This window comes from Podarcis tiliguerta (assembly GCF_965153285.1).
Source record: "Podarcis tiliguerta genome assembly, chromosome: 2".
In the NCBI taxonomy this organism is placed as follows: domain Eukaryota; kingdom Metazoa; phylum Chordata; class Lepidosauria; order Squamata; family Lacertidae; genus Podarcis; species Podarcis tiliguerta.
Genome location: NC_139535.1, coordinates 103,195,836 through 103,256,783, shown reverse-complemented (window position 1 = coordinate 103,256,783; position 60,948 = coordinate 103,195,836). Strand labels below are relative to the sequence as shown.

Here is a 60,948-nt window from a genome sequence, read left to right as displayed (position 1 = left end):
TGTAACCTGAAGCGTATGTAACCCGAGGTACCACTGTATTGTGTTTTTAAAAAAACAATTTTTGTATTTGATTTTTTAAAAAGCATAAACGTAACAAAAAACAACTCCAAATACAAATATTGATATTACTCTGAATTTCCTGACTCCACCCCCCCATCCTTTCCATGGATGATAATGATAATATTTACAACTGCATATCCAAATTCCTGTCCTTCTAACTTATCCATAGTCTCCATGACTTTGCAAGTGTGGTTTTCTTAAAGTTCTTGTCTTCTTGATTTCTGAGCTTCCCAGTTAATTTTGCCATTTCGGCATCATCTCTTATGCGGTCTGTATTGACCCGTTGTTGGTCCTAGCGTTAGTGATGAAGGCTGCAGGAGAGAGATGTAATAATGAGATGGAAATAATAATAAAATAAAATAATAATAACGATAAGAAGTTGCTGCTTTTCTTTCCTATACCACCTTTCCGACCCACAGGCCATACATGAACAACTAAATGCACGCATGCACATTAACTAGGCATTCAATAATGGCGAGGACGCTCCTTGCTTTCTTATGTATGTATAATTTGGTTTGGTTGTGGGGGGGCGCCTCTTTGCAACAAAGCGCAGCCCCTGTGTTTGGCGATGCTGGGGGGAGAAGTGGGAGTTCTGGAAAACCAGGGACATCTGTCAACTCAACCGCAGATTAGACCTCGTTGAAATACAGGCATGGGACGCGGGTAGCGAGGGTCGCAGGCTCTCGCGTTTCATTCGCTTCGTCCTGTTGCGCACAGCGCGCGCCTCTGTCTCTCCAGTCTCCATCCAGCGCTCTCCAACGAGGCCGCTTTCCTTCTCCCTACCGCGGAGAGAGAGAGGAAAAAGAGGCACCCTTTTGGCTCCCCTCTCCTTCCCTTCTCGACGGAGGGATTGGCTTCGCGCTGGCTCGGCCCCCAGCTGCCCCCAAGCCGCCGCTTGATGTCCCCGGAGCGGGAGGCGCGGAGCAAGCGCGCAGGGACGCCGGCTCCGCGGATGCGGATGCTGCTCCCGCTGCTGCTCCGCCTATGGCTGCAGCCGTGCGCCGCCGACTACTGCAGCTGGAAGGGCAGGTAAGCCGCGGGCGGAGAGGGCGAGGCAAAGCGACGCGCAACTTACGCGCCAGAGGAAAATGAATATTATTCTTATTAATTCAATTTCTATGTCCGAAGATCCCAGGGCAGTGCACAACATCCGCCCGAGGAAATGGATATTATTATTACCGTAATTTAGTTTCTATATCCGCCGAGGAAATGGATATTATTATTATTATTATTATTAATTCAGTTTCTATATCCAAAGATTCCAGGGCAGTGCACAACATTAACAGCATAATTCTCATAGCATAATAGCGTAATTTTAAATACCTGGCAGATTTAAGCACATTGTCCTGGCAAACAGTCTGATAGGTTTAAGTCCCATTGAGTTCAATGGAAGCGATTTCAACTTTGCTCTCCCACTGAACTCAAAGGGATTTTAAGGCTGGGGCAATGTACACTCCTCCAAATGCATAAAATATTGTTCTCCTGAATGCAATGGGGCTTATTTCTGAGTCTGTATGTACAGAATCACGCTACACAAGGCTCCCCAACACCACCCCATCAAGCTCTAACTTTCTGCAGTTGTTAAATATGGACTGCTTGTTCCGAAATGATCCCTGTATAATTACATTTTTACTTATTTTAAAAAAGCAAAAACTTTTTTGTCTCGACAATGTACAGAATGCATCAATTGGCTACCTAAAAGCAGCCATGTTCTGCTCTGTAATCTGAAGCATGTAGGTGCTGAAAGCTGAACTGACATCCATAAATCACATTGTTAGATTTGATATTTGACTGAGTAGAAAATTTCCCCTTTAGCCTCAGGCCTACTCTGGCTCAAAGACTGACTTCCTAAATATCTGTCCCAAAATTGCTATTGGTGAATGTGACTCCAGTCCAGAGATAAATTCATATGTGAGTAAACATACACACCAGTCAGAAGACCAAAATTGTTAGTTTTATATGTATGAATTTGTGTGTGTAGGTTTTTTAAAATTAAGAATAACATGAAACAACACACAAAAACAACAAAATAATGTGTATTGGTAACTAGGTGCAAAGCAAAATGCAGGTTTTGTGTATAAGGCAGAAAATAGCAGCAGCATACAATCAGAACCTTAGAATTGGGTTGTAAAGGATCCTGATAATCATCTCTTCCAACCCACTGAAATGCAGGAATATGCAGCTATCCCACATGGGAATTGAACCTGCGACCTTGGTGTTATCAGCACCATGCTCTAACCAACAGAGCTACCCAGAGTTAAGTTAATAACCAAGCCAAAAATATGTATGAGTTACAGGGAGGGGGGATGAGGTTCCTTTAGGTAACAGTTGGATGCGGGTGGTGCTGTGGTCTAAACCATTGAGCCTCTTGGGCTTGCCGATCAGAAGGTCAGTGGTTTGAATCCCTGTGATGGAGTGAGCTCCCATTGCTCTGTCCCAGCTCCTGCCAACCTAGCAGTTCGAAAGCACACTAGTGCAAGTAGATAAATAGGTACCGCTGTGGTGGGAAGGTAAACGGCATTTCCATGAGCTCTGGTTTCTGTCACAGTGTTCTGTTGTGCCAGAATCGATTTAGTCATGCTGGCCACATGACCCTGAAAGCTGTCTGTGGACAAACGCCGGCTCCCTTGGCCTGAAAGCAAGATGAGCGCTGCAACCCCATAGTCGCCTTTGACTAGACTTAACCGTCCAGGGGTCCTTTACCTTTACCTTTAGGTAACAGTTGATAACAGGAATAAATCTGAAGCAAAATCAGCATCAAAGGGATCCTTTTGTTGTTGTTGTTGCTCCACACATCATTCTAAAGAGTTGTGTAAGTTTATCAGTCAAAGCAAAGGACCATACCCATCTCAACAGTGTGGTTAGCTTTGATGAAAGCTCTCTGCTCCTCAATAGGTGGTTTCCTCTGTCAGTGTTGAGGAAATTCATTCAGTGCCACACTTGAGAGATCCGGTCTGATGCCCCAATCCTGAGTGGGGTGGTTTATTGGCTTGTTTGGGGTTTTATTTTGTATTTTGTGTTTTTATATTGTGGTGTTATATACCTGCAGGTATAGGGGTGGTATACTACTACTACTACTACTACTACTACTAATAATAATAATAATAATTCCATTCCATCCTCTCCCCCATGCTTTTTAATATCTATATGAAGCTGCTGGGAGAGATCATCAGGGGGTTTGGGCTGAGTGTTCATCAATATGCAGATGATACCCAGCTCTACCTCTCTTTTAAATCAGAACCAGTGAAGGCAGTGAAGGTCCTGTGTGAGTGCCTGGAGGCGGTTGGAGGATGGATGGCTGCTAACAGATTGAGGTTGAATCCTGACAAGACTGAAGTACTGTTTTGGGGGGACAGGAGGCGGGCAGGTATGGAGGACTCCCTGGTCCTGAATGGGGTAACTGTGCCTCTGAAGGACCATGTGCGCAGCCTGGGAGTCATTTTGGACTCACAGCTGTCCATGGTGGCGCAGGTTAATTCTGTGTCCAGGGCTGCTGTCTACCAGCTCCATCTGGTGCGCAGGCTGAGACCCTACCTGCCTGCAGACTGTATTGCCAGAGTGGTGCATGCTCTAGTTATCTCCCACTTGGAGTACGGAAATGCGCTCTACATGGGGCTACCTTTGAAGGTGACCCGGAAACTGCAATTAATCCAGAATGCAGCAGCTAGACTGGTGACTGGGAGTGGCCGCCGGGACCACATAACACTGGTCCTGAGAGATCTGCATTGGCTCCCAGTACGTTTCCAAGCACAATTCAAAGTGTTGGTGCTGACCTTTCAAGCCCTAAACGGCCTCGGTCCTGTATACCTGAAGGAGTGTCTCCCCCCCATCGTTCAGCCCGGACACTGAGATTCAGCGCAGAGGGCCTTCTGGCGGTTCCCTCATTGCGAGAAGTGGGGTTACAGGAAACCAGACAGAGGGCCTTCTCAGTAGTGGCACCCGCTCCGTGGAACGCCCTCCCAGCAGATGGGAAGGCAATAAGCAGCTATCTTCTTTTTAAAAGACATCTGAAGGCAGCCCTGTTTAGGGAAGTTTTTAATATTTAATGCTGTATTGATTGGGAGCCGCCCAGAGTGGCTGGGGAAACTCAGCCAGATGGGTGGGGTATAAATAATAAATTATTATTATTATTATTATTATTATTATTATTATTATTATTATTCCATCTGGACAAAAACACTCATGGAGGCAAAGCACGGCTGGTAAGGGGTGTGTCCTATGGCAAGGGGTTTGGTTATGGAAGGAGGTTTGGCCTGGATAGAGTCCCAAGGGCCAGATAGAGAGATTTGGTTGTCACAGCTGTCCACCCCTCTGTTTTCTAGCGGCTTGAGCTGGGAGCCCCGCTCCCGTGCGGTGGAGCAGGTCCACCTGCGCTGCACCGAGGGCTTTCTGGAATGGATGTACCCGACCCGAGCCCTCCGCGTCATCTTGGAGCCCAACCTGTCCAGCGCTCAGCACACCGCCGTCTGCATCAAGCCGTCCAACACTTTCCAAGGTGCCAACATCTACGTGGAGAGGGACGGGCAGCTCCACCTGCTGCTGAGTGATGCTGAAGAGCCCCGCTTGCACCAAGTCTCCTGCTTCAGCACCCGCACACCCCAGCGGGTGGCGCTTTTCCTGCAGGCCAGTCCTCAGAGGGACATCAGCCGCAGGACAGCCAGCTTCCAGTACGAGTTGCTGAGCAACAAGACCGTCACAGGCCCAGACTTCCAGAAAATGGCGCTCGTGGAAGGTAAACGATTACGTGTGGGTCTCATTTCCCCCAGTTTGGTGTTCGAACCTCATGTGGGGACGGGGATCTTCAAGCTCACATGAAATAACCCCATCCCACCCCAAAAGCTGCTCATAAAACAATTAGATCAATAAAATATCAAACATATATATCTATATAAGAAAAAGCAAGCTATTCACATCAGCAGCTGCAACCAGGTCAAAAGATAAAACGAAAGCAAAGCCAGCCAATCAATCGGCTATACCAGAAGCCCTGAAGAGCAAAATAAAACTTTTCCCCATTTTTCTGCTATTATTATTACTATTTATTAATTAGCATATATTTATACCTTGCCTTTTCCCCTAAAGTCAGCTTACAGATAAAAACATAGGGAAATATAGGGAAAACAAACATTAAAAAATAGGTAAACATTGGTAATATTAAAACTCTGTACCTTGGTTTTTGAACAGCTTAGTTCTCGAATGTTTTGGCTCCTGAATGGACTGTTCTGAAGTGACTGTTTCCGTTTGTGAACTATTTTTGGAAACCGAACACCTGATGGGGCTTTTGCAGCTTCCGAACATTTTGGAAGCCAAACGGACTTCCAAAATGGATTCCATTTGAATTCCAAGGTACAACTGTACATATATATAATCTGTTTAAAACATACAAATAATTACAATCCAACAAAAAGGCCCCCTCTTGCATCCCCACCGGTTAAACTATAAAATAATTCAAATAATATAAGAAGAAACAGGTTGAATGCTATGAGCACGCATTCCTAGTGAACCGTCCAAGATATCTAATACCAGAGATTGCTTGTCTTAAAAAGACCTCACACCTCATATATTTGTCAAATGTCCCTATTTTCACTGGAGAAATGTTGGAGGGTAAGAAGCTGACCTCTACAGGCCTGAGCAATTGACAGAAATTACCAGTATGTACTGCTTTGGAAACAGATGCTCCTGAGCGGATTATCACAAGGCCCCTCAAGGTCAGAGGTGAGGAAACTGTGACTCTTCAGATGTTGTTGGGCTGCAGGCAGCAGGGCCAAAAGATGGGGTGAAAGGATCATAGAATCATAGAGTTGGAAGAGACCACAAGGGCCATCGAGTCCAACCCCCTGCCAAGCAGGAAACACCATCAGAGCACTCCTGACATATGGTTGTCAAGCCTCTGCTTAAAGACCTCCAAAGAAGGAGACTCCACCACACTCCTTGGCAGCAAATTCCACTGTCAAACAGCTCTTACTGTCAGGAAGTTCTTCCTAATGTTTAGGTGGAATCTTCTTTCTTGTAGTTTGGATCCATTGCTCTGTGTCCACTTCTCTGGAGCAGCAGAAAACAACCTTTCTCCCTCCTCTATATGACATCCTTTTATATATTTGAACATGGCTATCATATCACCCCTTAACCTCCTCTTCTCCAGGCTAAACATGCCCAGCTCCCTTAGCCGTTCCTCATAAGACATCGTTTCCAGGCCTTTGACCATTTTGGTTGCCCTCCTCTGGACACGTTCCAGTTTGTCAGTGTCCTTCTTGAACTGTGGTGCCCAGAACTGGTCAGACCTCACCTGGAGTACTGTGTCCAGTTCTGGCCATGTTCAAATATATAAAAGGATGTCACATAGAGGAGGGAGAAAGGTTGTTTTCTGCTGCTCCAGAGAAGCGGACACGGAGCAATGGATCCAAACTACAAGAAAGAAGATTCCACCTAAACATTAGGAAGAGCTTCCTGACAGTAAGAGCTGTTCGACAGTGGAATTTGCTGCCAAGGAGTGTGGTGGAGTCTCCTTCTTTGGAGGTCTTTAAGGAGAGGCTTGACAACCATATGTCAGCAGTGCTCTGATGGTGTTTCCTGCCTGGCAGGGGGTTGGACTCGATGGCCCTTGTGGTCTCTTCCAACTCTATGATTCTATGAGAATACAGTGGCACTATTACTTCCCTTGATCTAGATGCTATACTCCTATTGATGCAGCCCAGAATTGCATTGGCTTTTTTAGCTGCTGCGTCACACTGCTGGCTCATGTCAAGTTTGTGGTCAACCAAGACTCCTAGATCCTTTTCACATGTACTGCTCTCAAGCCAGGTGTCACCCATCTTGTATGGAGCTCTGGTCCATCAACGTTTGCAGGAACCCAGATTCCACTCCCCCACCCCATGTTACAGAAAATCATACAAATGCTCTCAGATGCTCAGAATGAAGGCAAAACTTGACCCAGATGCCAATAAGGTCGTTGCAGCAGGCTTACCGTTTGGGACTCGTTCAAGAGCCCTCTGGCAATCCTCCTTATTGACTTCGTGTTTTCCTTCCCCAGCTATGTGCCGCCCCTGTGACAACATGGAACTTCTCATGGCTATTTGCAGCAGTGATTTTGGTAAGTGAGCTTGGCAGGAGAACATCGTTTTTTTGGAGAGGTGCAAACGGGGCAGTCCTGTGCGTGTTTAGACTCAGAAGTAAATCCCACTGTGTCTCATCAGGTAAGTGCGCAGGTAGGACTGCAGCCTGAATGAAAGGCCTCTCGCTGATCAGCTGTTAAGTTGGAGCATAGCCTAGTGCCTCTGAGCACTGAGTATCCTCACTGGTGAGGAACTGCCTAGCAACAGCCTCTCAGTCTTGTCCGAATTGAACTTCAGTTTCCTGGCCCTCACCCAGTCCATTATTGCAACCAACTAATAATGACTTCTTGGGGGAACACTGCTAAGCTCCATGGGGTGTCTAGTATGAGGGTTGGTCCATGTTCTTTAACATCTGTATGAAACTGCTGAGCAGAATCATAGAGAGTTTTGGAGTGTGTGGTCACCCACAAGTAGGAAGGGAATGGAATGACTGCAATGCAGTCTCCTCAATCCCAAACACAAAGTTGCTCCAGAAGGATATCATGGTCTATGGTATTGAAAGTGTTGAGAAATTGAGGAAGGTCAACAGAGTCACACTCCCCTAGTCAGTCTCTCTCTCTCTCTCTCTCTCTCTCTCTCTCTCTCTGTTCTCGAACGGTTCCATTTTTGAATATTTCGGTTCCCGGAAGCCAAAAACCTGGAAGTAAATGCTCTGGTTTTCCTTGGAACTTTAATGTCCGACGCTGCTTCTGCTTGAGTGTAAGAAGCTCTTGCAACCAGTCAGAAGCCGTGGCTCGGTTGTCAAATGTTTCAGAAGTCAAACGGTCTTCCAGAATGGATTACTGTACATTCGACAACCGAGGTTTGACTGTCGAAAACTTGTCTCCTGCAGGACTAACTGGTTCTGGCAGGATCTGGTATGTACCACTGAGTTGAGCCCTACAATGGTTCCACGCTGCTAATGGTCTTTAAGGTTCACATCACTGAAACGTCCAGCGATGATTTTCATGAACAAATGGGTCGTCACAGATAGAACTTCCATGCCAACTCCAATCATGCCTAGTGGGGGCCATTCTGTCTTCTGTAACCCCTTTCCTGGGAGTAAGATCCAGTGAACTTATATTGCACTGCAAGTCGTATGAACTGGCTCATTGTGTAAAGGTCTCCTCAAAGCCAATTCACATCACTATTTGGGGAGGGCTGGGGGTGGGCATCTTTTCGAGCCATGGCGACTTTTATTTTTGTTGCCATCCCAGACCGATTGTGAACTTCAGAATGATCCGTCACATACATCTGGCTCCACTGTATTTGTCGTGATGCTCTACATTGAAATCTGGGTCCTCAGGATAGCATTTAGACGGCCACTGCCTTGAGTGCACCCTGAATTCTGCCTGACAAAACACCCCTCCTCATTAAATATACCGTAGTTTTCGCTCTATAAGACGCACCAGACCACAAGACGCACCTAGTTTTTGGAGGAGGAAAACAAGAAAAAAAATATTCTGAATCTCAGAAGCCAAAACAACAAGAGGGATCGCTGCGCAGCGAAAGCAGCGATCCCTCTTGCTGTTTTGGCTTCTCGGATAGCTGCGCAGCCTGCATAAGATGCACACACGTTTCACCTTACTTTTTAGGAGGGAAAAAGTGAGTCTTATAGAGCAAAATATACGGTATATATTTTTAAAGGCCTGTGGGTGAATAAATCGTCCCTAACTTGGTCACAAGCCCATTTCCACACCTATAGCTCTCAGACAACAATTTCTACTTGTGATCGAAAATAAGGCACCCCAAACCAACTAATCAATTATGGAATTTGTCTGCAAAAGAAGGCAGCATTTGAAATCTTCCCCCTTTGAGGATAATTATCTCACTCATGTCATAGGCACAAAGAACTTACTTAGGAAGATTTCGGGAACTTCCTTAGTTAATCCAATTTCCTGGAGCCACTAGCCTTTTAGCATAACAGATGTCCCCCTGTTCTGTTCCCCTTCTCTCCCCCTCCCCGCACTCAGCTTCAGTCAAGTCTATTGACAAACTATAATGCTCTTGTTCCTCCTGCTCCAAGTTGCTCCTGAGGTCTGAGGGCCTCCGCTCTTATGAACCATAAAGCTAAGTGTGCTTTGGGGGTCAATTGCACTTTCACAACCAGTTATTTGATCTAATCCACACAAACACACACACAAACCTGGTGGTGGCAACTGCTAAACTCAGGGCATGGAAGTGAAGCCATAAATAGAGTCAGTTCTGAGGGCTATTTCGTCTGCTCTGTGGATGCTTTAAGTCTCAATGCCCCCCACCATGTGGCTTTCAGCACAACATCTGCCTGTCGTGTGTGTGTGTGTGTGTGTGTGTTTGTGTGTGTGTGTGTGTGTGTGTGTGTGTTTTGCAGGCCTAGCAAGGAGCAACTTCCTCACTTGAGACCCCGGTAACCAGTGCTGGATTTACGCAAAAGCTAAACAAGCTATAGCTTAAGGTCACACTCTCTTGGGGATCCCAAAAAAATTAAAGGGGGGGGGAACTGGATGTACATTTCCAAAATATAAGATAAAAAACAAATAAAATCAAACCTACATACAGCAACAGTGTTTTGTGTTGTTTAGGCTCCTATGATGTAAGTAATGGGCCCCGCCTACTAGCCTGCTCCCTAAAATATCACTGGTTTGCTCTTTTCTATATATAGGGTACCTATATATAGGTCACCTGTTGCATGACAACATGTGCAAATGGCTTTAGATACCTATGAGGTCCATAACTATAGCGTGTATTCAACACAAAAAACAGCGGCAATTTGTTGTTGACAAAGGACAGCTGGACATATGAAGGGCCCCATTACCTTCAGAAGCGTAGGGCCTCATCAGACCTAAATCTGGCCCTGCTGGTAACTTAATCAACTGAAAAGCAGTGGGGCTCATTGCTTTAGCTGAGCAAGAGAAGGAGGGAAATGAACTACCGACTTGAGCAGAGTAGAAGACGTTGGGCACATCCACACATGACATTTAAAGCACCGTGATACCACTTCAAAAATGTCACTGTTTCCCCCAAAGAATCATGGGAAGTGTAGCTTACCAAGGATGCTGAAAAGCGTCAGGAGACCCCTATTGCCCTCACAGAGCTACAATTCACAGAGTTTTCTGGAATGAGGGACTGACTGTTAAACCACCCTAAGGATGGTAGCTCTGTGAGGGAAAGGGGGTCTGCTGAAAACTCTCAGGACCCTTAACAAACTACACATTCCATAGTTATTTGGGGGAAGCCAAGCCATTACTTTATAAAGTAAAAGGTAAAAAAAGGCAAAGGACCCCTGGATGGTTAAGTGATGTCAGATGATGGGCATGGTTTGGGGGAAATGGAATCGTGGGCCAAATTAGACCCACTGGTGGGCCAAGTTTGACCCACAGGCCCAGATGGAATCTTCGCCCTTAGAGTTACACCTGTCTTCACATTGTTGGTGTTCAGGTGTCAACTAAGAAACAGTTTTCTTTGCCCAGGCTTGATAATGCAATATTTCATCCTTAGCAGCATTACATGAGTCAGTGTTTCGACGATTTGTTGTTTCAAAATGCACTCACCTGTTTTCAAAATTATGTTTGTTACGGATTGCCCTGTGCCCATTTGGAGGAGGGGTGATTCATAAATCCCTTATAAATAAACACGCAAATTTTACACCTAGTGGTGAGAGGATCGATCCACAACGTCACCCACGATGCGGAGAACCACATGTCCCAGGTGGAAGTCGGCGCGCGGCGGGTCTACAGGCAGAAAAACCAGATCTTTCAGCAAGATAAAGTGAGCGGCGAATGGCGAGGACCCGTCAAGACCTTGCTGCAATGTAAGGTGAAGAAAGGAACCGGTGATTTCCTCTTCACGGGCAATGAGCACTTTGGGGAAGCTTGGCTGGGCTGTGCCCCGCGATTTAAAGACTTCGGTGCTGTCTATCACAAAGCTATTGAGAGGGGGGCAAATCCCTGTGAGTTTCCATTTGACTAAGGAGTCGCCATGCCTGTCGTGATGATCCAAAGGACCAATTTCAGGACAGCTTTGCGTATAAGGGAGAGCGATGGCGCTCGTGTTGTTTGGCAGAGGTGGAACGTCAAAAGAGAAGTGTGCGTTTTCTTTAAGGGAAAGGGAGCCGAGAATAGCGACAGGTTAGCTCACAAGTCTCTTCTCGGCAATGGACCCGTCGTGCAGTCGTGGGCAAGTTAAGTCAACCCACTTCCTGACTGGGAAAAGGGGGAAGTTGTAGTGGCCTACCTCACAGGGTTGTTGTGAGGGCAAACAATAAAGAATGTAAAGCACTTTGCTAATAAAAATAAAGAACAGAGGAAGTATGAGTCGGAATTGTATTGTCTCCAATATCAGATGTGTTTTGAACTCCACTGTGGTGATCACACAGGGTCCCCGGATGTTTAACGGTCTGTTGATCCCTGTGCCACCACTGCTCGCTTCCCCGCCGCCACCAACCAGTTACTCTCTGGTAAAACACTGAGTCCAGTCAGTTGTTAAAAGTGAACCAAAAAAAAAAAGAGTTTATTTTACAAACATTAACAAGTTTATGGTTTCTCAGATAATAATCCTATCAGTATTTTTAGTTTCTTTACCGGCCTATACCTTCCTAATACCTTCTGACTGATCTCAACTGTTTGACTGACTCCTCTTAACAAATTCTCTCACTCCCTCACACCAGACTAGCCCAACCCACAGACTTATCTTCTCTTTCTCTTCTAACTCCAGACTGTCTTCTCAACCACCCTACTTCTAACTCCACCACCCCAAAACCCTCTGTGCTTAAACCTTATACACAGTTATCTCTGCCCCTTGGGTTCCCATTGGTTTGTTGTTGTTGTTCAGTCGTTTAGTTGTGTCCGACTCTTTGTGACCCCATGGACCAGAGCATACCAGGCACTCCTGTCTTCCACTGCCTGCCACAGTTTGGTCAAACTCATGCTGGTAGCTTCGAGAACACTGTCCAACCATCTCATCCTCTGTCGTCCCCTTCTCCTTGTGCCCTCCATCTTTCCCAACATCAGGGTCTTTTCCAGGGAGTCTTCTCTTCTCAGGAGGTGGCCAAAGTATTGGAGCCTCAGCTTCAGGATCTGTCCTTTCAGTGAGCACTCAGGGCTGATTTCCTTCAGAATGGAGAGGTTTGATCTTCTTGTAGTCCATGGGACTCTCAAGAGTCTCCTCCAGCACCATACTTCAAAAGCATTGAATTGGCTACAATCCCATTGGTTACAATTAGTTAACCCTTTCCTTATGAACCCGGTATGATGTCACACACCTAGGAGGGCAAACGTCACATCCACTAACCAGCTACAGAGGCTTTGTTTAGCCTGGCAAAGTAGCCGACTTGGCACACCACCACAGAGATTGAGACAAGGAGATGTTGGTACTATCTGAGAAAGGTTCCATGTTCTGCTGCCACACCTGTGTCCAGTGTGGTGCAAGGAACCTCAGGGATGAAGTCCATACTCCAGAATGGCCTTGGGGTTGTCTACACCTCATCAGGCATTCTCTTCAGAGGTTTTTGGCCAGACTGGAATGGTTCTGTGACCCATAGCAATGCCCCTTGCCTGGCTTGCTGGGGAGATCAAGGTGGGTTGTCAGGAGCTCAGCCTACACTCGAGTAGGACCCTGGCAGAGACACATGCCCGACTGGCATGTTCTCTCCCTCCTGGTCTTTTGTTTGGGAGCTTCAAAAGCTTTCTTCTACCCGAACATCACAGCGACCGATGCCAGGTGACACCGGCAAACTTAGGGATCCACAGTGTTCGCTCATCATGCGTGACATACCTCAGCATTTTGGCTAATCTACTTTATTTACATATAAACACACACGGAGCAGTGCAACATGGCTCCCTCTGTCTCTAGCATCAGACAGCAAAGAGAAAAAGAACAAAGGACAATAGTCCCTCTTTACGGAACACAGTAACACAAACATCCTGTCTCTGTCACTTCCCACTCTGTGGAGTCAAAACATATGCCGTCATGTGAAAGATAAATATCCCATGACTGCAATACTGCAATCATAGAGCAGGAATTCTAACAGGTTTACAGGTTATCAAAGGTGCAGGAGTCGCTCATACCTGCTGCCTGCACAGGCCTGCTCTTTTTGGTAGAGTCTGCACCTCTTTTAGTCCAAACAGTGGTTGCAGGCTGCTCTCCCCCCCCCCCCCACACTCCTCGACACGCTATCATGAAGTCCAAGCGAGAGAAAACTCTTTAATGAGCTTTTGAGTGACTGGGACCACCCCTATAAACGGCAGGCTGTGTGAATAGAAGTCCGTGCAGCTTATTCTGCTCTGCTCCTGTGAAAGGAGTCTCACTTAAGTTGCGCTGAAACGAGACCCTTCCGTTTAAAGCTACTCTTTTGTTAGAAAAAATAAAAAGTACAGCCGTCAGCATATTGTAAAACACTGTTCGACATTTTCCTTCTGAAGAGATGCGGTCATTTCTTAATTTCGCCGAACCCGCTGTCGCTATTTAAAAGTAGACCTGCCCAGCCCAACATCTAACTCATGCAAGTTGATTTTCATCTCCATCCTATTTATTTCCTTATTTCGTCTGTAGCCACCAGAGCCAACTCCTAGGGATCAAGGTCTCTTTGTGTCTTCCCCCTCCCCCGCATGAAATATTTGAAGGGGCCAGGCCACCCCCACCCCCAAAGTTGATGGGCACTGCCATTCAAATGATGTGTGTGCACCACATCATGTGATCAATTTTCTGCAGGTGGGGCTTACTGGGCCCCCAATGTGTTTTATTCAGGTTGGCACCCCTGTTTGTAGCCCGCCTTTTCTCCAAGCTGTATTTGATTCTCCCCCTCCTCATTTAATGCCCACATCAACCCTGTGAAGTAAGTTGCACTAAGATGCAGTGGTTGGCCCAAAGTCACAAATTTTAGGGAAGTTTTTAATGTGTGATGTTTTATTCTGTTTTTAATCTGTTGGCAGCTGCCCCGAGGGGCTGGAGAAACCCAGTCGGATGGGCAGCGAATGGATGAATGAATAAATAAAATTTTATTTTATCATCACCCGAGAGTGGATTTGAACTCTGGTCTCCCAAGTCCTAGTCCGACACTAGCCCCTAGACCACACTGGCTTTCTATGCTATTGAGATAGTGGCAAAATATATTCCGAGGTATGAACTCCAGGTTATACTTGGCTGTTACAGATGTCGTTTACACATATGCACTAGCTAGCATACTCTTGCTAGCTAAAAGTTATTATTATTATTTATTGAGTACCACCCTATACCTGGAAGTAGTTCTCAATAGTCACTGACTTTGAGGATTCACATTAACCACCTGACCGCAGTCTTTGTCAAACATGTTGGGTGCAACAAACCCCAAAGACAACATCTGTTGGTAAAAGACAATGCCAAGCTTTCAGGATTATCAGAGCTCTTCTGCATAGTTTTTGGGGCTGCCAAGTATATATTAACGTTTGTTGATTAATTAAGAGACTACAATAAATGCTGCTCGTTATTCTGGCAGATTTTTGTGTTTGTAGAAAAATATTTCATGCAACTGCTTAGGGACAGCAAGCATTGCCTTAAAAAGAGGCACACCATTTGTGCAAGAGGAGAATTGACTAGAAACAAAAAGTGTTTCTTCTTTTAGAAAAAAGCTTTTTTTCTTTCTTCAAAATTTCCTGAATTGGCGTGAGGTCTTAATAGTTTCCCCTTATGTATCTGCACACATGGAATTAAAAATAGCAAGCAAACACGCAAGGAGTCTCTCGTGAATTAAGTGATCTAAGAATTTCAGATCCACACAAAGGAGCCAAACCAACTGTTGGCGTCTTGGAAACAAACGTATTTGCTTTATTCATTTGACTGAGCAATCTATGGTGGGAAGAATGGAAACTCGGCAGAAATATAAATCAGTTTCATCTGCAATCACTAGCTCAGCCGTTTCATCTGCAATCACTAGCTCAGCAACTACGGTGCTAAAAAGAAAACTATGGGCAGAGTCCTGTGATATGCAAAACTAGTGGGAGTTTTACTACCTATTTCAACAGAAGGTAGGGGGGGAAAGAGGTTGGATTTGAGCTATGAGCAACAGAAGTAATTAGATTATATTATCATGGTTGTGATTTAATAGATAGAAGATAGGATGCAGCAAAAGGGGAGAAACAACATGGAAAACAGGGTAGGAAGTTGACAAAGATGAAATTGTGTTTCGATTGTATATGTTAAAAGTGTTGAAACTTAATAAAATATCATTGAAGGGGGGGAAAAGAGTAGTTTTATTTATCCAACAATGAATACACATTATATGTAGCATTAAACGGTATCATTTGGAGTATTTCTGATATTATCTTTAAACATACACACTCTATTCCCGAATCATCATGGAACCATGAATTCGAAGTGTTGGCATTCTCTCCTAAATTATCTCCTTCTTTTCAATTAGCTTATTATTATTTTAATGGGGGGTCCTCCTTCCCTCCCACAGCTTTTTGGACTTGCTCACATAATTGCCTATATTTTATGTAAATGGAATTGTTACACCGTAAAATGATATACAAATGTGTCTACCACACAAAGTCCAATAAAGAGCCTGAATGAACCCATTATTTACAATGTAACGGCATCTGATAGCAGCCTGGGAAACACAGACCTGACAGATGCTCGCCCGTGACAAGGCCTGAAAAAAAATTGAATGAGGAGGGCTCCAATAGACCACAATTAATTGACTTTTAAAATAACTCCTTTTTTCACAGTTCTACTTGGCTGAGCAGGATTCACAAATTGCTGTCTTGAACTTTTTAATGGGACAAAATAGCTGCCAATGAAAGTCTAAATGACATGGACTTTGAATGGGAACCATACAATGACCACACCGTGACATGTTTTTAACTGACATATTGATTATTTGAGAAGTAGCAGTCACTCAATTGAAGACGGAGGAGAAGGGGAGGGGAGGGCTGGGGTGGGGGTGGGGGTGGAAGCAGTGGGTCGGGGTGGGGAGCTATGCGGTTTCTTAAAAAGTTGCACATTCTGCTCAAAATGCAGAGGAACAATTTTTTAACTCAGAAAGAAAAAATAGTAAGTGCCCAAAGCAAGGTTCAAACAATTCAGTAAAGTTTCACAGAAAAACTTGCTTGCTTCCAACTTGTGGCTGCATCTCTGGTCCAAAACAGGTAAAGTGGTACCTCTGGTTATGTACTTAATTCGTTCTGGAGGTCTGTTCTTAACCTGAAACTGTTCTTAACCTGAGGTACTTTAGCTAATGGGGCTTCCCGCTGCTGCCATGCCACTGTGCGATTTCTGTTCTCATCCTGAAGCAAAGTTCTTAACCCAAGGTACTATTTCTGGGTTAGCAGAGTCTGTAACCTGAAGCGTATGTAACCCGAGGTACCACTGTATTTCTGAATGGTCAGCAAACAGATCCTCTCAATGAGGAATTGTGGTCAGTTTTGAAATAGTGCGAAGCAAGCCCATAGGGAAATTCGTCCTGTGAAGCGCCTCTGCAGACGGAAAACCCTTTCGTCTTGCGGGTTTTCCGTCTTGCGAGGCATTCGTCTTGCGGGGCACCACTGTATATATGTATTTTTAAAAATGAACGAATTTCTATGCCCCACAAATAACTCAGAGATTCATTTTAAATAAAAGCACACATTCTACTCATGTAAGAACACCAGGCAGGCCCCACAAATAACCCAGAGATGCATTTTAAATAAAAGGGCACATTCTACTCATGAAAAAACACGCTGATTCCCGGACCGTCTGTGGGCCAGATTTAGAAGGCGATTGGGCTGGATCCGGAAGCCAGGCCTTAGTTTGCCTACCCATGGTGTAGGTGGATGCTGCAATCCTATGCAAGTTTCACTGGCATTATTTGACGGAGGTCCCGCTGCTTTCAATTAAGATTCCCTACAAGTGAATTAAGTTTTCGGGATTAATGTTAAACCCATGTTCATTCCCCAGCAGAGGCAGCTGGTTGTCTTTTCCAACAATCATCACTCCGTGGTAACGATCATAAAATCAAACTTTATTGAATTTTCACTTAATGAACATCAAAGCCAACCTGCAAGACAAAGGCTGTGCAGTCTTGTATACATTGCAACATTACATTTGACAGAGTCTTGCCTGACACTGTAATGGGCCAATCACAAAGGCAGCCCAGTGGCAAAAAAAAGGAGGAATGCCAAAAACATTCACTCTCTTATTTTTAACCTCTGCTTCTTAAAAACAACCCACAGACCAACATGGTTCGCAATCTGAACTAGAAGAAACATTAGCTAGATTTTGATTTTGATGTTCTGTTCTGCTATACAAGCTTCCAAGCTTGCTGAAGTTATTTCCCAGTAGTGTTGCAGACAAGATAAGCTTTCATTTCATTTACTACACCGAAAAGCTGGGCAGAAATTGGTAGCTTAGATACTAGATTATTATAATTGAGCCAACCATGTATCCATGTAAACACAGCCACACTGCTAGGCAAACATTGCTTTTCAGTGAAGGGTTTCATCTGGTCTGGGAAAACAACAGCAGAAAATCAAATTGTATCATGGATTATCAAGGCAGAGTTGAAAAATGAGGCTCAGCATCCTTCCACTCAAAACCAATAGGACATAATACGTTTAATTTTTGCTTGACTGGATCCATTAGTATTATTCTACTGCCTGTCTTGACATAACACCCCCCATGGTATTCTAGGCTAGGAAACAAGCCTTAACCTAAGAAACAGATTACCTTCCATTTTTATCTCAACAATCAAAAACAGTGATCAACTTTTAGCCAGCGGTCAATATTTGTGCCAAGCAAAAGACTAAAAGTCATGAGATTCCCAAAGATCATCATCTCAAAACCCATTGCAACATAATCAGAAGATTTCAGCAAAGATCAAGGAAGCTAGATCGTAATGAGAGCAGAAGGGCAGCTGGGCATCAACCAAGTCACTGTAGGAAACATCCCAAATCACACGTCATTTGGATAAGGGGAACTGGTTCTACTGCGCCTTATAGCTTGTGGGTTCTTTAAACACATGGAAAAGTGCGTCAAGAGCCCGCGAGCATTTGTAGGAAGAATACCTAAGGTAAAATACCCAACTCATTTGAGAAAGTAGTCCTCAAGGGCACTTCTACAAAAAAGAAAGAAGTCAGTAGGCCTTAAGAGAAAAAGGATACACACCCAAAATTCTCTCTATGGTGGGAGATGATGTCCTCAGATCCTACAATACATATGCATGGGTCATTAGGGGGAAATGTGGTCCCAGAGCTCCTGAACACCAAGGTTTTGCTAGACTGGAGAAGAATAATCAGATCTCTATTCCAGCAATTCTTCCACCCTAGTAATTCTTCCATTACCTCAAGTTTATTCTGTATTTTGTTTCAAAGTCACACCACGGCTTAACGCTGTAGTGTTCCCCTTGTCTGCCTCACACCCTACTTTGTTTTCAGCTCATTCATCACTCTTTCCTGGCTTTCTTGAACTTCCTTGGGGGTTTTTGGAAGAGGGCCAACGATCTACTACATTTTCATAAGCTCCACAGAAGGTCTCAGTAACTTGTGCCTCAGATTCCTGGACTATTCTGAAGAAGAGTTGTTTGGTGCAAAAGCCGAGTAGGGATGCAGAGCTGTCACTGCTTGGAATATTTGGAAAGGAATTATTTCCCAACAGTGTATTATCACTCAATCCTTTGACTACGGGAAGAAACCCACAGCTTGATTCTTAAACATGTGGGCCAACTTGCTGTAGCACTTTGCTTTTATCTCAGGCTTTCTCCAGAGGTCTCAGCTAATGCCTAGCATCGATGCTTCTCAGTTTTCATTTCACCTCTGCCAGAAGACCCCTGGCATGTGAGGCTTCTAAACTGGAGAGCTTCAAGGCAAGAGATGTGGTCAAAAGCATCTTTGCAAAGTGTGCGTGTTCTGGCCCTAGAAAGGCCAAACGTTGCTGCCTACTAGCAACAGTACAAAACACACATTTTCTTAAGACCTTAGCAGTGCCTCCAGCTTGTTCCTCTTTAATCAAGAGTGTTGCAAAGTTCTCTTCAACTGCTTATGATGTGTAACTGTCGGAAAGGCACGGAAGCAGGTATCAAATAAAGAAATCTAAGACATAGGAATGCTAAGAATGTTGACTAGAAAATCTTAGCTTTCCATCTTCTTCAGGTCCTTCCCAGTTTGCTGACTGGCAGATCACACAATAAGTCTCAAATGCCCACTAGGAGGGATCACTCAGAGACATGAATGCTAGTTCTTCACACTAGTGATCTTTTAAGTCAAAACACTATCAAAGTCTGCCCTTGGAGAACTGCACGTGTCCAACAAGAGGAATCAAAATCTCCTCCAACAGTGAAGAGCAGAAGATTCCATCTACCAGACTAGCCTGAAAGATCTCACATTTCACCCACAGCCTCTTCCCAATACCTCAAAAATCAGGGAAAAAATGCCGCAGCTAAGATTTTCAAAGACCAGGATGAGAAGTGAAGTGCTTTATTCCAAGCAGTCAACGACACAGAGGGTGTGAAGCATGGACTGCTGCTGGTGATGTCTTGTTGTTGTTCTAAAGGAAGCCGTTCCCCTTCACAAGGGTCTCTGACCAGGAAGTGCAACCACAACATGAGCACTTCCTGTCCAACCTTCCTGTCCTGGCATGCTGAATATGGTTCAAAGCCTCCAAAAGAATCAGCTCCTTAAGTTCCCATGACTCCAAAGAAATGAATTGAGCTAAGAGAGGCTTATCTGCATCTTCATGGATGCTCCAAGCAATTGAAGGGGGTGGGTGGGTTCCTTTCGTAACATCACGGGTAGTTAATCTGAAGAGACTGTTCTGCGTCCCTCCTCCATGCAGCGATACCAAACTTATTGCCCCTGCTCTTCTTCAAAAGCAGAATTAGCAATATCGGATACAGGAAGGCCCAACCACCTCCACAGCCCTGCGCTGTTCTTGTTTATCAAAACGCAATTCCCAATGCAAGTTACTGCCCTAAGCATCACAACAGACTATTTTCAAAGAGAAATCTGTTTGAAGCCTGATCTGCCTGAGACAGCGAGATTGGGAATTTGCCAGTGCCCATATGGCAAGAACTGAATTCTTCCGGCAGGGACACAGCGGTGGGGATACACCTTAGATATCCTGTGCTCGGAACTCCTGACAGCGTGTTAGGGATGGAGGCAGAAGCAATGCAAAGCACGCGTCTGCTCAGACATGCCCCAGACTTGCATGTGACGCGTGCCAGGAGTTCTGTGTGCCTGAGGAATACAGTCCACCGAAAGCGCAACAGGAAAACACCTCTGGAAGTTTCCTAAGGACACTCTCAGAGAGGCTTCTGCAAGGCAATATTCTTAGTGGATTGTGGCTTTGATTTAGTAGCCCTCAGATTCCCAGAAAGCAATGGGTGAACTTTTGCTCTGAAGCCAAGGATTCTGAGAGAGAGAGAGAGAGACAGACAGACAGAGAGAGATAACATACGGACAGGCCCTACGTGAGCAAAGCAAATGGCGGTGGTTCCGTTCTTCACTTCAGCTGGCACAGCGAGATAGTGGTCCCGCTGGAGAACACCCAGAACGCTGGATAGAGTGCTTCCGTGAACTGCGCCCGGAATTTGTAGAGCAGGATGAGTTTCTCGCCGACGCCGAAGAAAATGACGAAGCCGCCGTCGTAATTCAGCAAGACGCCAATCTTCTTCAGCTTGGTGTTGGGCAGGCATTTCTCGACGTCGTTGTGCCAGGCCGAGATCCTGGAGTTGAACCACTCGATGCACCAGGAGCTGCCGTTACGCCCCAGGCGGCTCTCCGCCCCCTGCCTTGCCATGCTCCCATAGCAGATGCCGACCCCGCAGAAGGTGTTGTGCTCCAGCTCCACTTCCCAGTAATGGATGCCCCGCTTGAAACACTGGAAGGCCACCACCTGGGAGCAGTAGGTGAAGCGCTGAGGGTGGTTGGCGTAATTCTGAGGAGTTTCCGACACGGATATCTTGGTGTTCCTCTCAGAGAGCAGCACTTTCTTGTGGGCGGTGTTGAAATCCAGAGTGAATTTTGTCGCAACTGCGGAGAAGGAAGTTCAGGGGAGAAGTGAGAAGAATGGCCACCTGATATTTTACAGAGCAAGAGGGGAAATTGGGGAAGGTTGGGGAAGAAGAGCAGGATAGTCTTTGCTATTAAGAGAATTTCATTTATACAAAGATAGTGTGAGGGAAAAGAAACAAAGTTTATGAGAACGGGGATGAGACCCATACATTAATACACTAGTGGCCAAAATTGTGGAAACCTTTTGGGAAATTTCTGAGGTTTCATGGCTTATAACACCACTATTTTTGGAGAAATACCATAAAATTATACATCAATGGAAACATACAGTGGTACCTCGGGTTAAGTACTTAATTCGTTCCGGAGGTCCGTTCTTAACCTGGAACTGTTCTTAACCTGAAGCACAACTTTAGCTAATGGGGCCTCCTGCTGCTGCCACGCCACCGGAGCACGATTTCTGTTCTCATCCTGAAGCAAAGTTCTTAACCCGAGGTACTATTTCTGGGTTAGCAGAATCTGTAACCTGAAGCGTATGTAACCTGAGGTACCACTGTAATTTAATGAAGAATGTAATGCAGCAGGGTTTGTTCAATCTGAATTCTGTCAAACATTATAGCCAAATAACCAGAAAAAAGGAATTTACCATACCCACTGAGCCAATCACCCATCTCCTACTACCCTTCTGAGAAATACCCCACCCTCCCACTATATGTAAGGGTCTGGTGACTTCTGTTTTAGGGTATCTGAAGAAGTGTGCATGCACACGAAAGCTTATACCCAGAACAAACTTAGATGGTCTCTAAGGTGCTACTGGACAATTTTTAATTTTTTTTATTTATTCAGAAAAAGGAAGCACAACTTGTTTAGGCTGAATGTAGCCAATGAGGATGAGTGTTTAGAGAGCCAGTCAGGTGTTATGAGCCATCAAACCTCGGAAAGACACTTTTCACAAAAGGTTTCCACAATTTTGGCCACTAGTGTATACTTAAAAAAAAATACACTGGACCTTTCCAGTCCAAAATAATGTGACAGAATGTTGAGAGCATGATGGAATTCCGGGAACTGAATTTGCATACACAGAATCAGGTGACTTACATTCCAAAAGTTCTTCTCGGGATTTACTTAAAAAGCTTTCCAGAGTTATTGACGGAATCCCTGCTTGAGGCCTGCTAGAACTTCGTGCTCTCTGGCTGGGACTTTGTGCTGCGGAAGGGAGGGAAATGGAGTTGTGTGGTGATTATTATTTTTACAATACACACATTTTAAACAACGTTCACCAAAACAGGGCAACTTAATTTCCGCAAGGTTTTATTCAACTCTACCACACAGGTTGCACAAACAGGATCTTACAGCCAAATTCTAGCCAAATAATAATAATAATAATAATAATAAATTTTATTTATATCCCGCCCTCCCCAGCCGAAGCCGGGCTCAGGGCGGCTAACAACAATTAAATAATCAAACAATCAAACATTCTAAAAACATTCCATTATAAAAATTAATTAAAATCAAATTAACGGCAACCGTTAAGCAAAATTCTGTGCAGGTTGCCAGAGGAGGGAGTCAGGCTAGGCCCTGACCAAAGGCCTGGTGGAACAACTCTGTCTTGCAGGCTCTGCGGAAAGATGTCAAGTCCCACAGGGCCCTAGTCTCTTGTGACAGAGCGTTCCACCAGATTGGAGCCGCAGCCGAGAAAGCCCTGGCTCTAGTTGAGGCCAGCCTAACCTCTCTGAGGCCTGGGACCTTCAGGATGTTTTTATTTGAAGACTGTAGGTTTCTCTGTGGGGCGTACCAGGAGAGGCGGTCCCGTAGGTACGAGGGTCCTAGGCCGTATAGGGCTTTAAAGGTTAAAACCAGCACCTTAAACCTGATCCTGTACTCCACCGGGAGCCAGTGCAGCTGGTATAGTACCGGATGAATGTGATCTTGCAGCGAAAACCCCATAAGGAGTCTCGCCGCGGCATTCTGCACCCGCTGGAGTTTCTGGGTCAGTCTCAAGGGCAGCCCCACGTAGAGGGGCTTGATTCTGAAGGGTCTTTTCGCCATACAACTGGGTTTAAGATTGCACGCTATTCCAACGATTAATACAGGAACAGCTGTTGAACTGGAAAGCAGGAAACTGATAATCTTAGGGAGTTTTTAATGTTTTTTATTGTTTGATGTTTTATTGCTTTTTTATTATTATTAATATTCTGTTCAGGGATGCGGGTGGCGCTGTGGGTTAAACCACAGAACCTAGGACTTGCCGATCAGAAGGTCGGTGGTTCGAATCCCTGCGACGGGGTGAGCTCCCGTTGCTCAGTCCCTGCTGCTGCCAACCTAGCAGTTCGAAAGCACATCAATGTGCAAGTAGATAAATTGGTACCGCTCTGGCAGGAAGGTAAACAGTGTTTCCGTGCGCTGCTCTGGTTCGCCAGAAGCGGCTTAGTCATGCTGGCCACATGACCCGGAAGCTGTACGCCGGCTCCCTTGGCCAGTAAAGCGAGATGAGCACCGCAACCCCAGAGTCGGCCATGACTGGACCTAATGGTCAGGGGTCCCTTTAATATTCTGCCAAATGGGCTGGGTATAAATTTATTATCATCATCATCATCATCCCAAGAGCCAGGAGCCGCTGAACACCATTTAACCCTGGTGAGGAAAAACCCAAGGTCCTTTTTCAATCACTTAAAACACTTCCATTCCCTGGTCCTTGTGTTCAGGAACACTTCAGAGTTCCTTCCCTCCCACTCTGGGACCAATGGAGATCTAGCAATGCAGCAGAGTCATTTTAAAACATCCTTATTTTCCCTACACCTCTGAGTCTTCTAGGAGAAGGGTGGGCAGAAAGAAGATCAGGATTTACTGGAAGATCTCTCCCGAGTATTGCAGTAGATCTGTTTCCTGAAATCTAGACGCTCCTCAGGCTGAACCCTCTTGTCCAATGCAAGGTAACACAGTTAACTTTTAGAAGAAGAAAGCCGAGTCTTCATCTCTTTATTCTGTTTTACAAAGGAGATACCTTTGAAAATGCTTTCAGTTGAAAAGGCAGTACATAATGCAAGCAAATGGATCTTGGCTCTGAAAGAGGCCACTTTTCCCGTTCACTGACCATGGTAGCATAGCCAGGATGTTTTCCTAGCAAGCAATTTACGCAGCCTCTCAAGTCTGCTTCACCTGACCGCTATGTGCCTCTAATACTCCCTCTGGTGGCTTGATCACATCTGAAATGTGATTTGGTTCGCAGAAACTTTAGTAGGAATTAACACGAGAAACATTTATTCATTTGCCAGGTTTCTAACCAACCATAATAAGCAACTTACAGCAAAACAATGATATAATTTAAAAGCAATACAGTCGTACCTTGGAAGTCGAACAGAATCCGTTCCGGAAATCCGTTTGACTTCCAAAACAATCGGAAACCAAAGCGCAGCTTCTGATTGGCCGCAGGAAGTTCCTGCAGCCAATCGGAAGCCTAGGAAGCCCCATCAGACTTTTGGGTTCCAAATGAGTGTTTGAAAACTGCAACAGTCACTTCCGGGTTTGTGGCATTTGGGGGCCAAAACATTCTAGTACCAAGGCGTTCAGGATCCAAGGTACGACTGTAGAACGTAGAATTTGCTTACAACCCTCTGAACTGTATAATTCCTTCCCCACAGAAGTGCAACCGTCATCCTCATTGTACACCTTTTTGTCAGATACTGAAGATGTGCCGCTTTACCAGCTGAGATATATGATTAGGACGTTGTTAGCTTAGAACCACATAAAACAGGATGTTGGCAGGGATACTTTATGGATAGAGCCATGAGCCAAGGTGCCCCACACATCTGGGTAAATGCGTGAAGAGCACTCTTGTGACACCAGGCTCAAAAGACAGGTCAGCTATTCCTCAACTTTTAAGCAAGGCAATGCAATTTTTGCAAGAGTGAACTTACATCGTTTAGTAGGTCGCCTTCTCTGCTCTGAAAAAAAAAGGAAAAATGAAACAGTTGTGGTTACTGGGGAAATGAAACAGTTGTGGTTACTAGGGAACGTAATGAAACAATATGTTTTTTTAAAAAGCAACTTCAGGGTATGCTAAGAATGGAGCACCTGTGCCTTGCAACTAGAGGTTTGCCATCTGGAAGAGTCACTGAAACTTATTTTCATTCAAGAGTTGAATTTATCCACCTGAAGTCCAGTCTACCTCCAACATCTCATTCTGCAGCAGATGTAAGGTGGGCCCCAAACAAATCTAACTGTTTTCTTTTCAACTCTAAATTGTAAACTTCTTCCTTGTTCTTTTGGCTGCACCCTCCACGTTTTTATTGAACCATGTTCCATTCTACCATCTTCTTCAGTTTCTCCTGGTTATCTAAATTTATCTGCTTTTGATCATCCATTTTTATACATTAAAAAAAGGAAAAACCTCTTCAAACTTCACACTCGTTATAAGCTACCGTGTGTTACCTTGCGGGTGGTATTCTTCAAAAGAAATACCAGTGAACTTGTGACTTGATTCTGGTGATTTGGCTAATAATAGGTTGGGGGGGGGACTGGGCAGTCGGTAGGGCAGGTGTCCCACCAACAACACGTGAAGCCAAGAACAAAGGCAAGCACAACAAAAAGGGAAAGGGTGTGATGCAACAAGACACCCATTGCTGATGTTCAGAAAGGACGCAAAGGGAAGATTTTTACGTCCGATGTTTTATTGTGTTTTAACATTCTGTCGGGAGCCGCCCAGAGTGGCTGGGACAACCCAGTCAAATGGCGGCATATAAATAAACAATAATAATACCGTGGTACCTCGGGTTAAGTACTTAATTCGTTCCGGAGATCCGTTCTTAACCTGAAACTGTTCCTAACCTGAAGCACCACTTTAGCTAATGGGGCCTCCTGCTGCCGCCACACGGAGCACGATTTCTGTTCTCATCCTGAAGCAAAGTTCTTAACCCGAGGTCCCATTTCTGAGTTAGCGGAGGCTGTAACCTGAAGCGTATGTAACCTGAGGTACCACTGTGTTACATATAGTAATAAATAATAATAATAATAATAATAATAATAATAATTTTTAGAAGACATCTGAAGGCAGCCCTGTTTAGGGAAGTTCTTTAATGACGGATGTTTTAATGTATTTTTAATCTCCCGTTGGAAGCCGCCCACTGTGGCTGGGGAAACTCAGCCAGATGAGCGAGGGATAAGTACGGTGGTACCTCGGGTTACATACGATTCAGGTTACAGACTCCGCTAACCCAGAAATAGTGCTTCAGGTTAAGAACTTTGCTTCAGGTTGAGAACAGAAATCGTGCTCCGGCGGCGCGGCAGCAGCAGGAGGTCCCATTAGCTAAAGTGGTGCTTCAGGTTAAGAACAGTTTCAGGTTAAGAACGGACCTCCGGAACGAATTAAGTACTCAACCCGCGGTACCACTGTAATAACTTATAAACTACTGTTATTATAGCCTTGTTTTTAATCAGAAAAGAAGCGGCAGAGCTTACATCAGCAGACATGCACTTCATTTTGGAAAGAATCTTGCTTCTTAAAAGCAAGCAGAGTTGGGGAAGAAATTGCATGCAATTCAACAGTATCATCGTGAAAAATGGGCGGGGAAAAGGGCCCGCCAATCGATCTTCAGAAACCTCACACCTTATTCACTGCAGTAACCAGGTATGCTTTCTTTCTGAGCAAACATAATGGGTGGAGGCAGCGAATGTCAAACAAAGGGCACAGCCTAGGCCATCACCTGGCAAATAAGGTCTGCTGTACACAAGGGAACAAGGGGGCCACAATCGCCTTTGGACTTTGGCAACCGAAATGCCCTTTTACCATCAGGTATGCAGAACAGAAAAGTCGGCGGTTCGAATCCCCGTGGCGGGGTGCGCTCCCGTTGTTCGGTCCCAGTGCCTGCCAACCTAGCAGTTCGAAAGCACCTCCGGGTGCAAGTAGATAAATAGGTACAGCTCCGGCGGGAAGGTAAACGGCATTTCCGTCTGCTGTGCTGGCTCGCCAGATGCGGCTTTGTCACGCTGGCCACGTGACCCGGAAGTGTTTCTGGACAGCGCTGGCCCCCGGCCTCTTAAGTGAGATGGGCGCACAACCCTAGAGTCTGTCAAGTCTGGCCCGTACGGGCAGGGGTACCTTTACCTATGCAGAACAGCACAAGAGATGCTGCCTGCGCCAAAAAGCTTAAATTTATAACAGCGCCGCCTAGAGGAAGCTAGGGAGAAGAGAGGGAGCAGTAACATAAGAGGGTCTCTTGATGAAAACTTCCTTGAGGACTCAAGACATATTTAAAGAGTTCCCTACAGCGAGAAAAGGGATGCGGGTGGCGCTGTGGGTTAAACCACAGAGCCTAGGGCTTGCCAATCAGAAGGTCGGCGGTTCGAATCCCTGCGACGGGGTGAGCTCCCATTGTTCGGTCCCTGCTCCTGCCAACCTAGCAGTTCGAAAGCACATCAAAGTGCAAGTAGATAAATAGGTACCACTCCAGCGGGAAGGTAAACGGTGTTTCTGTGCACTGCTCTGGTTCGCCAGAAGCAGCTTAGTCATGCTGGCCACGTGACCCGGAAGCTGTACGCCGGCTCCCTCAGCCAATAAAGCGAGATGAGTGCCGCATCCCCAGAGTCGGCCACGACTGGACCTAATGGTCAGGGGTCCCTTTACCTTTACCCTTAATCCAGTGCCCCAACTGCTACGCCACAGCGTTTATCTTTGGGAAGGCCAACAATTATAGCTGTCTGCCCAAAGACAATAAATATCCACCTTCTCAAAGATTAACAATTTAGGCTGCGTACGTAAGAAAACTTGGGAGGAGCCCCTGGCTTCCTGTAATCTCTTATCTCAATAGCTCTGCTTGCTCACACAAGAGGAGAGAGAGAGAGAGAGAGAGAGAGAGAGAGACACTCTGGAAATTATCAATAATAATTTGTGTCCTCAACACTCACTAGTGTCTGCAGCAGCAGCGGCTGCAGCATCCTCTTCTGTCTTCTTCTCCTGTGCAGATGTTGATGGAGGGTTGTCTCTCTTTGGTGCACCTTTGAAAAGAAAACACTAGTTAGAAGGGTGGTCATATTGGTCTTCTGCCGCAAGCAGAATCTTGCTGCATATCTTAAAAGACAGCCAGGCAAAAGGAGGAATGGGCATGCGCATGACTGGAAGCGATGTTTCTGTCGTAGGACCTTCCACCCACTTAGCAACCAAGGCTGGAGTTAAGACACGTCTTTGCTACTGCAAAAAGAATTCAGCAAGCAGCGGGGGTCACATGCATTTTCACTTACTGGAGGCAGCAATTTCCCCCCTTGGCTGCACAAAAGGCTTCGGTTTCCACTGTGCGGCTCCTGAAAGTAAAGTATATGCGCGCATGTACGGACATGCACAGTTTCTCACGATGCGCTTTGCCCTGGTTTCCCCCTGGGAACAACGCCACAGGTGTACACATCTGGTGGTATGGTTTGGATCTGTTGCCTAAAGTTATTTTGGCAAACAGTTCCAAATTTGCTCCTTGCCAATGGGCCGAAAGAATTATTCCCGGTGGGCGGATAGCTCAGTTGGTTAGAATAAGCTACCCAGAATCGCCACTGCAATGGGAACACTATTTGTAAACCCATTTTACAGACAGAGAGGTGTGAGGCCAAGAGACTGGACCAAGGGATTCAAATAGCATTCGAAATTCACCAGGCGCATTTTGTACCTGGCTATCAGACACATGTAACCAAGGGAAGATGCGCGGGCGCCAGGAGGGTGCCTAACGTCTCCCCCACCTGCAGGTGCATGCCTGGATCTTGACCGTTTTCACACACTAGCAACACATCCTGTAGAATTCTATCTGTTGTATTTTATCTGCACAGTCAGAATGAATTTCAGGAACCAAAAAGTTGTACAGTGGTGCCCCGCAAGACGAATGCCTCGCAAGACGAAAAACTCACTAGACGAAAGAGTTTTCCATTTTTTGAGTCGTTCCGCAAGACGAATTTCCCTATGGGCTTGCTTCGCAAGACAAAACGTCTTGCGAGTTATTGCGAGTTTGTTTCCTTTTTCTTAAAGCCGCTAAGCCGTTAATAGCCGCTAAGCCGCTAATAGCCGTGCTTCGCAAGACGAAAAAACCGCAAGACGAAGAGACTCGTGGAATGGATTAATTTCGTCTTGCGAGGCACCACTGTACTGAAAAATACGTTTTTTGAGCCGGCTGCCCCAAAATGGCAACTAGGCATTCTGTTTTGGAGACTGAAGCCCCGGTTTAAGGAGCTTTTTGGCGCCTAACTTATATATATCTGTGTTTCTAACCTAGGTCTCCTCACTCCAAGTCAGTTACTATGCAGAATTTACAAATCAACCGGACTCCCACCTTCACCCATATTCACATTAATACGTAATGGGTAATTAAGAAAAACATGGTTTTCTGTCGTTATAAGCAGTAGTTTGAGAGGCCCTGTACCTGTGATTCTCATAATTTATACCAAAACCATTTAGTCTTTAAAACTTTAATACAGTGTGCACTGAGATACAATAAGCAAGAGACACATGCTAGTAAATAAAACAGGCCAAGTACAGTGGTACCTCAGGTTAAGTACTTAATTCGTTCCGGAGGTCCGTACTTAACCTGAAACTGCTCTTAACCTGAAGCACCACTTTAGCTAATAGGACCTCCTGCTGCTGCCACGCCGCCGGAGCATGATTTCTGTTCTCATCCTGAAGCCAAGTTCTTAACCCGGGGCACTATTTCTGGGTTAGCAGAGTCTGTAACCTGAAGCGTATGTAACCCGAGGTACCACTGTACCTTCTTTTTTCTTCTCCTGGGGTTGAGCCAAGAACTGTTTCACATTTTCTTTGAGGCCAAAGGCTTTTTGATAAACGGTGTGTATCAAGTTTTGATCCAATTCTAGTTTAGGTATGAAGACATCTTTGATGGGTAACTGCCGGAGTTTTGCTGCCTTCTGAAATAAAAGCAGATGGTCTCATGAGGATTTCTGCTCTTACACACTGTCACATCCCCTTCCTGTCTGGATGCGGGTGGTGCTGTGGTCTAAAATATGTATGAGTTACACGGAGGGGGGATGAGGTTCCTTTAGGTAACAGTTGGATGCGGGTGGTGCTGTGGTCTAAACCACTGAGCCTCTTGGGCTTGCCGATCAGAAGGTCGGCGGTTTGAATCCCTGCGATGGAGTGAGCTCCCGTTGCTCAGTCCCAGCTCCTGCCAACCTAGCAGTTTGAAAGCACACCAGTGCAAGTAGATAAATAGGTACCACTGTGGCAGGAAGGTAAACGGCATTTCCATGCGCTCTGGCTTCCATCACGGTGTCCCGTTGGACCAGAAGCAGTTTATTCATGCTGGCCACATTACCTGGAAAGCTGTCTGTGGACAAACGCTGACTCCCTCAGCCTGAAAGCGAGATGAGTGCCGCAACCCCATAGTCACCTTTGACTTGACTTAACCATCCAGGAGTCCTTTACTTCTTTACCTTTGTCTCGAAGGGAGTAATAATCACATACTACCCTCTGGAGCAGCAGTCGTAGGAAGCTGCTGCCATGCAGTGTTTGCGCAGATGGAAATATAGTGGCACCGAAGCCTAGGCTGCCCTAGGAAATCAGTTCAGGACTGAACAGAGTTCAGGACAGTGCTGGATTTACGTATAAGCTAAACAAGCTATAGCTTAGGGCCCCACCCTCTCGGGAGGCCCTAAAAAAATTTTAAGGGAAAAAAACTGGACATACATTTCCAAAATATAAGATAAAAAACAAATAATATAAAACCTACATACAGCAACAGTGTTTTGTGTTGTGTATTGAACTATTAGGTCCATAAATAACCATATAGCATATATTCAACACAAAAAACAGTGACAATTTGTTGTTGACAAAGGGCAGCTGGACATATAAAGGGCCCCATTACCTTCAGTGGCTAGTGGCCTCATCAAACCTAAATCCGGCCCTGGTTCAGGGAAACAGAGGTTTACCTTTAAGAATGTGATGTCGTCATCCTCTGTCAAGGTCACTTCAATTTGGTCTCTCGCTCCCTGGATTTCGGTTTTCTTCTTACCCAGCACTTTATAGACATATTCGTATTTATCTTGGACTCTTTTCTCCTCCGCTAGGACTTTCTTCACAGCTTCTTTTTCTTCCTCTTCAATTAAAGCAATAATTTCCAGGAATTCTGCCTTCAGCAGGTCCAACTTCCGATTAGCTGTATCCTGAAGACACACACACACAAAAAAAAGCATTTGGAAATAAGAGTTCAGAAAGTGATAATGGGTAATTAGGCCAAATGAGAACTCTACATGATCAGTACTGAATAAGCTTAATGTTGTCAGATTTTTATATGGCAAAAAGGTGGGGGATCACGAAGAAGAAAGCTGGAGCCTCAAGTGAATGGTGAACACAGCTTTCTGAAATGTTTTAGTTCTATAAATCATCTAATATGTCAACACAAATAGAAGTTATTAATACTGCAGTTGTTGCATAAGGGATTATTATATTAACCAGCATGTAATTGAAATTAGTAAGATTTTGGAACGCAGAAATAAAGAAAAGAATCAAACCATCAATTCTAGCATGCGGGAGGCCACGTAAATTATGTAATTTGGTATTTGAGCAATTGGTATTAGTAACTGTATTATGATTTGGTCTTGTTATAATGAGGCTATTATTGGATTGAAACTGAAAATTAATAAAAAAATATTATGTAAAAAATGAAATGCTTTATTCACTGAGACCTTAGCATGCATTTTAAAATAGGCATTTTTATTTTTAAAAAAAAACAAATTTAATAAACTGCATATTCTCCGTCTACTCCTCACTCAAGAGGACATGTACCTATTCGCTTGGAAAAGAGTCACCTGTACAAAAAGGGAGAGACTTCTAAGGTACAGAAAAAATTTGGAAATGAGAAAGAAAACTTAAAAAAAAAAAAAACCCAAAAGGGATTGACAAATAACTGTGAGCTTCCAGGATGTATGAAATGTTGTGGTGTCAGTTAAGAAGGGAAATGGTAGATGAAATCGGAGGTGGAGGGTGGGGCTGTGGGGAACGGAGAGAAGGAATGGGTCTACTCAAGTCGCCAACATAGTTACAGGAAGTACTAAGGCAGGCATAGGCAAACTCAGCCCTCCAGATGTTTTGGGACTACAACTCCCATCATCCCTGCCCACTGGTCCTGTTAGATAGGGATGATGGGAGTTGTAGTCCCAAAATATCTGGAAGGCCAAGTTTGCCTATGCCTCTACTAAGGGATGGGCAGAGATGTATGCCGCAAGGTTAATTGAAGGACTGCCCTTTGCTGCACTACATAGGGGTGTTTCAGGAGGAAATGAAAGCAGGACCCCTTTGCTACTCTCCAGAGGTAGCATACAAACTGCTCTAAAGGTAAAGGGACCCCTGACTGTTAGGGTCCAGTCGTGGATGACTCTGGGGTTGCGGCACTCATCTCGCTTTATTGGCCAAGGGAACCGGCGTACAGCTTCCGGGTCATGTGGCCAGCATGACTAAGCCGCTTCTGGCGAACCAGAGCAGCGCACGGAAACACCGTTTACCTTCCCACTGGAGTGGTACCTATTTATCTACTTGCACTTTGACATGCTTTTGAACTGCTGGTGGGCAGGAGCTGGGACTAAACAACGGGAGCTCACCCCGTCGCGGAGATTCGAACCGCCGACCTTTTGATCAGCAAGTCCTAGGCTCAGTGGTTTAGACCACAGCGCCACCAGCGTCCCTTACAACCTGCTCTACAGGTATAATAAAATGGTCAGGTTCTAAATACCAAAAGGCAGCTTCCAAACCTGTGCCCTATTTGGAGACACAACCACCTTTTGTTGCATGTTGTGCCTTAAAAAGACACACTCTGTAAATAAGATTTAATGGGTGTAACACTGGATTACTGAATGATTTAGTTCATGTTGTAAAATATGCAGAGATGTAAAGGTAAAGGTACCCCTGCCCGTACGGGCCAGTCTTGACAGACTCTAGGGTTGTGCGCCCATCTCACTCAAGAGGCCGGGGGCCAGCGCTGTCCGGAGACACTTCCAGGTCACGTGGCCAGCGTGACATCGCTGCTCTGGCGAGCCAGAGCCGCACACGGAAACGCTGTTTACCTTCCCGCTAGTAAGCGGTCCCTATTTATCTACTTGCACCCAGGAGTGCTTTCGAACTGCTAGGCTGGCAGGCGCTGGGACCGAACAACGGGAGCTCACCCCGCCGCGGGGATTCGAACCGCGACCTTTCGATCGGCAAGCCCTAGGCACTGAGGCTTTTACCCACAGCGCCACCCGTGTCCCCACATGCAGGGATGTACGGAATGCAAATTGAACCACGGAAAGAGAAGAAGTGAAGTCCTTCATTTAAGGTTGTTTAAATGAATATTCTGAAATGTAATTTAGAAAATTTAATAATAATTATAATACACACGCACACACAGAGAGAGATTTTTTCTGGGGGGACGCAGGGATACGCATACCCCTAAACATTTTGTGGATCTAAGTTTGGCCTCACTGAGGGGCAGTATTTCAATATGAGTAGGAAAATGAGTCTGCTTCATCACGTTTGTGAGCTGTTTCCAGGGATAATAGAAAATATCTATTGCCACCAGCAGTGTAAGGCTGTGGTACGGCAGGCTGATGTTAACCAGCTGGCCACCAGCTATCTGACCGAGGCTCACATCCACCATCTTGGTCTTCCCTTTCAACTCAAGGCGGGTCGCTTGTGGTGCACAAATCTCCTGCCCCTCTCATCAAAAGCAAGCTGTGAAAACACGAATCATTTCTTACACTAGTTTGTTTCTGCTGCACTCGCACTTGGTCCAAGGACTGCAAAGCCTTCTCGTTCAGAGCATAGAGTTCCGTTAGTCTCTGCTTCAGTTGGGACTGTTAAGAGAATAAAAGAGTACAGTTCAGCTACTGACATCCACAGACACGTCGTTCCTGCTCTTGAGCAAAAAACAGGAACTCGCTTCCCTCCAGATATTAACACACTGCAACTCCTATACTTCCTGACCATTCCTGACTAAGGTTGGGCAATACCTGTTTTTTAACTTTGTGATATATTACCAGCTAAACATTGCAATATACGAGTACAGTGGTACCTTGGAAGTCGAATGGAATCTGTTCCAGAAGTCCGTTTGACTTCCCAAACATTTGGAAACCAAAGCACGGCTTCCGATTGGCTGCTGGAAGTTCCTGCAGCCAATCGGAAGCCCCGGTGGACGTTCGGGTTCCAAAGAAGGTTTCCAAACTGGAACACTCACTTCCAGGTTTGCAGCGTTCAGAAGCCAAAACGTCCCAATGCCGAGGCGTTTGACAACCAAGGTACAACTGTATATTGCAATGTCTGGGGGTGGGGTGGGCTATGTAGAGGCATTGGCTGGCTTCACAGTTTTCCTCACATTGTGATTTTTGAATAGCATGCCTCCCTCCTCCACCAGCCGAGTTTTCTCTCCTCTTCGCCCAGCATAGAAACCATAGCTTCGCGAGGCTAGGATCCGGGGAGGGTGCCATGATAAAAATGCAACAGCCACATGCCCTTTGATCCCAGTCCCTGGGCATAGCCAGGGGGCAGGAGGGGCAGCTGCCCCCACCAATAAAGCAAATAAATAGAAATATTTGACTAAAAGTAGAAATAGTAGAAAGGGACGCGGGTGGCACTGTGGGTAAAAGCCTCAGCGCCTAGGGCTTGCCGATCGAAAGGTCGGCGGTTCAAATCCCCGCGGCGGGGTGCGCTCCCGTTGTTCGGTCCCAGCGCCTGCCAACCTAGCAGTTCGAAAGCACCCCCGGGGGCAAGTAGATAAATAGGGACCGCTTACTAGCGGGAAGGTAAACAGCGTTCCGTGTGCGGCTCTGGCTTGCCAGAGCAGCGATGTCACGCTGGCCACGTGACCCGGAAGTGTCTCCGGACAGCACTGGCCCCCGGCCTCTTGAGTGAGATGGGCGCACAACCCTAGAGTCTGTCAAGACTGGCCCGTACAGGCAGGGGTACCTTTACCTTTACCTAGAAATAGTAGAAAGATTTTGAGCACTTGGGGGCAAAAGAAAGGAATTTAAAACAAATGTTGTTGAGACAGTTCATTCTGAATCTGCTGGACAGAGCCAGACAGAGGATGATGACCATTGGGTGTCTTTTCCTCCAACATAAATCCTAGCTATGTCCATGGATCAAAGGGTATACAGCATGCTTCTCTCACTGCCCTCCTTGAGCCACTTTGCAAGGCTTCGCAAAGCAGCTCAGGGCTGGTGCTGTTCTGGTTTGGTTGAGAGCTGGGTTGGCACATGGTGGGCTCCTTTCGCCCACTGTGCCCCCTTCCCGGACGCCATGAACACATGCTCTGCTGCCAAACCATAGTGCTCTGCCCCTCCTCAACCAGCCTGCTCACTGGCCTCTATGCCTATCAGGCGAGTGCCTAACTGGAAGGCCGCATGAGCAACATTTGCCACACAGACCAGCCTTTCCCCGGCCACACACCTTCCAAATTTAGATGACAATTTCCATATCCGCCCCTCTGACCACTCGCTGTGCTGGCCAGGGCTGACGGGATTTGGGAATCCGGTACAGTCGTACCTTGGATCTCAAACGCCTTGGCTCCCAAATGACCAAAACCCGGAAGTGACTGTTCCCGTTTTCGAGCGTTCTTTTGGAAGCCGAACGTCCGGCGGGGCTTCCGATTGGCTGCAGGAGTTTCCTGCAGCCAATCAAGACGCCGCGCTTTGGTTTCCGAATGTTTTGGAAGTCGAACGGACTTCCGGAACCAATTCCATTTGATTTCCAAGGTACAGCTGTACACCTGGACGGTGCCAGAAGCCGGGCAAGGCCGCGTCTCACCTCCTTCTCGTCCTTGGCCTCTTGCAAGGGGACGGTGGCACACGCCTTGTGTGTGACCAAACAAAAACAGCAGATGCAGCTGTTGTGCTCCTTGCAGTAGAACTCCAGGAGCTTCTGGTGAGTTTGGCACTTCCGGCGCTGGAGGTCCTTCACCGGCAGCACCAGCTGGTGGCCCTTGAAGGCGGGGCTCTCCAGGTGCGGCCGCAGGTGCTCCGGGCAGAAGGAGGCCATGCAGGTGAGGCAGGTCTTGTCGGCCACCTTCTCCAGGCAACTGTCACAGGCCACCGAAGGGCGGGTGCTGCTGCTGTTGGTGGTGGTTTTGGTGGTGGCATCTCCAAGGCCTTTCTTCTTCTCGGCTGGCTCGCCTTGGGCGCTCTGGAACTGCTCCACCACCCTGCACAGGACCGTGTTTTTCTTCAGCTCGGGGCGACTGTCGAAGGAGCTCCTGCACTGCGGGCAGCAGAAGTTCCTCAGCAAGCCCGACCAGGTCATCTCCAGGCAAGGCAGGCAGAAGTTGTGGCCGCACGGGGTGGTCACGGGGCTCTCGAAGACGCACAGGCAGATGGAGCACGTCAGCTCCTCTTCCAAGCCCACCAGGGAAGGGGCCGAGGGCGCGCGCAGCAGCTGAGCCATGGCTGGGGCGCGCGAGTGGGGAACGGAGACAGAAGCTGACCCCGCCGTCCAACCCGCCCGTCGCAGCAACTGGCAGCGTTTGCAAAGTGGAAAGCGAAACTTAAAGAGACCTAGCGCCTTGCCCTCTTCCAGGAAATCACGTGGCCCCTGCCCGGAGAGCCGCAGGGCGGGGGCGCGCCTGGACGGGGCGGGGCGTGCGGGCGTCTCGCTATTCTCCCCATCGCCGCTTAAGGAAAAGCACGGGAGACGTCTTTGCATTTCGCCCAATGCTCGTCTCCGGGCAATTCCTGCGCAGCACGGGGGCGGGGGAAGGGGTCACCGCTTGCTCCCGAGTAAGCCCAGCCGATCGCAGCCGAAAAGGAGCTCCTTTGCATGCACGATTTTTGCTGGGAGGGCAGGCTTTATATTAGAGGGGGCAGAACCTCAGCTAGTCAGGGGCGTCGCCAGGGAGGGGCAGCTGCCCCCCAGAAATCAATAAAAATACATAGCTCCTTGAGGTTCTGCCCCCCCCAAAGGCTTGCCCCCCCCTAAGAAAAATCCTGGGGAGGGCAGGCTTTACGTTAGAGAGGGCAGAACCTCAGTTAGTCACGGGCATAGGCAGGGAGGGGCAGCTGCCCCCCCAATCAATAAAAATACATAGTTCCCTGAGGTTCTCCCCCCCCCCCCCACAAAAATCCTGGCTATGTCCATGTAGTTCGGTGAGGATTTTTATTGATTGGTGGGCAGCTGCCTTTGCCACGCCCCCTTGGCAATGCCCATATTTGCATGCTTGCTTGCTTTGGGAGTTAACTGCAGTCCATGCGCACAGTTTTTGTGCAAACGTCTGCTCGGAAGACCCGTCGAATGTAACGGGGCCGGGGGGGGGGTTGCCAACTTTGATAAAATATTGTGGGGGGGGGCAAGTAAACCCCGTCGCGCATAAACGATCACATGACAGGGTGCATGGCAATTAACTTTGGGGGGCCACAGACCCCTTAAATATTTTAAGGGGGGCGAGCAAAGGGACCTCTACGCCGTAAGAGTTGGCCCCTATAAACGAGGCTTTATTCCCAGGGAGAGGTACGTCAGGATGGCGATCGAGTGCTGCATGTCCCGAAAACGTCCGTGCTGGAAAAATGGAGGTTGCTGAAGGTGTCTGTGCAATTCTTGTTGCTTGGTTGCTGTCCTAACAGGATGACACAGGTTTACAGATGTTTCAGATTACAGACTCCGCTAACCCAGAAATAGTACCTCGGGTTAAGAACTTTGCTTCGGGATGAGAACAGAAATCACGCAGCAGCAGCGCAGCGACAGCAGGAGGCCCCATTAGCTAAACTGGTGCTTCAGGTTAAGAACAGCTTCAGGTTAAGAACGGACCTCCGGAATGAATTAAGTATTTAACCTGAGGTACTACTGTACACAGGACGCGGGTGGCGCTGTGGGTTAAACCACAGAGCCTAGGACTTCGGCGGTTCAAATCCCTGCAACAGGGTGAGCTCCCATTGCTCGGTCCCTGCTCCTGCCAACCTAACAGTTCGAAAGCACGTCAAAGTACAATAGGTACTGCGCCGGCGGGAAGGTAAACGGCGTTTCTGTGCGCTGCTCTGGTTCGCCAGAAGCGGCTTAGTCATGCTGGCCACATGACCCGGAAGCTGTACGCCGGCTCCCTTGGCCAATAAAGTGAGATAAGCGCCGCAACCCGAGTCGGTCACGACTGGACTTAATGGTCAGGGGTCCCTTTACCTTACCACGGTATATGCATTACTCCGCCATCCATCAATGCCAAGTGATCAACGTAAGGAAAATCACGTGATAGACATGAACCACGTGATAGACATGAATGTGTGTGTTTGTATAAAGGGGCACATCATTGTTCTATTTGCTCACATCATGTATCCTGCTGGTGACTAATCGCTCCCTCTAACAGCAAGCTCAGGTGGTGAGTGTTGGCAGGATGGGAACCAAGACACGAGCACAAGAGAATGCCACAGGGACCTTGAGGTTTGCAGATTTATTTTTTTAAGTGGGAATTGATCCCCTCTCACCAGCCCAGTGAAGACAGCCTGCTTACTGCAGGAGGCAGGGAATTCTTGCAGTGGAGTTGTAGGAAAGGACAATCAGTTGGCCGCCTTGCACCCTTTGCAGTTTATAATACTCGGGAGTAGGGCTTCCCAAACTTGGGTCTCCAACTGCTGTTGAAGTGCAGACTGTTTGAGGACCGGGACATTCGCAGGGAAACCAAATGCTTGTACTACCAACCTTACTGTATGCTTGTGAAATGTGGACTACTTATGAATGCCATCTCCAGCTCCTCAAAAGAGTCCATCAACGGTGTCTCCATCAACGGTGTTCCATCAACGATGTTTAAAAGATTTTACACATCACCTGGGAAGAAAGGCGAACTAATGCCAATGTACTGGAAGAAGCAAAGATCAACATCAACTTCATTGAACTGGTCATGTTGCGCAGATGTTTGATAATCGTCTTCCAAAGCAACCTCACTATTCTGAACTTAAGAATAGAAAGTATAATGCTGGTGGTCAACAAAAGAGGTTTAAAGACTCTCTCAGGGCAAATCTTAAAAAATGTAGTATAAACACCGACAACTGGGAAACACTGGCCTGCGAGCGCTCCAGTTGGAGAACAGGCTTTACCAAAGGTGTCGCGGGCTTTGGAGATGCTCGAACTCAGGATAAAAGGGAGAAATATGAGGAAGGCATGCTTTGCAAACCCTCACCCTGATCAACTCCCTCCCAGAAACCTATGTCCCCACTGTGGAAGGGCTTGTGGCTCCAGAACTGCCCTCCACAATCACTTAAGGACTCACTGTTAAGATCGTGTTCAAGGAAGACAATCTTACTCGGCTACAAGTGATCGCCAAAGGAGGACTACAATTCTCACCATCCCTATCTAGCAGGACCAGTGGTCAGGAATGATGGGACTTAATAGTTCAAAAACAGCTGGAGACCCAAATATGGGAGACTCTGCTCTGGAGGATATGGCTGGTTTCTTGCCCTAAATTGGGAGCCCTCTTGCTAAGGCATGTGGGGAACCTTAGGATCTCCAGACGCTGCAGGACTACAACTCCTATTGGCCCCAGCAGGCATGGTCAGTAGCCAGGGATGATGGGAGATGTAGTTCAGCAACAACTGGCGGGCCTAAGGTTCCCTGTCCCCTCTGCTACTAAGTGAGGCTACACCACAGCATTTTGTTCCAAATCCCACTTGTTGGAATTGGATTGTTGTTGTTTGGTCGTTCAGTCGTGTCCGACTCTTCATGACCCCATGGACCAGAGCATGCCAGGCACTCCTGTCTTTCACTGCCTCCTGCAGTTTGGTCAAACTCATGCTGGTAGCTTCGAGAACGCCATCCAACCATCTCGTCCTCTGTCGTCCCCTTCTCCTTGTGCCTTCCATCTTTCCCAACATCAGGGTCTTTTCCAGGGAGTCTTCTCTTCTCATGAGGTGGCCAAAGTATTGGAGCCTCAGCTTCAGGATCTGTCCTTCCAATGAGCACTCAGGGCTGATTTCCTTCAGAATGGAGAGGTTTGATCTTCTTGCAGTCCATGGGACTCTCAAGAGTCTCCTCCAGCACCATAATTCAAAAGCAGCAATTCTTTGGCGATCAGCCTTCTTTATGGTCCAGCTTTCACTTCCATACATCACTACTGGGAAAACCATAGCTTTAACTATACAGACCTTTGTTGGCAAGGTGATATCTCTGCTTTTTAAGATGCTGTCTAGGTTTGTCATTGCTTTTCTCCCAAGAAGCAGGCATCTTATGAATAAGACACCTGCCGAAATGCACAGGTGACATTCATGCCTAAAATAAATGCTGATATCCATGAGTTTCCCCGCTCCTTTGCGACCTATGCATGTGCAGAGAAAACAATGTATGAGCATAGCTGTCAATTTCCCCCATTTTTAAGGGAAATTCCCTTATTCCAAATAGGATTCCTCGCAAGAAAAGGGAAAAGTTGGCAGCTATGTGTATGAGACGTTAGTTTAATTGGGAGTGGTGGAGAGAAGCACACATCCCATAAGTTTAGAGGCATTTTAAAAATTATGATCTGTCCTAGTGTTTGAACAACAGTGAACCCTAGCCCAAAGGTAGGGTTGCCACACTTTCATGACTCAGCAAATGGCAGCAAGTTTCATGATAATACCCCAGCTTGTATTGTTTGTTGGCAAGTTCAGCTTTTGCTCTTGATAAGTTTAGCTGGAGGTAATCCATGACACTGCAAACAGTAAGCAGTAAGAACACTTACATAATTTTTGCAGTGTGCTAAATGCATAACCAAAGTGAGTCAAGTGCTTGGTATGCAGTCACACTCACAATGCCCCCTCCACCCCGTGTAAGGTACACCTACGTGAAAAGCACATTTCTGAATTTTGTTCGTTAAGGCAGTTTGCTGCATATAAAAGGTAAAGGACCCCTGGACGGTGAAGTCCAGTCAAAGGCGACTATGGGGTTGCGGAGCTCATCTCGCTTTCAGGCCGAGGGAGCCGGCATTTGTCTGGGTTATGTGTCAGCATGACTAAACAGCTTCTGGCGCAATGGAAGCCAGAGCGCATGGAAACGCCGTTTACCTTCCCACCACAACGGTACCTATTTATCTACTTGCGCTGGCGTGCTTTCGAACTGCTAGGTTGGCAGGAGCTGGGACAAAGCAACAGGAGCTCACCCCAGCGTGGGGATTCGAACCGCCAACCTGATCGGCAAGCCCAAGAGACTCAGTGGTTTAGACCACAGCGCCACCTGCGTCCTTTACCTTTACTGCATGTATAGTTTAGCTTGCTAAAAGCCAACCTTTCCCTCCGTGAATGAGGAATGAGGAAGCCGTTGCAGACCGTTTGTGAGCTTTTACACCCATCATGGGCCAGCTAGGTTGCAGGAAGTATGTTTTGCATGCTTTCATAATACAATTGTATTACCTAATCTTGGAGAAGTTCTTTCCTCCCCCTTTTATTTTACCCATGGGAGAGACTCCCAACAAAATGTTGACCTCCCTATTGTTCACTTTAATGGAGAGGGCAGGGAGCTGATCAAGTTCCTCCACTGAAATAGACTCCATAGCCCTATGAAAATACTTGGCTCTTAATGTAAACATCTCAGAACAAGCACCTGAACCATGGCACAAACTTTTCTTAAACCTCATTTCAGTTTTTGAAATCCTTTATTTTTTTTAGAAAAAAAAACCACAGCGATTTGCATACACTATCTTCAGAAACAGAAGGACAGCATTTCACAGACTATTTACAGATGAGTAACTTCACAGCTTAGGGATTTCCATTTCCCATGCCTGATTCGTTATTCGGAGGGTCAACTATTAGTCTGGGCTCAATCAATGCATCCCAACTTTCAGTTATCTAAAGGGGGGAAGAAAATGCATGTAAGACTCAACATGAGCAGATCAGATACACGCCATTTCACCAGCATTAACCCTTTTAAATAAATTTAACGTGATTAAAATATTTTGTATAATAAAACCAATTTTAACACACACTTGCCCAAGAGACAAATTGCTGAACAAGACCTATGTCTGATAGCTTTGAGACTGAATCGGTTTCTCTCCCTGGCTGCATTCAGGCATCATAATAAACATGGCAGGAATGAGTCTAGGCAAGCCTGAGGCTCCCTCCCAGTTCCCAGGGCATGTGACCATCAGGAGCTCAGAAGCCTTCACTTATTTTAGTCAACCTGTGGTTAAATTTCTATGACTTATTGAAACAAGCCAGCTTCGTGTACCTTGTTTGAAGTTGCCTCATTTCAAGCAAACAATAATTCGGGGGGGGGGGGGGGACAGATTGTCAGGGCTAAATGACACATAAAGCTGCAGGTCATTAAAAGCAGAAGCAAAAGCTTCCAATCTCATCCCTGTTGCCACGTTGGATAAGGCGTGTGTTAAACCCAAAGGTCACCTAGGTTTCTTCCTATCGCAATAATGTCAAAATGATTGCATGCTCTAAGTTAAAACAGTAGACAAAGTGCCAGCACTTTAGTATACTTGCATTGATTAAGCAGTATTTCGTTTGCACACAACATCTGAAACAATGCAGACTTCTATAAATATTAAAAATAGGGAACTAAACAGAGAATCTGTATTGGTACCAATTGTTTTCTTGGTGTGATTTTTAGTGTCTTAATCAACAGGAGAAGCAGTGAAACCAATGGATTGGTTTCATTTGGTCCGCTTTGAGTATGAGGGTTGCATTCAACACAGCACAAATACAATTGTTCCGTAAGCGTGAGGATTTCTCTGTGTGCAACGTCATGCTTTCCCTTCTCCTCCCCTCAATATGTTGCAAGGGTTCCCCCAACCTTCTAGAGCAGATTTGGTGAGGGCACAGAAAAGTCTCCTTGCACTAGTGGTAAATTTTGCACTAAAATGACTAGTTAGTTGAACGCTGCCCCAAATTATTTGGATATTGCCCTTCGAACAAATAATAATAATAAATAATAATAATAATAGTAATAATAAATTTATTTATACCCCACCCTCCCCGGCAAGAGCCAGGCTCAGGGCGGCTAACACCAGTAAAATTACAGTAAAAACATAATAGGGGGGGGGGCAATTTAAAATACATGTAAAAATGCAATTTAACATGCAGCCTCATTTTAAAAGTAGCCCATACATCAAAACCATAAGGGGAGGGAAACATAAGGGTCAAACTGAGTCCAAACCAAAGGCCAGGTGGAACAGCTCTGTCTTGCAGGCCCTGTGGAAAGATGTCAAGTCCTGCAGGGCCCTAGGCTCTTGTGACAGAGCGTTCCACCAAGTTGGGGCCAGTACTGAAAAGGCCCTGGCCCTAGTTGAGACCAATCTAACCCCCTTGCGACTTGGGACCTCCAAAATGTTTTCATTTGTGGACCTTAAGGTCCTCCGCGGGGCATACCAGGAGAGGCGGTCCCGTAGGTACCTGGGTCCTAGGCCTCCTCTATAAGGAGAATACACTTCCAATGTGGGTGAAAACCCTCCAGCACAGAGAATTCCAGCAGGGCTCAACAGAGCTCTGTTCCCTCATGTCTCCCCCGAACACACCTTGGCACATACAAATGCTATATTACAGGCAGTTGGGGGACAGTCTGGGATACCTCTCCTCTCTCCTCTAGCCTGTCCTATAAGGCAAGTAACTTGCAGTGCAAAGGGTTGAGAATCCTCCACGCACAGAGTCACTGCAATTGAGTAGAGAATGGAATGTGCCCTACGAATATGGTAAAAAATAAAAGGTCATTGGAATAATTTTAAAGGAGGCTCCTGCAATTAATTTCAAGAAAGTGCTACCCCCATACCTTCCTGTCATGAGATACAGCATATTCTATTCTTTCGGCTCCATCTGCAGACTGGTAAACCAGATCAAACTTCCCTGGCTCTTTTGAAACTTAAAAGAAGAAACAAAAACCACAACAAATACAATTAGAACATTCGTACAAAGGTATGGAGGTACTTAGAATATGACTGGAAGTTGCAAGAGTGGTTATGTAATTGGGGCTGCAATCCTATAACCACTTTCATAGGAGTAAGTCCCATTTAAGACAGTGGGACTTATTTCTGATGCATAAACAATCACACTGTAACGTGCAGTTAAAGCAGAATGGCGTACAATTAGTAAAGAAAAGTCAACTTTAAAAGAGAAGTTGCTGCCTTTCATATGAGAAAATATACTGGGATGTAGCCAATATTAGTTGTGAGAGCAGAACCACTAGAATGAACATGACTAACTTGGGTCATAGAATCATAGAATTGTAGAGTTGGAAGGGGCCCTAAGGATCATCTAGTCCAACCCCCCACAATGCAGAAATATGCAGCTGTATCATATGGGGATCAAACCTCCAGCCTTGGTGTTATCAGAACCACACTCTAAACAACTGAGCTATCCATTAATTTCAGTGGGTTTACTCCAAGTAGAACTTGCTTGAATACAACCGATAGTCACATTCAACTCTGAAGTTGCGTATCTCTTACCTGATGAGAAAGAAAGAATTTCAAGTTCTAGCTGTTTGTTAGCAGGATTCCAACTGACAATTTTTCCTTCCTTGAAAAAGAAAAAAAAAAAGGAGGAAAAGCGATGTTTATTCTAGATCGAGAGCAAATGGACAAATGTCATCTGTCCCACATTCCAATCCTGTACAAATTGCAATAAGGTAAAGGTAAAGGGACCGCTGACCATTAGTTCCAGTCGTGGCCAACTCTGGGGTTGCGGCACTCATCTGGCTTTATTAACCGAGGGAGCCGGTGTACAGATTCTGGGTCATGTGGCCAGCATGACTAAGCAGCTTCTGGCGAACCAGAGCAGCGCACGGAAACGCCGTTTACCTTCCCGCTGGAGCGGTACCTATTTATCTACTTGCACTTTGACGTGCTTTCGAATTGCTAGGTTGGCAGGAACAGGGACTGAGCAACGGGAGCTCACCCCATCATGGGGATTCGAACTGCCAACCTTCTGATCGGCAAGTCCTAGGCTTTGTGGTTTAACCCACAGCGCAACCCACGTCCCACAAATTGCAATAGATCGGCATAAATCCTTAGAATGCCATTATATACACAAGTCAGTTCTGAATGTTCCGTCACACTCAAGGGTGACCCAGGAACAGAACTCACGGACGGGGCTAAAGATAAGAGCAGGCTTGATTCTCAGTAGCAGGCTCAACAGAGACAGAGCAGCATTAGTCCATGCCTGATCTGCTTTTGTCTATCACATGTACAGTGAATTAATACCATTTGTTCCTATGTGGGAAAATAACCTTTACACTTAAAAGACACTGCTGTAGCAAGGGCAAAACCTGATTTTTCTCCTTTAACCTTAATCTTCATAGGCAGAGATCCTCACAAAGAAATGCAGTATGTGTATGTGTGAATTAACAATTTCACACTCAAGAATTGAATCGGAAGCTAGGATAAGCACAGAAGCAGCTTCAAATTCTAAACTCCTCTTATGGAAGAAACTGCTCCCTGTCAAGAAAATGGGGTCATTCCAGAGCATCTCCCCCCCCCCCCCCGTCACAGGTGCTGAGAATGCTCCTTTACTTTCTCCTAAGTAACTGAATGTCCCCCTGCACAGGCTTCTGGCTATACACCAGGGTTTCTCAAACTTGGGTCCCCAGCTGTTTTTGGACTACAACTCTCATCACCCTGAGCTAGCAGGACCAGTGATGATGGAAATTGTAGTCCAAAAACAGCTGGAGACCTAAGTTTGGGAAACCCTGGTATGCACTATGAGACTGTATGGTACAATGGTTATAGAGTGTTGGCCTATGACCTAGGAGACCAGGGCTTGAATGTCCACTAAGTCATGGAGCTCCCTGGGTGACCTTGGGACAGTCACCGTCTTCCAGACTATCCTACCTCTCAAGGTTGTTGTGAGGATAAAATGGGGAGGGGAGAATCACCTGTGTTGCCTTGAGCTCCACGGAGTAACAGGTGATATATAAATGAAACAAATAATCTGGATTCTTTCCTGCATAGTGACGAATTCTTAGCGAATGTATACAGACAAAGTTCGTGGAATGTTCATTTATTTTATTAAGCCACACAAAACAGAAGCTCATTTGGAAGATGAAGGCTCCCCCACTGGCAAAAAGTTAGCAGTGCATGTTTCTCTCTTTGCCTTTGCTCCTGGGCATTAAACGTATGATACTATAAAAGGGACGTGGGTGGTGCTGTGGGTTAAACCACAGAGCCTAGGACTTGCCGATCAGAAGGTCGGCGGTGCAAATCCCCGCGACGGAGTGAGCTCCCGTTGCTCAGTCCCTGCTCCTGCCAACCTAGCAGTTCGAAAGCATGTCAAAGTGCAAGTAGATAAATAGGTAAATGGGAAGGTAAACGGTGTTTCTGTGCGCTGCTCTGGTTCGCCAGAAGTGGCTTAGTCATGATGGCAACATGACCCGGAAGCTGTACACCGGCTCCCTTGGCCGCAACCCCAGAGTCGGTCACGACTGGACCTAATGGTCAGGGGTCCTTTTACCTTTACTATGTAGTGGATTTTCTTGGGATAGTTCCCTTCCACTCTATGATTCTAAGAGCTTGGTGAATCCAAATTTGAACTATGCAACCTTCTGATGTGTCTCATGTTCTTAACCGTTATTAGAATAAACAATGAGAAATGGCAATTTTAAAAGGCCAAGATGCAATCTAGCTAAAAAAAAAAAAAAAACCATCAGAACACAACGAACAGTAGTCAGTCTCAATACCTTATAATCAGATACTTCAGGAGTGTAATTTTCAGTTAGCTCCAAAAGCTGTTGAAAGAAAATCAAACAGAAAGCATGAGACAAGCTGGTAATCCTTTTCCTTTTCTGGAAAAGCAACACAATTCCAACAAAAGAAGAATGGTTATTAAAATTAAGTGAGTATCTCAAACTAGTAAGACTAACAGAATTAGTAAGAAACCAACCAAGTGGAAAAATCAGGATGGGATGTCTTTGCAAATTATATGAGAAAAGCAAGTTCCCATAATTATGATTGGCTTAGCCTAGATTAAAAACTCCACAGGTAAACAAATTTTCTCTCCAAAATGTGTAAAATGATTATAGACAACCAAGATATGAGATTATAGGAACCATATAGTGGTCAAAGGAAGTCAATCTTTTTATTTTATTTTATTTCTTTGATGTATTTTTTCTTTCTTCTTTACTTTTTCTATTTCAAGTTCTGTATTTTTGGTATTTTTTGACATTTTGGTATTTTTATTTCATAATGTATTTTCTTTTGTATGTATGTAATATGTATAAAGCAATAAAAAAAGCAACAAAAATAAGCTGGTAATCCCAAGTGATGACGTCGTCCAAATAGGGCTGCAATCCGCACTCCACTTACCTGGGAATAAGACCCAATGAATGCAAAAGGATTTACTTCTGAGGAGACATGGTTAGGATTGTACTGTAAGTCCCCACAGCCACTCTGTCGTACGAAAATGGTCAGTAACCAAAGATCTTAGCAGTCAGCTCCAACCATGCTCCCTTTGGTCTTTGCTAACACCAAGGGATGTGCAACCAAAGTAACATTGATAAATGATCAGTGTTCGATGTTTTAATTTGCTGGAAACTGCCCAGAGTGGCTAGAGTAACCCAGTCCGATGGGCAGCATATAAATAATATATTTTTTTATCATCGTCGTCATCACAGGAAATGTGAGAGAACAATATAAATCTAAATTGGTTTTTTCGGGGGAGGGACCACACACACATTGATGCATTAATTTATCTAAACTGAGGAAGGGGGCACATCAGCTGATCTACTGTCCCCTTTATAAACATTTGAGGAATGAGATCATTACCCCACTCTTACTTGCCATCCCAGGCCACCCATCTGTGGCCACATTGTTCTTTCTTTTATCAGATCAAAATGATCAGACAACAGCTAAGGTTGCTAGGTTTATTGAGGGTGCAGTGAGATTAAGGACCACTATCTGAATGATAATCTTGGTCATTTGATTGCCCTTTTTTACCCATTGTTCTTTTTAATTGTACAGTGGTACCTCAGGTTAAGTACTTAATTCGTTCCAGAGGTCCGTTCTTAACCTGAAACTGATCTTAACCTGAAGCACCACTTTAGCTAATGGGGCCTCCTGCTGCTGCCTTGCCGCCGGAGCATGATTTCTGTTCTTATCCTGAAGCAAAGTTCTTAACCTGAGGTAGTATTTCTAGGTTAGCGGAGTATGTAACCTGCAGCGTATGTAACCTGAGGTACCACTCTATATATTGCTTGTTTTATGTTGCTATGGCCGTTGGCTAATGCGAATAAAGTTTATCTATCCATCTATCAGCTGATCTAGATGTCAGAATAATAGGAACTCTGGTCCTTATTCGCAAGTAATCAAGTCCCAGGTTCAGTCCCTAGTATTTAGAAGTTGCAAGGCTGGAGAAGCTTCTTCCTCAAGTCTAGAACTGTGGACAATAACCAGAGCAGACAATAGCGGGCTGGGCGGACATGTTGCCTGACTCCACATAAGACAGCTCTGAATGGTTTCCACTTAGGATGTGCCTGTTTGTGCATGATGATGAGGTCTCCACCTGACTATCCTTCTCTAGTAACATCTCTGATAGAGTATCTGCCTTGCTGGAACCACCTATTGATGCACCTATTGAGTGGCCGCCAAGACCATATAACAATGGTCCTGAAAGACCTACATAGACTCCCAGTATGTTTCCAAACACAATTCAAAGTGTTGGTGCTGACCTTTCAAGCCCTAAATGGCCTCATCCCAATATACCTGAAGGAGCGTCTCCACCCCCATCATTCAGTCCGGACGCTGAGGTCCAGCGCCGAGGGCCTTCTGGCGGGTCCCTCGCTGCGAGAAGTGAGGTTACAGGGAACCAAGCAGAGGGCCTTCTCGGTAGTGGCGCCCACCCTGTGGAACGCCCTCCCATCAGTTGTCAAGGAAATAAACAACTATCTGACTTTTAGAAGACATCTGAAGGCAACCCTGTTTAGGGAAGTTTTTAATGTTTGATCGCTTTATTATTATTATTATTATTATTATTATTATTATTCTGTTGGGACTGAATAAGTGAATAAGAGTGACTGGGGAAACCCAGCCAGAAGGGTGGGGTATAAATAATAAATTATTATTATTATTATTATTATTATTATTATTAATCCGATTTTGAGCCTGAAGGAGAAATTATGTTGAAAGCATCAACTTCATCAACCATGGTGGTTGCTCTCCATTTAACAACCGTTAGAGAAACGAAGTTTCGTATCTTTTCAGCCAGTCGGTATCTTCTTAGGATTTGTATTTTTCAGTTTAAATACACATTTTTAATTTAAGTAATTTACCTGAGTATTTGTGCAGTCTTCTCGGACTTCTGTTTGCAGTTCTTATTATGTATTGCACTCCTTTTTTCCAGCAAGGTTAACAGAGTGCAAGAAAATATTTAATCCACCCAAGTATATATGCAAACAGGCAAGAATATGACCTTTCAAGAATCATAGCCACCTAAAACAGATGCTTGAGGAGTTAATGACTTCATGCCAGAACTACGCTAACACTACAAGTGTGTATTTTTTAGTCTATCTCACTGTGCTAACACACCCATCATAAGTCTTGACTCCAGCCCTCAAATTCCTGCCAATGTTACTAGTGTCTTCCCTCCATACAGCTTGCAAGATAACGAAGAGCAGGATAAAAGTTATCTAAGCAAGAAGCAAGGAACAAAAATGTTTTGAGATTTCATACCTTAAAGGCAATTTTCTCTCCTACTTGTGGAGGAGCAGCTAACAGAGGCAATATGCTATAGTCCTTCTTGGGAGTTTCTGGTGGATTCTGTGAAACAACGATTAAATACATTATCATCCACAATCAAACCCAGTAAAGAGCATTAATGTGATATAGAGGGCAAAAGACGGCAGGGGAAAATTGCAGGAAAAGCCAGAGGCAATGAGAGAACTTCCACATGCAGATGCACTCTACCTGGGTTCCAGATACTGGGAACAACCAGGGATGGAAACCCACCATCTTCATGTCCTGCTCATCAGGTTTCAGAGGTATCTATATTTCCTCTGCAGGCGACAAAATGTGAAACCCAATGCTGCTGTTCCAATTGCTGAAAGTCTTCTGAGGCCATGGAAGTGTCTGCTAACATCTGGAAAATGTTTTCTTTCTCTATAACCTTCAGGTGTTAAGATCAGTAGAGGGGAAGCCACTGCCCTCAGAAGTTTTGGGGGGAAATCTGGGAAAGGGCAATATCTGTGGCAGCCCTCAAATTGTGGAATTCCCTTCCCACAGATGTGCATTTTACCTTCACTGTATGATTTTCATCATATGCTAAAGACACACCTTTTCATCTTGGTTTTTGACGTTTGAATGGATTAGTTTTTGTTACTATTGACTACTGATTTGTGAGTAGGGACCAATCCCACTATTGAAACTTACATTGGCCTGAATTCTTGGTGTGCTTTTTTCTTGGTATATTTAATAACAATAACTCCAACTTATTTAATGTTAATGGAGACTAAAGCAGGCCGTCGCCAGCAGACTCACCTGTATAATAACTGAAGAGTTTGTTGCTACTTCGTGCAACTGTTGCTGCTTTTGCTGCTCACCGTTGTAATTGTGGAAGAAGTTAGGATGCTCTTCCCTTCCTCTTCCCCGGCCCCTCATCAACCCACGACATCCACGGACCCTAGGCCCTCTCCAAAAGGGGTTTTCTCCTCTTCCACGACCCCGTCTGCTGTCGCTGGGACTTATTTCTGGTCCACAAGTGACAGCTGGCAGCTGTTTCCCGCCATTCCCTCCCAACGCCTGACTGACTGCAGAATTTGTCTTGGGTTTCTTAGCAGTGCAAGCCTCTGAGTCTGAGCTATCAGATTCTGAAGAGGAGCTTTTAGGTTTGCTCCTTGAAGCTGGGCCTCCCGCAGTTCCTTGGCTATTATATGGCGGCTTACTTTTCAAGTTATTGCTCTTCTGCTCCTCCTGCCCTCCTGAAGTAGAATCTGAATCTGAACTTGAGGACGGACTCTTGGCTTTTTTACTACATGCAGCCTTAGGAGGATTGCTGCCTTTAGCTGCAACTTTACCAGCCGATTTCACAGAAGAAGCCAGTTGTGGTTTGTTTACGTGCTGTGATGCCACTTTAGTTTGATGCGAGTGTTTTCGTTTTGCATCTGCTATATTGTGGTCACTCTCGCTTGATGAAGTGGAAGAGTCGCTTGAGGTTTCACGTTTCTTTGTGCCGGAATGTCCTACTGGGGTTTTCGTTGCACTTTTTTGGCTGGGGCTCAAAGAAAAAGTCTTGTTGGTCTTTTGTGAGGTGTTATTTATTTCTATGGCTTTTTCTTTTCTCCTTTTCTTTTTATCTCTAGCTGCCCCCTGCTCTTTTCCCCGGTCAACTTTTTTTTTAAGCTTCTTGGAATGGCAAGTACTAGCATCGCTCCCACTGTCTGTGGCAGATGATCTTCCGATTGCGTTTTTCCTTTTCTTAAGGGCCTTTGGGTCCTGAATGTTTGCAGTGCTCTCTTCCTGACAAGAAAGACGCTCACAGTTCCATTTGCCCTTCTTTGTTTTCCTGTGACCTTCATCTTCGCTGTCAGAATCTTTCACTTCCAACTTCTGCCGGCGTCGTTTCCTTCGTTTTTTTGATTGGTTACTAAAACCGTTGGCAATTTTATCATTGTCTTCTTCCTCGATAACTTCCTCCAATTTGACTCTGTCGGGATATCATGCAAGAGAAAGTTCTGTTATGATCATGGCATCATTTATACATTGTTACTCTAAAAACATCCATTCGTGCCAAACTTTAATCCTACACTGGCAAAGAAATCTTAGGGATTTTAGTTGAACAACCTGTTTGCAGTGTGTGTTTCATGTTCCTTTTTAACCAAGCCTTTGGCCGATCTGTTTGGCGTCCTATACCCTTTTAAAATGTGGCTCTTTTCTGAGGTTTTTTTAATTGGGTTGCTCTTTTTATTCTGATTATATATGTTGTGAGCTTTTCTGTGAACTGCCCTGAGACCTCCAGGGATTGGTGGTATAGAAACTCAATAAATAATAACCTTTAGCTAGCAACAGTATGCATAGTGCAGGCATGGCCAAACGTGGCCCTCCAGATGTCTGGGGACTACAATTCCCATCATCCCTGACCACTGGTCCTGTTAGCTTAAGGTTACCAGATTTTTTTCAATGAATCCAGGGGCACTTTTCAACTTCAATGGATTTTGTATGGGGACTGATTTGTAGAAACGGGGACTGTCCCCAGGAAACGTGGACAACTGGTAACCTTATGTTAGCTAGGGATGCTGGGAGTTGTAGTCCCAAAACCTCTGGAGGGCCAAGTTTGGCTATGCCTGGCATAGTGCGTATGTGTAAAAGATATCTGTAAGCTGGAGTTCATACCTTGGAATGTATTTTGCCTCTACTGTTCCTTTAAAACCAGGCCTTTGGTTGATCTGTTTGACATTCTATACTCTTTTAAAATGTGGCTCTTTTTGGGGTGGGGTTGGGGTTGATATTGGGCTGCTCTTTTTATTCTGATTACAGTGGTACCTCGGGTTAAGTACTTAATTTGTTCCGGAGGTCCGTTCTTAACCTGAAACTGTTCTTAACCTGAAGCACCACTTTAGCTAATGGGTCCTCCCGCTGCCGCCATGCCGCTGGAGCACCATTTCTGTTCTCATCCTGAAGCAAAGTTCTCAACCTGAGGTACTATTTCTGGGTTAGCGGAGTGTGTAACCTGAAGCGTATGTAACCCGAGGTACCACTGTATATATGTTATGATCTTTTCTGTGAACCACCCTGATACCTCTGGGTATAGAGCGGTCTACAAACTCAAATAATAAAACAACAATAATAATACCTTCTGAGCTCCAGATGGGGGGGGGGGAGTCCTACCACCCACCCCCAATTGACCCATCCTGTATTTTGCCAGAACAAAGGGGCGGGGAACACCCACCCAGCAGTTCTCAATCTGTGGGTCCCCAGAGGTTGTTGGACTACAACACCCATCATCCCTGAGCTCTGGCCTTGCTAGCTAAGGGTGATGGGAGTTGTAGTCCAACAACATCTGGGGACCCACAGGTTGAGAAAGGCTGCCCCTAAACATAAGCCACCTGCTGGTTCGTTCAAAGTGGGGCGGGTTGGGGGGCCCGAGGGCGACTCTCACTCCCACCCCCGACCCAGCCCTCTTTCTTTCCCACCCCCCGAGCGACCCTCTCAGCCCCACCGGAGAGAGTCGTTGTCCCTCACGATCCTGGCGCTCTCGGTGGGCGGCAGCAGCGCGCCGTCGAGGAAGAGGCTGAGCTTGGCGCGGCGGCTGAAGCCGAACTTGTCCCGGACGAGGCTGCTCAGGTCGGTGACGAGGCGCACCTGGCGGGGCTCCAGGAGCAGCCAGCACAGCCCGCAAGCCGGCGTCCCCGGGGGAGGGTAGTCGAAGAGCAGCCGGAGGCGCACGGGGGCCTCGCAGCCGCCGCTGGCCGCCGCCATCTTGGTGAGGGCGGGAGAGGAAGGTCGGGGAAAGGGAGAGTGGGAGGAGCCTCCGCTACGGCGCCCCGCGAGGGACGAAAAGGGGGGAAGCTATTGCCGGAGCACGCTGTTCTTTTTCTGATTTCACATTACGCTTTATTGCTTTTAAAAGTTGCAAGCAGCATGCGTCCTATTCATTGAATAAATAGTAAGAATCACAACCTTTCACACACATATATGCGTGTGAGAGAAAGAGGTGGACATTTTAAAAAAATTAAGATTTCCCCCAGCACTTTATGTTTCCATGGGGGGGGGGGGGGGAATCCATTTCCTAAGTGCATTAGCAAACAAACAAAAAAAGAGGACTGGATATCAATTGCAAATGCAATCTTAGGCAAGATCGCCGGGACGCTGGGAAGGGGTAAAACCCGGCGACCGTGCAATCGACGCTGTGCTTGTTTGTTTGTTTGTTTTATTTATACATACATACATACATACCCACCCCATCTGGCTGGGTTTCCCCAGCCACTCTGAGTAGCTCTCAACAGATTATTAAAAACACAATAAAATATCAGACATTAAAAGCTTCCCTAAACAGGGCTGCCTTCAGATGTCTTCTAAAAGTCAGATAGTTGTTTATTTCCTTGGCATCTGGTGGGAGGATTTAAAGACTCTCTCAAGGCAAATCTAAAAAAAAAAAATTATAAACACCGACAACTGGGAAACACTGGCCTGCGAGCGCTCCAACTGGAGAACAGCCTTTTGCAAAGATGTTGTGTACTTTGAAGACTCTCAAACTCAGGACGAAAGGGAGAAACATGCTAAGAGGAAGGCACACTTGGCAAACCCTCATCATGATCAACTCCCGCCCAGAAACTTATGTTCCCACTGTGGAAGGACGTGTGGATCCAGAATTGGCCTCCACTGTCACTTACGGACTCACTGTTAAGACCGTGTTCATGGAAGACAATCTTACTCAGCTACTAGTGATCTCCAAAGAGAAAGAAGCTTGTTTAAAAAGCAAAACATTTATTTAGGGATTTTTCCTTAAAAGACAAACAAAAAACCACAACCCTACAAGACAGATGTTGCATTGTGTTGTGTCTGCCTTTTTTCCCCTGAAAAGGAGTGCAAGGGTTTGAGCTGAAATTCACCTTTGTCCTTCAAATGCAGAATGCGCACCTGAATATTCACTGCGACTTTTGCTCCGATGTTGCTGGGTTCTATCCCATTATGTTGTATTTGCATTTGAAAATGGGTTGAGGGGTAAGAGCTGGTAGTCCAACCTAAAACATAGAACGGTGCCCTGAATGTGTATACCAATTTTCACCCCAATAGCTCAATGTTTCATGGCTTTGCCACATGAGAAACCAGCTTATAAGTGGAATGCTAAATGGAAGAGTAAACTGAAGGCCTCGTTTTGCTCATCCAATAAAACCAATTATGTAGTTGCACTGTTCATGACTCAAAACTAGGAAGCACCAAAGTTCTCCATAACTGGTTGCAGCTAAGGTAGTAGTTCTCATGAATATGAAACGGAAAGCAACCCAGAGCAGCAAGCATTATCAGAGTAGCAGCAGACCCTTCACGGTTCAAGTGAAGTTCGTCTGTTTGCATAATTATGCAGTTTGCAGGAGCAAATAATCCCATTATTCTCCATCCAGGCTGAAGATTGTCTCCTGGTTTCTCTGGAAAGCTGGGTTGTGCTTTATGTGTTGTTGTTGTTGTTGTTGTTGTTGTGTTGGTCTGGGACAGAGAAGCAGCGTTGTAGGTTTTGCATTGTAAGGACGCAATCCAGATCCTTTTTTAATTAACCAAAGAGCTCTCCCAGAGCTTTTAAATAGTTTTGGTTTCCATGCCAAGTTTTACTGGAACAACTTTGCAAAGTAACTGCTGCTGTTCACTCAGAGCACATGGGCCAGGCAAAAATAAAATACTACTAATAACAATAATTTCTTCTAAAGGATTTATGGCAATGCCTTTGGTTGTTAGCTGACTGGGGACGGGGGAGAAACCCTGGTTAATTCCTGCATGTTTAACAACCCCTGTTGCAAACAGAAATTAACAGGTTAAGCACAGCCTTTTTTTCCTAATGTCGGCGCACACTGAGCTGCTGTTAAAGGCACAGGGGCAGGTTAAAATGTGCAAACCCTAAGAATTAATGGATTTAAACTGATGGCTTCTCATAATGCTAATGTCGGCATGCCAAGGCCAGCATCTATGCAAGGAATGTGCTGGCTCACCATATCACAAAAGCATGTAAAGAAAAAAGTGAACATAAGAGACAGTTAGAACCTTGTACAGACTATCTGCAGCATGTTTGGAAAAAAGGAGTTTGTGGCATGTAGAAAGCATGCAAACAGAACTCCTTAATTGTAGGCAGAGATATGGGCCTTTCCCCCCTCAAAGATAAAGGGACCCCTGACCATTAGGTCCAGTCGTGGCCGACTCTGGGGTTGCGGCGCTCACCTCGCTTTATTGGCCGAGGGAGCCGGTGTACAGCTTCCGGGTCATGTGGCCAGCATGACTAAGCCACTTCTGGCGAGCCAGAGCAGCGCACGGAAACACCGTTTACCTTCCCACCGGAGCGGTACCTATTTATTTACTTGCACTTTGACGCGCTTTTGAACTGCTAGGTGGGAAATTCAGCACTAGTGTCTGACAAGAAGGTAAAAGACCCCTGGACAGTTAAGTCCAGTCAAAGGCGACTATGGGGTTGCTACGCTCATCTTGCTTTCAGGCCAAGGGAGCCAGCGTTTGTCTGCAGACAGCTTTCCGGGTCATGTGGCCAGCATGACTAAACCCCTTCTGGTGCAACAGAAAACCGTGATGGAAGCCAGAGTGCATGGAAACGCCGTTTACCTTCCCACCGCAGTGGTACCTATTTATCTACTTGCGCTGGTGTGCTTTCGAACTGCTAGGTTGGCAGGAGCTGGGACAGAGCAACAGGAGCTCAGCCCGTTGCAGGGATTCGAACCTCCAGCCTTCTGATTGGCAAGCCCAAGAGGCTCAGTGGTTTAGACCACAGCGCCACCTGCGTCCCTTTTTCCTAGAACTATAGAGTTGGACCACAGGGGTCATCCAGTTCAACCCCCTTTTGGCCAACCCCACCTGGGCCATATTCCAGCCGCAATAAAGTGTTCATGCTGCCAGGGCTCCAAACCACATTTATAACACTCTTCCAAAATAGAATCATAGAATTGTAGAGTTGAATGAGGATCATCTTCTAGCCCAGCCGCCTGCAATGCAGGAATATGCAGCTTTGCCATACGGGGATCGAACCTGCAACCTTGGCATTATCAGCACCACGCTCTAACCAACTCAGCTATCCAGGATGGGTCAGCAATGGCCCGAAGTATTTCAGATTCAAACACTGAATGGTTCTTGAGGATCAAAACAGAGAGCAAAGGTTGGTGGACTTATAAAAGGGCAAAAGAATATTGGGAAATAATTTATAATGAATTGAAAAAAATGTTTAAAAGTACTTTCCCAAAAAAACCCAGAGTCCTTTTAGTTGGGGATAATCCAGATGGAAATTCCCAGGAGTGAAAAAATACTATTTATGTATGCTACTACTGCGGCCCGTGTTTTGTTAGCCCAAAAATGGGAAACGAGTGAGGTTCCAACTAAAGAAGAATGTCAACTTAAACTGATGGAATATGCACAGCTTGCAGACTTAACATAAAGGATAAGAGAACAAGAGGAACATACGTTTAAAGGAGATTGGAAAATGTTTATTGAATATATGGGTGAAAACTGTGTGCACTTGAAAACGTTGGCAGCGTTAAGATAAATTCAACTGTGTAGATAAGTTTTTATGGATATAATAATGGAATACCAAATGATTTCGTTTATGTGAAACACGCAGGGATTTATGGCATGCAAAATGAACCATGGAAAGAAAAGAAGTCATTGATAATTTTAAGGTGGTTTAAATGAATATTCTAAAATGTAAAACTGAAAAACTTAATGAAAATTATACCAAACAAAACAAAACAAAAAAACAGAGCGCAAAGGAGCGAAACGGATTAGGCAAAACCAGCTGCGTCAGCCACGCAGGAAACTGGTATTGCAGCACGATCGGGTGCGAAACCCAGCAGATCTTCACCTCTCTCATTTGCATAACCAAATTGCTCCCGACGTAATTAAGCACCTGCATGTTTGACAGAGTGCTGCTGGCATTCCTCCGCGCAAACTTGCTCGCGCTGAAATGAAGTTTCCCTCAACCATCTTCCCGCAGTGTCAAAACGCTCGCCCCACCCACGGTGCAAACGCGCAGAGCTTGCAGGAACTGACAAGTGGAAATCAATCATCGGCTGCAATTCCCCGGCTAAGGCGGAAAGGGGGCGGCTCTTGGCCGGCTCTGCCGCCCGCCCGGTTCCCTTAAATAAAAAGGCGCACTTCCCTCTCGCAGAAACAGCTGACAAGCAGGCAGAGTCATATGACCACCAGCCAGGAAATCGCGGGGCAAGAGCAGAGATGTTGTTGAAACTGCCGCAGGCGATCGCGCTGTTTTTTCTGGCCACTTTCGGCTCAGGTGAGTTTTGAGGGGAACTGACCTCTGCAGCTGAGTGCCTGGCTTTTTCGTGTGTGTTGTTTTAAGCTCTTACTAGAGGACATAAACCACTATCTGACTTCTAGAAGACATCCGAAGGCAACCCTGTTTGGGGAAGTTTTTAATGGTTGATGTTTTATCGCGTTTTTAATATTCTGTTGGGAGCCGCCCAGAGCGGCTGGGGTATGAATATTTGTTGTTAGTCTTCGCAATTAAACTGAACTGTAAATGCACGCTTACTTATTATTTCCCAGCTGCTTACATCTCTTTGGAAGCAGGGTCCCCTCGTATCCATGGGCATAGCCAGGATTTATTTGGGGGGGGGGGCAGGGTTTCTGTTGGGGAGGCAGAACCAAATTATCTGCAATGCAATTGGTCAGTTAGTTAAGCATTTTTATTTACTTGATTTAGGGGGAGGGCAGCTGCACTCTCCACCCCCCGCCCCGCTACGCCCATGCTGATATCTTAAGGAATTTGCTTCTGGGTTGCATTCCCAGCCCACCGTCACAATCCTGTATGCTGGGAGTGATACCTGTCGGATTCAATGGGGTTTGCTTCTCATTATAGGATCATAGGGACGCGGGTGGCGCTGTGGGTTAAAGCCTCAGCACCTAGGGCTTGCCGATCGAAAGGTCAGCGGTTCGAATCCCCGCGGCGGGGTGCGGTCCCGCTGTTCGGTCCCAGTGCCTGCCAACCTAGCAGTTCGAAAGCACCCCTGGGTGCAAGTAGATAAATAGGGACCGCTTACTAGCGGGAAGGTAAACGGCGTTTCCGTGTGCGGCTCTGGCTCGCCAGAGCAGCGATGTCACGCTGGCCACGTGACCCGGAAGTGTCTCCGGACAGCGCTGGCCCTTGGCCTCTTTGAGTGAGATGGGCGCACAACCCTAGAGTCTGTCAAGACTGGCCCGTACGGGCAGGGGTACCTTTACCTTTACCTATAGGATCATAGGTGTAGCCAAAGGTGGGGGCAGCTGCCCCTCCCATCAAGAAAATAAATAAAAATACTTAGCTAAAAGTAGAGATTTTGACAGATTTTTCCGAGCACTTGGGGTCAAAAGGACTGTTGGGGTTAAAACAACTGTTGTTAAGACATTCCATCCCAAATCTGCTAGACCAGGGGTCGGCAACCTGGGGTCAGCCAGTGTGGTGTAGTGGTTAAGAGCGGTGGACTCGTAATCTGGTGAACCGGGTTTGCATCTCCGCTCCTCCACATGCAGCTGCTGGGTGACCTTGGGCTAGTCACACTTTTCTGAAGTCTCTCAGCCCCACTCACCTCACAGAGTGTTTGTTGTGGGGGAGGAAGGGAAAGGAGAACGTTAGCCGCTTTGAGAATCCTTAAAAAGGTAAAGGGACCGCTGACCATTAGGTCCAGTCGTGACTGACTCTGGGGTTGCGGTGCTCATCTCGCTTTACTGGCCAAGGGGGCCAGCGTACAGCTTCTGGGTCATGTGGCCAGCATGTCTGAGCCGCTTCTGGAGAACCAGAGCAGCGCACGGAAACGCCGTTTACCTTCCCACCGGAACGGTACCTATTTATGTACTTGCACTTTGACGTGCTTTTGAACTGCTAGGTTGGCAGGAGCAGGGACCGAGCAACGGGAGCTCACACCATTGTGGGGATTTGAACCACCGACCTTCTGATCGGCAAGTCCTAGGCTCTGTGCTTTAACCCACAGCGCCACCCACGTCCTTAGGGTAGTGATAAAGCAGGATATCAAATCCAAACTCTTCTTCTAAGGCCCATGCACCAGAACTGGCCCATGAGTCGCCCCCAAACCAAGTTGCCCGCTCGTGTGCTGTGCTAAAAGCGCAGGTGCACGCAATCCAGCCCACGGAGGGATCCCCGCAGGACCGATCCGGCCCAGGCAAGATACACTTTGGTGACCCCTGTGCTAGACAGAGCCAGAGGAGGAAAACAGCTGTGTGTCCCGCCCTCCTTAACATAAGTCCTGGGTATAGGATTGCACAATGAGTTTGCTTTTACAAAGAAGCTCTTTCTGCCTGGTGGCCTTGATTACTTTCAAGCCGGGTGATCTCTGCAATGGTTCAGATGCTGATCCCTGCAGCTCTCTGTAGTGAAACACATTGGTTGGAACCCCTAAACAGATGGGTTGGTTATCCTCCACCTGATCCTCTCTACCCACCCAGCCCTTGTCTCTGGATGTACCAATGCAAAAGGAGGATGGGGCCCCTGTACCTGTAATGTCTGAATGGAAGAAAGGGAATTTTAGGAGGTCAAAACTTAGCGCATTGTAGTATTTTTGCAGCCTGTTAGAGAAAGAAGAGCTTGAAATCCCCTTGTGTGCACCATGATTAAAAGTGCCGGGGTGATGTCCTCTTTTGCAGTCTAACCCTGTAGCTTTCAGTATCGCAGGGGTAGTCTTTGTGGGGGGCAGTCAGATGTTATGGGACTTCAGCTCCTGGCAGCCCCAGCTAATACGGCCAGAGCTCAGAGATGGTGGGAACTTGGAGCCTAAAAGCAAGTGCAGGGCACCACATTGAGTATCCACACTAGGCACTTTTCATGATGCCTCCTGCTGCAGCACATTAGCCAACACATGAATGGGGAACTGTGGCACCCCAGATTTTGACCTTTAACTCTTATTGTCCTTGACCATTAGCTATGTATCTGTCTCAACAGTAAAAGACATTAGAGCAGGCTTCCTCAACCTCGGCCCTCCAGATGTTTTTGGCCTACAACTCCCATGATCCCTAGCTAGCAGGACCAGTGGTCAGGGATGGTGGGAATTGTAGTCTCAAAACATCTGGAGGGCCGAGGTTGAGGAAGCATGCATTAGAGTGATGGGTACCAGAGCAAGGGTGTTCTGGTGATGGCCCTGTGATTGTGGAATTCATTCCCCATCTTTGACCTTTTTTGACAGTCTTCATTCATGCCCATTGTTGTACTGATGACTTCTGCTCATTTTTATGGGCAGTAATCCAGTTTTTAACTCCACATTGTTCGTTACATGTTTATACTTTGTAATTAGTGATAGGAAGGTAACTGTTCCCTTAAAAGGCAGTCTACAAATCGGTCAATAAATC

General features: G+C 46.0%; 4 protein-coding genes across 6 annotated transcripts in view; 2 read left to right on the top strand and 2 right to left on the bottom strand.

Annotated features, from left to right (window-relative positions):
- Window positions 1-444: 444 nt before the first annotated feature.
- LOC310671620 (meteorin-like protein) lies at window positions 445-11,594 on the top strand. Its single transcript, XM_083427974.1, has 4 exons — window positions 445-1,089; window positions 4,383-4,792; window positions 7,088-7,147; window positions 10,780-11,594. Exons 1-4 carry the CDS (start codon window positions 959-961, stop codon window positions 11,094-11,096), a joined length of 918 nt encoding a protein of 305 aa, XP_083284100.1. The 5' UTR covers window positions 445-958; the 3' UTR covers window positions 11,097-11,594.
- Window positions 11,595-17,079: 5,485 nt separating this feature from the next.
- TRIM25 (tripartite motif containing 25) lies at window positions 17,080-37,060 on the bottom strand. Of its 2 annotated transcripts, XM_083427537.1 has the most exons (9): window positions 35,841-36,647; window positions 33,797-33,892; window positions 30,995-31,228; window positions 29,818-29,974; window positions 28,319-28,378; window positions 27,986-28,075; window positions 25,000-25,026; window positions 22,181-22,288; window positions 17,080-21,103 (listed from the first exon to the last, which is right to left on the bottom strand). In XM_083427537.1, the coding sequence occupies exons 1-9, from the start codon at window positions 36,471-36,473 to the stop codon at window positions 20,574-20,576; spliced, it is 1,935 nt and encodes a 644-aa protein (XP_083283663.1). In that variant the 5' UTR covers window positions 36,474-36,647; the 3' UTR covers window positions 17,080-20,573. The 2 variants fall into 2 exon arrangements, with proteins under 2 accessions (XP_083283663.1, XP_083283664.1); XM_083427538.1 differs by lacking the exon at window positions 28,319-28,378 and having other exon boundaries at window positions 35,841-37,060.
- A 4,549-nt stretch (window positions 37,061-41,609) lies between these two features.
- COIL (coilin) lies at window positions 41,610-53,406 on the bottom strand. Its single transcript, XM_083427565.1, has 7 exons — window positions 53,111-53,406; window positions 50,434-51,598; window positions 49,630-49,716; window positions 46,644-46,691; window positions 44,419-44,488; window positions 43,746-43,834; window positions 41,610-41,821 (listed from the first exon to the last, which is right to left on the bottom strand). Exons 1-7 carry the CDS (start codon window positions 53,368-53,370, stop codon window positions 41,732-41,734), a joined length of 1,809 nt encoding a protein of 602 aa, XP_083283691.1. The 5' UTR covers window positions 53,371-53,406; the 3' UTR covers window positions 41,610-41,731.
- Window positions 53,407-57,621: 4,215 nt separating this feature from the next.
- The window catches only part of SCPEP1 (serine carboxypeptidase 1), a 24,755-nt gene continuing 21,428 nt past the window's right edge, over window positions 57,622-60,948 (top strand). Inside the window, exon 1 of one of the 2 annotated variants that reach the window (XM_083427787.1) lies at window positions 57,622-57,886. In XM_083427787.1, the coding sequence (XP_083283913.1) occupies window positions 57,829-57,886 (58 nt within the window). In that variant the 5' untranslated portion in view covers window positions 57,622-57,828. The remainder of the gene's footprint in view (window positions 57,887-60,948) is intronic. The other variant, XM_083427788.1, reaches the window with a different exon arrangement.

Coding starts and splice junctions, on each gene's coding strand:
- LOC310671620 (XM_083427974.1), top strand. CDS start 959: ATGTCCCCGGAGCGGGAGGCGCGGAGCAAGCGCGCAGGGACGCCGGCT. Junction 4,793..7,087: donor GAAAATGGCGCTCGTGGAAG/GTAAACGATTAC, acceptor TTCCTTCCCCAG/CTATGTGCCGCCCCTGTGAC. Junction 7,148..10,779: donor TATTTGCAGCAGTGATTTTG/GTAAGTGAGCTT, acceptor TTTTACACCTAG/TGGTGAGAGGATCGATCCAC.
- TRIM25 (XM_083427538.1), bottom strand. CDS start 36,731: ATGCAAAGACGTCTCCCGTGCTTTTCCTTAAGCGGCGATGGGGAGAAT. Junction 33,893..35,840: donor AGGCCAAGGACGAGAAGGAG/GTGAGACGCGGC, acceptor TTCTCTTAACAG/TCCCAACTGAAGCAGAGACT. Junction 28,076..29,817: donor CCAGGAGAAGAAAAAAGAAG/GTACAGTGGTAC, acceptor TTCTTTTCAAAG/GTGCACCAAAGAGAGACAAC.
- COIL (XM_083427565.1), bottom strand. CDS start 53,370: ATGGCGGCGGCCAGCGGCGGCTGCGAGGCCCCCGTGCGCCTCCGGCTG. Junction 46,692..49,629: donor GAGAGAAAATTGCCTTTAAG/GTATGAAATCTC, acceptor TTCTTTCAACAG/CTTTTGGAGCTAACTGAAAA. Junction 44,489..46,643: donor CTGAAGTATCTGATTATAAG/GTATTGAGACTG, acceptor TTCTTTTTCAAG/GAAGGAAAAATTGTCAGTTG.